The sequence below is a fragment of the Mus musculus genome, chromosome 1, assembly GCF_000001635.26.
Source record: "Mus musculus strain C57BL/6J chromosome 1, GRCm38.p6 C57BL/6J".
Classification (NCBI taxonomy): domain Eukaryota; kingdom Metazoa; phylum Chordata; class Mammalia; order Rodentia; family Muridae; genus Mus; species Mus musculus.
Window position 1 is genome coordinate 10,832,554 of NC_000067.6, and position 72,089 is coordinate 10,904,642.

A 72,089-nucleotide genomic window follows, 5' to 3' on the forward strand; every position below is an offset into this window, starting at 1 on the left:
CCATCTCTCTAGTCTCATCAATAAATATGTTTGGAGCAAAGAGTTAGTAAATGTATTCTGAATGCATACAGATTATAGTAAAGTCAAATGCCACTCAATCACCTCAGGAACTCCTCTTAATCAGTTTAGTTTGTTAATCTGTAAAGAGTTTTATCTCCAAATTTGGTTGTAGCTACTTGAGAGGAAATTCAGATTATCATCCCAAGTTAAACTTTTTCTGTAGTCATGCCTGTGAGTATTGGGGGGGATACTTTAATAAGCAAGCCAAATCAAGAATGTATGAAAGAAACTCACAGAGCATGCCTCAAAGTTCTATATTATTTCAAATAATTCAAATAATTTAGCAGCAAATCTCCACTAGAGCACTAGTTTAAAAATCTACATTTACAATTGCCTTTGCCACCTGGAAAGAGGCCAATTCTTTTGAATAGTTCGATATTTTTATGCCTAGATCTGGGAAATTTTTATTGAGTTTCAATTCAGTTATGGTTATTTTAAAGTATAAAATATTTTTTTCCAGAAATGTTCTTTTGGCCGTGTTATTTTCCATCTAACTGGTTACCTATGGCAGTCCTTTCCACTTAGTGATCATTGGAAAATCCTGTCCCAAGAATGTTCCTGTATTAAATTACTAATTCCTAATAGAAAGTTGGTTTTATGAACTCTGTTAAGGAAAAATGGAAAAGAACTTCCCCCTGGAGGAGCCCCCAGCCACCTGGGGTACTCCTTAAACTGTTTCTCTTTCTCAATCGCTGTGTTTGAAGACATTTTTTTTCTGATACCAGAACCTCATTCATCCAGGTGTCAGAAGAAATAAGATTTTACTGTAAACTTCACCACTGATCTGTGACTTTTGTTGTCAAACGGGAATAAATAGCTGACATTGTTTTACAAAGGAGTGTCAGGACAGCATTTTAAAAAGCTGTTTGGGATGATAAGAAAGTTAGGGCCAGTCAAAGTCATTCCTCTCTCACACCAAAGTTAATGTTGTTAGAAGTGTTAGGAGGCTCTGGGTCCATGGATGAGGGAGACCTAAGCTGAAACACCCCAGTACATGACAAGCCTCTGCAGGAGAGCAGATCCCAGGGGGCAATAAGCAAGGTTGGGTTGTTTAAAAAGATATTCCTATTGGTTATTTTATTTATTTACATTTCAAATGTTATCCTCCCTTCCGAGTTTCTCCTCTGCAAACCTCCTATCCCATCCCCCTTGCCCTTGCTTCTATTAAGGTGCCCCCCTCCCCCACTCCTGCCTCACTCACCCTAGCTTTCCCCTACACTGTAGCATCAAGCCTCCACAGGACCAAGGGCCTTCCCTCCCATTGATGCCAGATAAGGATGTTACATATCCAGCTGGATCCAGCCATGGGTCCCCCTATTTGTAATCTTTGGCTGGTGGTTTAGTGCCTGGGACCTGTGGGGGAGGGGGGTCTAGATGGTTGATATTGTTGTCCTTCTCTCAACTCCTCCATTGGGATCCCCATGCTCAGGCTGATAGTTGGCTGTGAGCATCCACCTCTGAATTTGTCAGGCTCCGGCAGAGCCTCTAAGGAGGCAGCTATACCAGGCTCCTATCAGCAAGCACTTCTTGGCATCACCAATAGTGTCTGGGTTTGTTGTCTGCATATGGGATGGATTCCTAAGTTGGGCAGTCTCTGGATGGCCTTTCCTTCAGTCTCTATCCATTCTTTGTCCCTGCATTTCCTTTAGACAGGAGCAATTCTGGGTTAGTACATTTGAGTGGCCATAACCCTCAACCTGGGGCCTTGCCTAACCTCTGGATATGGTCTCTACAGGTTCTATCTTCCCTTTGTTGGGTATTTCAGCTAATGTCATCCCTGTTGGGTCCTGGGAGCCTCTTGCTTTTTTGACATCTGAGACTTTCTAGTGGCTACCTCCAGTTTCCCAGCCCCCACTGCTACACACCTCCATTCAATTTCCTGACCTCTGTACTTCTCCCCATCTCCTCCCACACCTGATCCTGATACCTTTTTCCCTCCACCTCCCCTCTCCCTCCCAGAACCCTCCCTCCCTCTAATTCCTGTGATTATTTTGTTACCCCTTCTAAGTAGGACTGAAGCATCCACACTTTGGTCTTCCTTTTTTGTTTTTCACCTTGAAATTTGGAGGATTAAGTGCAAGGTTGTTCAGGAGAAAAGCAATGATGATTGTCATTTAGTATTTGTTTTTGGACTTTTAAAGTTTATGTTAAGCATAGGGCTTCTTGTCTATAAGAAACCTTAAATCTTAGCTCCAAACTTTGTCTCTGTAACTCCTTCCATGGGTATTTTGTTCCCTTTCTAAGGAGGAATGAAGTATCCACATGTTGGTCTTCCTTCTTCTTCTTGATTTTCTTGTGTTTTGCAAATTGTATCTTGGGTATTCTAAGTTTCTAGGCTAATATCCACTTATCAGTGAGTGCATATCAAGTGACTTCTTTTGTGATTGGGTTACCTCACTCAAGATGATATCCTCCAGATCCATCCATTTGCCTAAGAATTTCATAAATTCATTGTTTTTAATACTAAGTAGTACTCCATTGTGTAAATGCACCACATTTTCTGTATCCATTCCTCTGTTGAGGGACATCTGGGTCCTTTCCAGCTTCTGGCTATTATAAATACTTCATTCCTCCTTAGAATAGGGAACAAAATACCCATGGAAGGAGTTACAGAGACAAAGTTTGGAGCTAAGACAAAAGGATGGACCATCCCGAGACTACCCTACCTGGGGATCCATCTCATAATCAGCCACCAAACGCAGACACTATTGCATATTCCAGCAAGATTTTGCTGAAAGGACCCTCATAAAGTTGTCTCGTGTGAGGCTATGCCAGTGCCTGGCAAATACAGAAGTGGATGCTCACAGTCATCTATAGGATGGAACACAGGGCCCCCAATAGAGGAGCTAGAGAAAGTACCCAAGGAGCTGAAGGGGTCTGCAACCCTATAGGTGGAACAACAATATGAACTAACCAGTACCCCGGAGTTCATGTCTCTAGCTGCATATGTAGCAGAAGATGACCTAGTCGGCCATCATTGGGAAGATTGGCCCCTTGGTCTTGCAAACTTTATGTGCCCCAATACAGAAGAATGCCAGGGCCAAGAAGTGGGAGTGGGTGGGTAGGAGAGCAGGGAGCGCCGAAGGTATAGGGGACTTTCAGGATAGCATTTGAAATGTAAATGAAGAAAATATCTAATAAAAAATTGAAAAAAAAAAAAAGAAAAAGCAAGCTTACATACAGGTTATGTCCAGTAACTTGTCAAGCTTACATGTGATAGAAGTCCACTGGAGGGCAGTGTATAGCAAGCTTTATGGCTGGTTGCCTGGAGTACGGATTAGTTTCAGAAAACAAATTGAATATCTCATTGCAGCTTAGATTTTTTAAAAGATAACAGACAGTTCTACATTTTGTTTTAAAGTTTAAAAAGACTCTCCACACATAGTGCTTGCATGAATCTGTGGGTTTCCACTTGGGGTGAAGAATAATGGAGCTGATTATAGATTGAAAGTGTTTCTTACAAATCAAAAGAAGTAAATTTCACTGTCTTCACTCCGTTGAACAGGGATGTATTTCAGACTCACTAGGCTTTGTACTCTACATCCCTAAAGAATGAAGCCAGGTTTCTAGAATTGGTCATTGTTAATTAAAGTTACAGCACAGTGCTTCCCAGGCATGGTTTCAGAACACTGAGTACGTGGGCCCTGATCACACCAGCTGCCTCCGTCTCCCTCTGCCCCCAGTGAAATGGATTGATTTGATTTCTGAGTGTAAATGACACACCAGGGTCACAGAGCTTAAAATTCAGTTTGTTCATTTCATTGTGGGAATACATCATTCTGTTAAAAACAGTATAACACTCGATTTTTCACCCATAATTCCTTTCTTCCATCCATTAATTCAGCCAGTGCTGTTAGAGAGTACACACTCTACAAGTCAGAGGTCAAATGTGAGCATGAAATTTCAGTTCAGAATTAGGAATGATGATATTTAGGCTCTCCCCGGAACATGAGAACTCAGAGAGGCTAAGGTGCATCTCACATAACAGCAGTGAACACATGCAGCTCTCTGAACTAGACATACATTACATCGTGTGTGTGTGTGTGTGTGTGTGTGTGTGTGTGTGTGTGTGTGTGTGTGTGTGTGTGATGCTGGCATGCAGCAGCAGCAACCTGTTTAAAAATGAGTATATCAGCACACACAAAAGTCAAGTCTCTTGTCTATGATTTCAAGGAGCTGGAGAGCCTGACTTTAAGGTTTGCTCCAGACTGCTTGCCCTAAACTACTAATAAAACTGCAATTCTCCTCAAAAGCTGGAATTCCACGGGAAAAGCATGCTAATTTGGAAAATCATTACTTTTGTGGAAGATTTGATTTTGTGAAAAAAAATGTATTAAGGGATTAAGACAATGCTTTATTCAGTCAGGAACTATTATTGGCTCACTCCAGCTTTTGCTTATTTAACATCTTTATATATCCTAAGACCACCTGCCAAGGGGATGGTACCATTGACAAACAGCTATGCCCTCCTACATCAATCAATTATCAACACAATCCCTCACAAGCATGCTCACTGCCAATCTGATAAGAGGGAGAGTATATTTGCTGTCATGAGAAGGCTGGTACATATATGAATTTACATGAGCTGTGCCTATATGCACATGACCTGAACAAAATCAAGGCAGACAAACTCCCACCATAGGTCTGGGACAAGTTCTGTAATCCTATTCATAGCTGAAGAGCTATTGGCAACTGATTGCGGCCAGAAGAGAGAGGGACAGTTTGCTTTGAGGATGCAGTCCTTGAAAGACTCTGGTGCTCCAGTAGATGGCCCTACACCCATGCACACACAGGCAGCACTAAATAAACTCAGAGAGTTTTTAAAATACCACATAAAGTTGAATAGGAAGAGTGATTAGATGGATGGATGGATGGATGGATGGATGGATGGATGGATAGACATAATCCGAGAGGAGGGGAATGGGGACAGCTGTTGATCAAAGCTTACTTTGTGCATGTATGAAATTCTCAAATAGAAGAGACAATTACTAGACTGAAGCTTTCTTCAGATGATTTTAGGTTATGACAAGCTAACAGTACAAGGACAACATTCATGTTTACCGGCTCTTATCCCTGTCTGTATGAGAGTCTATTGTTGATGGTTGGTTTGTGGTTTATATGAGAACCCACTGTTGATGGTTGGTCTGTGGTGCTCACTTTTCAGGCCTCTCTCTCAGAGTGACTTATTGCCTCAAGTGATCTATTATTTTAGTTGGAAGTCAAGTGTGTCACACTTTCTTGAGAAATCATTTGATCTATCCATGAACATGTGGAAATGTCCAGGGCATTTTTCTTTTTCTTTTATTAAACCTGAGGGTATTATAATCTGGACGCATTGTGATTTTATGACTTTAGGGTGCATTTCCAGGACTACAGAAGGATGGAAAATGGGGTCTTAAACCCACATGAGGTCACAATTGAAGTCTTGAAATGCTTTTGAAAAAAATAATTGCCTAGAATCAAAGTAAAACAGGAAATTTTCCTGAAAACTTTTGTAGAAAAATCATTTTGTTTTGTTGTGTTTATTACTGAAAGTGTTTTCCAAAGACCTTACCTCTAAGTAACATGGCCTTTCCCCAGACCCCTCCCTTTACTGAAGCTGTCCTTGTGCCCCACTCCATGTGGAGTCTTCAGTGCGAGAAACTTCCTAGCATCTCCCTCCCGTCCCTTGCCTCATGTCCCTGCTTTTCTTCCATTTCTGTGAATACGTGAATATGTTTATACTTCCTCACAGGTTCCTTTAATCTTTTGGTTTTTAGAAGTTGTGCTGTGAAGACATACAGAGTCCATTAACAAAATAAAGTTGTTGAAATAACAGATAAATATTGGCTACAATTATTTTAAAAGCTATCTTTTAGAATATAACAACAGTTTTTCACAAACAGTGTTTCTCTGCACTGGTCACATCCCTCCACTGTATGGTTTTTCCACTGTATGCCAGGCTAAACATTTGGATGCAGTGTATAACTCAATCATTTTAATAATTCCATGACATGTAACTGCCCTAACCTCCTGTTTTAGACAGTTTTTGTCAGTGTGACAAAATACATTAGACAATCACCTTTAAGAAATAAAGGAAATGACAGCTGTGTGTGGAGGGGTCCATGTCTTTAATCACAGCACTTTGGAGGCAGAAGGTAGATCTCTGAGTTTGAGGCTATTCTAATCTAAAAACTGAGTTTCGGAATAGCCAGGGCCCCACAGAGAAACCCTGTCTTGAAAAAACAAAACAAAACAAAATAAAACAAACATAAAATAAAGGTAAATTTTTTTTAAAATAAAATTGAAAAAAATTATTGAAAAAAATTTTGACATAGTATTTTCTGATCATGTTTTTTTTCTCCCTCATCTCCTTTCATATCCTCCTCATGCCCTTACTCATTTAATTCCATATTTTTTCTCCTCTATTTTCCTAGAAAGCAAATAACCCATTAAAAAAAAGAAGAAAAAACAAATGCATACAGAGAGAATAAAGAAGCAAATGGAGAAGACAAAAAAAGAAACTAAAAAAGAATATGAAGAACATATATACCTAGGCACAGATTTGACTCAGTCGGTCCCTCAACCCAAAGGGAACCAGAGCAAGGAGTTGTCGAAAGTGACAAACAGACACTGACACAGAAAGAGAGCTGTATCTGAATGTAATTTCTCAAAGTGAGCATCAGACTTATACTACAGAAGAAAACAAAGAAGTTAGGTGACACATCAGCCAAGGTACAGTCAAATGATTTGACACAAAACAGAGAAATGCATACATAAAGACTAGCAGGAAGAAGGCAGTGGTTACAACTGAGATAAAAGGTGGCCCTTTCTAAACTCAGCCTCTAGGGAGCCAGGTGAGGATTTCACACCCTAGTCACAATTTATGCTATTCTTCTGAGCCTTGTGAAAGCTTGTGCCAGGGGGCTCTGCTCTTGCTCATGAATAATGTAATACTGTAGTTCCTCCTTAAACCACAACCCTCCTTCTTCTTAGACCAATGTAAATTCCTGCATATAGGAATGACTCGGCTGTTATTCTGAGTGGTTTTGTGGGGGACTTTCTTGTATTAAATAATGTAGTCTGCCATACATAACTGTAATAAGAATTCTAAACTTATTTTGCTAAGCTTGCCCTGAAATTTCTAACTCTATGTAGTAGATAGTAATGCCTAATTTCTTTCACTATCTCTCTTTCAATACTGGAGGGAATTTGTCTGAATAGGTAACGTTCTTACTAAATTCCAAGCCCAGGGTTAGCTCAAGGACTGCCTCGGACATTGGTGAAGGCCAGGAAGCAAAGTTCAATCTAGCTTAGGTATTTGACAAATCATTTCTTTGAGGCACCTATAATAAAATAATATTAAAAGAAAGCACACAGATCATTCACCGACTAATGCAAGGACAAGTTTGGAGCATTCATGCTACGGGATGCTAAGGCTCCAGGAGACTAAGTTTCTGTGAAACATTTTGCCTCAGGACTGTGTCCAAGCTTTTGGGCCTGCCTGCCACACAGTTTTTACTGGAGCATGTGTGGCAATAAAGCATGTACATGTATATACAGAGGAAATGATACACCATGCATACATATATACCCAAGCAGTGATACACTGTGCACACATATATACACAGGCAGTGATACACCATACAGACACACACATATACACACACACACATACAGTGATAAACCATGCACACATATATAAAACGAATAAAACCCACAAAATCAGAAACCATTATAGATAAGCAAAAAACAAATAAAAAATGCCAACACAAACCATTATGAGACAATAGATCTTTGACAACACCATTTGTGTTGGCCATCTATTGCTGTGCATTGGACCAGCACTTAAGTCTGGTTTATATACCCAGTGAAATACACTTGTAGAAAACTGACTTTTCCTTTGCAAGTGTTGTCAGTTGGAGATAGCCTCTGGGTTAGGGACAGGGCTCGTGGTCATGTCCCTTCTTCACACCGGCAGGATGTCAGGTTTGAATCTGTGCAGGCCCTGTGCATGCAGACACAGTCTCTGTGAGTTCATATGTATCAGTCCAGTTGTATCTGAAAGACACTGTTCCCTTGGTATTATCCATGCCCTCTGGTTCTTACAATCTTTCTGCCCCCTCTTTCACATAGTTTTCTGAGCCCCAAGATGAGGTTATTTCATGAAGATATCACATTTAGGACTGAATGTCCAAGGTATCTCATTCTCTACATATTGTCCAGTTGTCTGTCTCTATATTACTTACTGTTTACTGCAATGAAGCTTATCTGATGGCAGCTGAATGAGAGACTGATATATTTCCAGCAGAATGTCATTAGGAGTCATTTTATTGCTGTGTTCCTTTAGCAGAACAGTAATACTTGGGGTTTTCCCCTATGTCCACAGCATACCTAGCATCATGTTCTTGGCCCTCCAAACAGTGTCAGGCTTGGGGTCTATCTCATGAAGCGGGTCTTCATCCAATCATAAATTGGTTGGTTACTCCTACAACCTTTGTGCCAGTATTTCATCAGCATATCATGCAGACAGGTCACCATTGTAGACCAAGAGCTTTGTAAGTGGATTAGTATTTAGCATTCTCTTCTGATAGTATGTAAAGTTCCTTCTAGTACTGTGAACACTAGATAGAGGTAAAGGATCTATTTAGACACCAGTTTGACTTCGTGTTCAATGAGACATATAGAAGTTGCCTTTGGCAATTGGGCCTTATCATTAGTTTGTAGAAAGCAACCAATAGCCTTGGAAGTAATCTGAGTTGTCTGTGGGTTTCCATGGGGCCCCTGTGACCAACAAATCAAGGTGTAACTCATTTCTGGCATGGCAGATTTCATTTGGTGGTGAAAAAAAAATCCAGTTGGGGCTTTGCCTCCTCTCTTACTTGGTTATTCCATTTAAGTTTCATTTATATATGTTCATACTTTTAAAAGCTTCTTCTGTAATAGGTGTCTGTCAGGAGTGATCTAGAAAGGTTAAAGGCTAGCAGATGACTTTTGTGAGATGGTCCATTGCTTTTGCATGATCTGTAATGGATAAGATCTTAGAGGCAAGATCTGAGAGACTTCATCTCAGGATTGATTCTTGCTATTGATATTCCTTTCCTAACATTTTAAAATTAATATAATAATTCCTGGTGATTAGCTCACCCTATTGGACAGATTTTCTGCAGATCAATAAAGTTATAGCCTTTTGTAGTGATGCTATATAGACAAATAGATTATTTCTTAATTCCTAATAGCAATTATATAAATTTTCTGAATGTATACTAGTAATTATTGAACCCTTTATAGAAAGGGCTGCAATTAAGGCTCTGCAAGTCTTCATGTGTCATGAGTTAATTGCACTAAGATAGAAAGCAGGCATGTTATGGATTTATATTCAAACATTCCTTTCTGGGCTTGTTGTAAAATCATTATCTGATAATTAAAGGTCATAAAATGGACCGAATGATTTATTGTAGGTGCAAGTACAGAAGATAAAATATTGACTGGGTTTATCTAAGCAAAATTTCAATACTAATGAGACACTAGACGGATGATTTGTCTTTTGATGATTTGTCTTTTGACATACCGTGTTAACTTAGACATAAGAATTATAATTTTTAACCTTAAATGAACCTGCAGAGCTAGTGGTAGATTTATGGTACCTGGTCTATGTTGATATCCTTGATCCATTTAGAAATTTGTGCAGAGTGATAAATATGGATTTATGAGCACCTTTTGTTGAAGATGTTGTCTTTGTGTGTATTTCTGGCTTCTTTGTCAAATAAATCAGGTATCCAAAGGTGTGTAGACTTATGTTAGGGTATTCTATCTAAATTCCATTGATCAACATTTCTGTGTTTATGGCAATACCATGCTATTTTATTATTATAGCTATGAAGCACAATTTGAGATTTGGGGTGGTGATAGTTCTAGCAGTTCTTTTATCATTCAGGATTGTTTTAGCTATACTGGGTTTATGTGTTTCTATACAAAGCTAAAGATTATATTTGAATTTGTACCTGTTTGATTTCTTTGTATCTTTGAATCAAAGAAATTCAAATTTCTTTGAATTTGTATCTGTTTGATGCTTCAGCTAGTGCTTCCAGCAGTTTGGTTGTTTGTCTGATATGATAGGCTGGCATTACTTTGACTGGGCTAGTGCAGGAGATATGTAACCTTAGTTGAGGCAGGGAAAAGCTGGTAGATGTGCTTTTTAATTGGAGCAGGGAATGATGGTTTCCCAACTACAGGTCTGCAGCTAGGCATATAAGTGTGGAGATGGATGCAGGCAGGGAGAAATGGAAAGGTATAAAAGGGAATGAGAAAGGGAATAAGTAATATACTAAGCAAAGTGTGTACGGTGTAGTCTGGAACTAGGCCTGTGAGTTTACAGACAGTGGCAGGCGGGTGAGGATTGGAATGGAAAGATTAAGGAAGCAAAACAAACAAAGAGGGTTGAAGGTCTGGAATTAAGCTTGTGGGTTTAATAATGGCAGGTTGAGGAATGGAAGCTGAAAGGAAGCAGCAGCAGGTGTAGGGAAGGTGGCTCATGAACCAGGATGACTTCTTTTGTCTTGTAGCTTTGGAAGGTTCAGTTCATGATGGCTTGGTCCTGTTTCCTTTGGACACATGAAATTGACAGTGACAGTGTGGTGTATCACTCTCTCTAGGGAGCATGTGGCAGAGGAAACTATTCATCATGTAGTAGCTGAGATGCAAAAAGAAAGGGGAAGGGATTGGGGGTCTCAGCATTCCCACTTAGTGTGCATCCCCAATAACCTAACTTCCTCTTGCTAGACTCCATCTGCTACAGTTTCAGCATTTCCTTAGCACTTCCCATAGATTGGTGATCACACCTTTAACTCATGAGTCTTACTTAGCCAAACTACTTGTCTTAGCCTTTTTTCCTATTGCTGTGATAAAATACCTAGACAAAAGCAACTTAGGAAAGAAATGGCTTGTTTTAGTTCACATACAGGTTACAGAGTATCATTGTAGAAAACTTAAAGCATGTAGCAGTTTTATACCTATAGTCAAAAGGAGAAAGCAATGAATCAAGTATGTATAGTTATGCTTATCTTTCTTTTTTCAGTTTTGCATAATTCAGTACTCTGTGCCTAGGAAATAGTGCCTAACCTCAGAGAGTCTTTTCAACTTAATGAAATAAATCAAGGTTGGAACAATCTCCCAGGTACATTTTGTCAAGCTGACATTCATCATTCACCATTGTAATTCCTCACCCTCATGCCATGCCTTAGAAAGAAAAAGCAAATTAACATGAAATAACATACTCCAAATACACACACACACACACACACACACACATACACACACGGTACATGGTATCTCAATTGATGGAACAATTGATAAAATGCTTGCTATGTGAGCATAAGAAACTGAGTTGAGGTCCCCAAGCACCCACATTTGATCTGAATATAACAGCACGCATCTATCACTCTAGCATTGAAAAGGGAGTGGTAGAGATAGGTGACTTAGGTAGATACCCTGACTAAGTGAACTCGAAGTTTAGTGAGAAACCTCAGACCTTAGGGTAGAGGGCAGTTAGGAAAGTCATAAAGCATTGACCTCTAGTCTGTACCTGAACACACAGATATTTATGCTACTTGCCCCCCCATTAAAAAATAACAACATATTCTTAACCAACATTTTATAAAGTTGAGTACAAACAGAATGGGTAGGTGACAGTAATCTTAATAAAATATTGAACCAGCTGGACACTACATTTTTAATTTTTGGTTTGCTTCTAGGTAGAAAGTATTGATTAGAGTTGAAAATTCTAAATATGTTTTCTTATTATTTTAAAACTTTACTGATGCTTTGTAAATATAAATAAAGTTTATCCCTAGATAAATTCTTTTGGTCTCTTTGAAGCCTTTGCCTTTAAAGCATGGTAAATGTCAGGGGAATAGACATGCAAGGAAAAGGAGATGGAAGATCAAACAGAATTCTCGATGGAATTAGAAACTCCTTCTTGAAACACTCTCTTTAGCATAATTTTGAGAGTATAATTATGACAGCAACAAGCCTTTTTTCAGTGGCTATGAATTCAGGCTTATATATGACATGGAATAGATTTAAAAAAAAAAAAAAGCAAACATCCAGCAAGGAGTCTGTAAACCAAGTTCCTAAGAAAGATATTCTGGATCTGAGTTTGAGATTTCCTACAACAAAATTTTCATGTGGATCATTTGTAAAAAAAAAAAAAAAAAAAAAAAGACAAAGCAATAGAAGGAAGTATTTTAAAAGGAAATAAGTAGTTAAAACACGCATACAGAAAATTTAAAGCAGGAATTATAATACAGAATGGACAATGTTGGTAGTTAATCACTATAACATATATTATGAATGGACAATGTTGGTAGTTAATCACTATAACATATATTATGAATAACTTGGGAAAGCTTGGGAAGTAGGAATCATGTCTCTCCATCCTTTATGTACAATAAATATAAGACAAATCAACAAAGTGAGCTCTACTCATTATCCAATGGACAAATTCCATCTCTAGAGCTGGGGATGTAGCTCAGTTGGCAGAATGGCAAACATCCATGAATCCCTGGGTTCTATCCCTGGCACTGCATAAAACATTTGTGATGCTTACATCTATAATCCTAGTACTTGGGAAGGAAAGATGGGGTATCTGAAGTAAAGGGTCCAAGGCCAGCTCTGGATACATGAGATCCTGTCTCAAAACACACAAAAGTCAACTTTCTTCTCTTACTGAGAATAATAAAGATATCCCTTTATCTCACAGTAGTTTTCGTCTTCAGGGATAATCAGAAATGTTGAAGTGATTCTACACGGACTCCTTGGAGTTTACTTAAAAATCATTGGATTTCACTTTACCATGAATTCTTTGAGAGGTATGGAAACTTCTCTTATCTACAAGACATGTGCTGTAAGTATGCAGAAGTAATACAACATCTCCTGCATATGAATCGTGAAGTCAAGGAGAATTAGTATTGGAAACTATCAAGGAGGAATGATGAAAATTATTCACATAGGAAGGCAAGCAGAGGCTCTCTCCATGTGTGCAGAGTCACCAGACTGCAGGATTTAAGAGACTGAGTACTTGGTATTTACTTAGGACTGAATCATTATACAAAGCCCTGTTTGTTACAACATGTTGAAATTGAATGGTACTTTTCTTCTCCAGCAGCTCTTCTGCCTCCAATGACAAGAACCACCAACATAAGGCAAAACTCACATGAGTATGGAAAGCTGAAGTCCCTACCCAAAGTGAAAACCCTATGTCTAAAACCCTAACTATAAGCATCTACACCAAGTGTATGGTGTCATTTATGCACTAATAAGGAAAATTATGGAAGTTTGCTAACTGAACATCCACATTGGTCTCTACTTCTTCCAAACACTTCACTGACCCCAAAGAAAGACATTTAAAGAAGAATTAATTCTCCATACCCTAAGATGTGAGAGAACAATGACAGAACAGAGGTCACAATCCCTGTCTTAACAATGGAAAGGCAGACAGATAATATGGAGAAATTGCCCAGAGTAGGCATTAACACTCAAGTAAATCAACAGGACAGTGGAAAAAGAAACAGTAGTGACAGCAATGGAATGAGTGCTGACACAAAGCTACTGAGAACAGGGTAAGTATGAGCAAATACCCAATGAGTTATCAGCAGGGATGTATCTGTGTTGCCCTTGGTCTTGGGTTCTCCTACTCATTACAATCATCTCCTCAATATATGTGGTGCCTGGTCACCTGGGGCCTATTGGGATTATGTAGTCTTAGATCTCTACTGGTCCCATGACTTTCTGAATAGACATAAAATCAACAATAAAAGTAAAACTTAGCATTTTTAATATGAATATTACTAGACAGGAGCATAATAGATGCCTGTCAAATCTACAAGTGTAGGAAGTCAATGAAATACCACCTAGTTATAATAATGAATGAGATAAACTCTGTGAATTCATATGGAACCATAAATTGGTTATATTACTGTGTTGCACTATCACTACAGAACACAGAAATGCACATTATTTGATATACAACCTTCAATCCAAAAGAAATTACAACCCACACAAGCATGTGTCTCATTCTTAAAAAACAAAACAAAAAAAAAAACAAAAAAACAAACAAACAAAAAAAAACCCAACAACTTACTGTATGTGATACTGAGTGATATAAAGTGGGAAGGATTCATGGCCATAGTGCACAGTGGAAAACAATGGACAATGCTCTGAAGTCCATTCTCTCTTACCTTTACCTGGGTCCCAAAAATCAAGCTCAAGCTTCCAACCTTGCTTGGCAAGTTCTTTTACCCACTGAGCCATCATACCGTTTCCCCTATACACTGTACAGGAGTTGGAGGGAAATAAGAAAACAATAAAATTGGCTGCCTACTTTAACAGAGGGGACAGAGGTAAAACAGACACTGGAGGAAAGTACTTCTTTCTAGAATTCTAAAACATTTTATAATTTTAAAATAAATAAAATGAAGTCACCTAAAACTGAAGTCAAGCTAAGCAAAGGCTCCATTTTTGAAGTGGTTAACACAACCACACTGAAGATGGTAAGGAGGAGGAAGTGTGATAATTTATGAACTCTGACTTCATCATGTCAGGGGTTGTGGTATGGGTGGTGTCATGAAATACAAGCAGAACCAGAACTGTTTTCATTAGAGTTTTAAAAATCTCATGGTTGAGGCAATTCTTCAACTATTTCAGCAATAGGATTAGTAAATATATCAGTGTTTTAGTGAGGCAAGACTCTCAATAGAATACACGTGTACATGCATGGACTGGAGGCTCCAAACACCAAGTTATTGATATGATTCCATTAATTCTTTGTTTATATATATATAGATATGAATACGTACATACATGTGTGTTCATGTGCTCTTAATGTATTTATTTCCTAGAACCAAGGGGAGTCTGTGGCTTCCTTAAGTACATCTGGAACACAGGTCTTATTCTCTAACTGTTCCCAAATTTAATATATCAGGATCATGGAAGAGATGTTAGACTCTAGAGTTTTCATGGGAAAGGTACAAAGTGAGTTTTGAACATCATGTTAAAAGGGTCAACTCCAGAGCAAAGGTACAAGATGAATTCTAAATATCATGATAAAGAATAAAATAATTCTATTTTTAATTCTGGAAACACACACAGACACACACACACACACCAAAAACACAAGAATCAAAATGTGTGATGACCTCATTGAGCAAATATGGAACCATTTTGTCCTCAAAGCAATTATGTAAATAATGAGTTATAGACATTTTTGGTTTTCCTTATAATAAGTAGTTAATAAAACACTTAGAAAAGAAGACAGGAATCTTGTTTCTAACAGCATTCTGACAGCTTATTGGTAAATATGGAGGAAACACTGGCATAGGAAAGTTATCATTTTGCAGCTGTAAAGATCAAGGCTGACCTAGATAAGACCCAGTAAAGGCTCCTAAGGCTGATGAGAAGAATTTGTCCTTTTAAAAGATAATTATTGTGGTATATATTAGTTTATAATGCTATTACGTTATTATTTTAGAAGATTCCCCTCAGATCAGCCCTTCTGAAATCTGACACATGAAGGACACTATAAGCATCAGGAGAGATTAGGATGTAAGGAAGTGATGATCTGTATCTAAGTGGACAGTAATCTAAGTAGCATCAAGCTGTCTAATCATCACAGACTAGATGGATTACTTGATTATCACTATAACTAAAATTTCAAACCTAAGAAGGAATGCCTTCCACATGAGACTGGCTGGTACAAACCGGTGAGCCTAGGATGCTAGACAAGAACCAGCAATGCCTTCCGAGTTCAGGGAGAAATGGTGTATGCATTGTGCTGCACACACTCAGAAATTACAGATGCAGATAACAGAAATACTGCAGAACTGGGCTTTTCAGAAGTCCACTCAAAGTGTCAGAAGGAATTTGCCAGAAAGAAAATATAAAAATCAGAGGGTATATAAAAGAAGGAAAAAAAATGAAACTAGATCAGGTTTGATGGAGGTAACTGTGAAGTACAGTAATACAATAAATAACTCAGGTTTGTCCAGGAGATGGTTCAGAGGATAAAGGTGTAACAACTCGGGTGTGATGCCCGAGACCCACCTGATGGGAGGAGAGACGGGACTCCCGAAAGGCTCCTAAAAGAGTGACAGATCCATGTGTCTCTCCCCTGCTCCCCCCACATAAAAATAAGCAAATGTAAAATGAAATAAACTTTTTTTAAAAAAAAAAATCTAGCTGCTATTTTCCAAGGTTGAGATGGGTTGATTAACAGCAATGGAAACACTCTAGCAAATGGCTTCTAAAGATCATTAATTGATGTGGAGACATATTATTTATAAATTGATAGAGTCAGAAAGCAAGTTTCTGTTTAGTTTCCATGTGGAAATAACAATTTCTTCTCAACCTCTAACATTTGTCACATTAAGTTCTTCTCAGTGTGCATTAAAATCCCTACTGTCCAAGACCTCGTGTATCTATCTCCTCAGGTAGTTTAGAAAGCACCTGAACATCCCTTGTATTCTTCCTCTCTGACCATGAATTTTGGCCTCTGTAGTCAAGATTGTCTCATTTAATCTCATGAAAACAAAACAAAACCATGTCTTTCCCTATCCTGTATTTCCTTTTCTGTCTCTATAACTGACCTTGGCCTGACCAGGTCCAGGTTGATACCACTGCTTTCCCTACTTCAACTGCAATTTTTGTCATGACTATGAAAGAGCAAGAGAACAAAACCTTTCTTTGATTCTATGGATTTATACCATGAGTTCCCTCTCCACTCTACTTAACATACATACTTGAGAATGTTCAGTCCTCTTCTGGCTGCAGCAACTCAAACCCCATTAAACTATGTCCCCACCAGCAGTTCTTTGTTCTCTCATGTTTGCTGTTTCCCTGCTCCAAACTGCCTGCCTTGTTCACAGACAGTCCTTAGAGGTTTTCTATTTCTTGACAGGAACACTAGGGTCAAGAGTCACTAGTGGATTTGACACACCTACTGCCTCTGACATTGATCCTCTATCTGTAAGCTGTAGATGGAATGATATTTCATCAAGCCAATCCTTAGAAGAGAGAGCATGTCAGACTTGTCTAAAAACTTTTAGTCATCCCAGGGGTCACATATATATTTAGTAATTTCATCTAGCCCTGTCCTCACAGAGGAAGAGTTGAGAAATGACCTTTAGTAAAGGATTTCAAAGACAATGGTGTTACTCTTTGATTATGATTTTGTTTCTCTTTTGTCACACTTGCACAAGTCACCTTAGTGTGTTGTGAGTGCTGTGTGTCCTGGGTGATAAGATCACAAAATCCAATTACAAGTGGAGACTGTGAGAAAAGCAATAAGGTTCTAAAAGTAATGAGCACACTGTGACAGACATAGCATTAAAGAAATCAAATATATATGCTTGATAGCAGTAGAAGAATTTTACATGTTATGTGTGTTACTTTTTAGAAATCTTTAGCTAGTGCATAAATATTTGCTACAATGTCATTTCAACATGAGTCTGGTTTTCCTAACTCAAATCTGTTCCTGCTACACTTTCTAACTTTTACCATTATCTCTGACCATTATGACATTATAAGGAAGCTGTCTTTGATGGAGGAGAAAATGAATGTTTCCGTAATGTAAAATGATGATAATTCACTGTCTTTGAGTTCTGGCCCCATATGGGATCTTATTTTAATTTTCAACTTACTTATCCTTACATGAACTATGAAAAACTCATTAAAATTGGTCATGAGTGATTTGCTTAGATGCACGGAGTGTCTAATAGACAGGTGGAAGCTCTGAGTTTGGAATGCAAAATTCATGAGCCTGGATGTTGTTAACTTTTTATCTTGGTCTTGAGTTTGAATTTGAAATTTTAACCTAAGTCCATTAAATCTATACTTTTAAAATTCTTTGCCAATTGTTGAATTTAAGATGATTTTCCCCCACAAAATAGTATTGAATACTATAAAAAAAAGAGAGGCCTATATATCAACTTTTAAAACTCTAGTTTCTTACACATACCCCTTATTCACCTGTTTCATTTTTTTCATTCTTCCATGATAATGGTGTTGTACTGACCTACTTCCATTTCTTTTTCTTCAAGCTTTAGTCAATGGTTTTTATTATGGGATCAAGAAGCCCTGGAGTTCTAGAAGCTAAGATGCATATCTGGCTTCTCACTTTTCAGTGGAGAAGCCTGCTTCAGGGTGAAATTCAGAAATAGGTCTGTCATTATAACTCCAGTTTGAAGCTTTCCTTCCAGCCCATAGGGATATGCAGAGCCTCTCTTTGGCTCTAACTTTGGGTTTTTGGAACTAACAGCAAGATGGAAGGGAGTCTCTGGAGTCATTTCATGCTGTAGCCTGAAGCAGCCCTGCCAAGAGAACAGAGCAGCAGCAGCAAACCAGAGCTTCTGTGTTAGTTACTTTCTTATTAGCAACAGAAAGAAAGTAGGGCTTATATGGTTCACAGTTCTAGGGTACAGTCCATCTGGACATGGAATTCATGGTAGTAAGAGCTGTTCTAGCTGTGGTGGTGGGAGTAGAAGGCATCTACTCCACAGTAAGGAAGTGTGTGTGTATGCTCGCACGTGAACATGTGTGTGTGTGTGTGTGTGTGTGTGTGTGTGTGTGTGTGTGTGTGTGTGTGTTGGGGGGGTGTTGCTCAGTAGACTTTCTTCTTTTCTACCTTTTATTCACTTTGGAATCTCAGCCTGTGAGGAACTACATTTAAAGTGAACCTTCCTTCTCCAGGTAAGTTGTTTTGGAAACACCCTCACACGTATGGCAGAGATCAGTCTCCTTTGAGTCTTCAGATCCAGTCAAGTAGACAGTGATTACCTCTCACAGTTGGTGAGAAACAAGCAGCATCTGGTGACATCCTTTGACCTCAGAGGCAGTGTTACCAAAGCTAGTTAAATTCTTGCTCTTTGCAGTCTAGGGGCCAATAAATTTTCTGTGTAGACACATTGTATTGTTTTATTATTACCTACAGTAGAAATAGATCGAAGCTGTGTCTGACTCCTTGCATCAAACCTCTTCTTTGAGCACTAGCTTTCCTGTACGAGAAGGTGAAATGTGAGCAACGGAGGGAAGAAAGCAATCAATAGTCTTTCTTTCCCGGGTATGATGCCTATGAGCTGCAATAACCAAGGCATGAGATCACTAAAAGTGTCATGCTGTCACTTATATCTGAGCAATAACCAACAACTGTCTAATTTGACTTAAAGCCTAGTTGACAAGAGAAAGATCATGCCTTGCACTTGTAAACCTAGCTATCTATCTGTGGATAGTGAGTTCATGGGTCTTAGAGGAGAACCTATTACTGCCACTTTCCTAAACCAGGATAACCCCAAGTACATTGCAAATACTTATCCTTATACCCGTGAATATGTACTGCTTTTATCCCTTGTTAAAGTAGAGTATGTAGCAAACAGAGAAAATTACAAAATCCACAACTGGTCAAAATGCAGACAACAACTGACTACACGGTGCTTAGCTCTATGTGATACATCTACTACAGAACCCTTACATATCAGGCTGGGGGAGACTTGCATTGTGAATTGCAAAAGAGGCAGAGGGAAGTGTATGTCTGTTGACAGGTTGTGTCTTCTAGATATACTAGGGAAGCTACAACCATGAAATATCACCAAGATCTGAACAATGAGAACAGTTTACATGTCAACATGGATGGAGGGAGTCTTGTGGGGCCCCACCTTTACATGAAGAGCTATAGAGAGCTAATGACTGTAGAGAGAATGAGACTCAGCCTTCTCTAGGGATGAGCCCCTAACTGTATCCAATGCAAAATAGTCAGTCCTAAAAACACATACAACTCAGCAAGTTGTATTTATATATTTATTCACTTACCTGTATGCAGTGGTAGTAATTAAAGAAAAAGGCCATGAATTTGAGAGGGATGGGGGAAAATGATGTACTTCCCTTTTAATTAAGGTAAAATGCGTTAATAAAGATATTAATATATTTTAATATTTTTCATGTTGATGAGTAAAATGGCTATAACAGAATCACCTCAAAATAAATATTACATAAGTTCCAATTTCATTAAATTAAAATTATTTGTAAGTTCTACAAGACAGTACTAACTTCTCTTTCATATTTTTTTTTTTTGCTTTTTTTTAATTTAAAACTTTAGTACTCATAATAGCACATCCCAACTTTTCTTTTAACTGTGAAAATAAATGATCCATTTCCTTAAAGAAAGAACATGCTACTAAATTCGACTCAGAATGCTTTGGTTACTGACAAGAGCCAGGATGGTTTTAGAATAATCCTCTTACTTTCTTTGAAGCTAACTTAGAATTAAGAAGGACTCTAGTGTTTTGTCTAAGCCAAGGTATGACAGACAACATTTATCCTTTTATATAGCTTTCTAGGTTAGATATAAGCAAAGGTTGATGTATACTTTCATCAGAAGTCAGGTCTCTTCCCGATTAGTAGATAGCTTTTTTATTATTTAAAAATCCAGTCAGACTTTTCAGCATTCACTTGTAATCACTGGTACTTAGGAATCTGAGGAAAGAGGAGCTCTTGAACCTAGGGGTCAAGGTCAGGCTCCACAAGAAAACAGGACTCTGAAAGTTAAATAAGACCTGACAAAGGTGCTGTTGATTCTGAATATTTGGTGAGACTGAGCCCTTGATCTTCTTAGGCTAAAGTTTTCCAAATGTAGTGAAATTGAAGCTTGTAGGAAAGGATGGGCGTGGTGTTAGGAGCCACCTTTAATTAAAAAAAGAAAGAGTAGGATGGGGAGATGGCTCATTCAGGTAGGATTGCTAGCTTTTGAAGAATAAGGATCTGAGTTCAAATCTCCAGTGCTCATATAAAGAGACAGATATGGCTTGTGCCTGCAACCCCAACCTTTCAGGGTACAGACAGTCATATCTAGAGAGCTCAATGGCCATCCAGCCAAGCTGAAAGGGCTAAGCTTCCGGTTAGTAAGAAAGCCTGCCTCAAGGCAATAAGGTATCTTGTTCTGCTGTCTTCATAGCTATGCACATCCACACACTCATACACTGCATTTCATACTATAAATACACACACACACACACACACACACACACACACACACAAATAAAAGTGAAGAAAGAAAGTGATATAAAAGTCTGGGGGAAATGGTATATTTCTAGGAACTTAAAAGGCCAATATTTGCAGACTGATGGTATTCATGTGACTCTGAATAATTTGTTGACATGTGAGTCATGTGTGTCTGGTAAAACTCTTGCTGGGAAATGAGAATGTATTGAAGCAAGTCAGCAGCACCCCTTTTCCATTCTTTATCAATGTAAAGTCCTAAGGAGAAAACTCTTGCGTTCTGTTATTGCCTGCTCATGATACCATAACAAAATATTATGGACTGGAAACTTGTGAGCTACAGAAATGTGTTGCTTACAGCTCTGGAAGGTAAGAAAGCACGATCCAGCTGCATGCAGATTGAGTGTCTGGAAAAAAAAAAAAAAAACCTACTCTCTGCCGCTTACCTGGAGCTTCCTGTTGTGTTCTCACAGGGCAGAAACAAATAGCTCTCCAGCCTCACTAGCAAGGCTACTACGATCCTTTTAAGAATATCATAATAGTGGTTAAGTTTCAACATGTCAATTTTTTGAGGGACTCATACATTGAGACTGTGGCATGTTGGGAAAGGTAGTTTCTTGTCTTGATAGGTTCATTAATTCTATTTTCACAGAAAGCTGAAATACATGTGACCTTATCCCAAATGATCACATTCTGCTAGGTTTAGGCAGCAGAAACAAAATGTGGCCCCATCCACTTATCAGGTATTCATGTGTGTACTTTCAAATAAAACCCCTACAAATCTGAATAATGAGTAACCATCATTATACAAAGTAAAATTCATATAAAAGTATCTGTGACAAAATATTGTTAAAGAAATGATCACTTTGTGTCTGTCTAGATATTAGACAAATAAAAATTGCATGCCTATCATTCAATAGAATAAACATGTAATTTACAAATTGCATTTAATTAGCATTCTGTGGGCTATACATGAAAATTGGACTAGGAAAATGATCATGGCATTTGGAAGCTGTTTCAGCTGTTTCAGTTTCAGGCAATGGACAGGGCAGCTGGGGTCTCTCTGGAGTCTGGAGGAGGTCAGTTCTGTTGTTATGCTAAACAGAGAAGTAGATTAACATTTAAATGACTAGCCATAAGGCATAAAAAACCGATTTTTTACTTTAAATTATTCTCAGAGTGACATATTATAAGAATGTCACATTATGCCTTTATTCTTCCTACTGGTATATTTCCTTTACTCTTGAAAAGATGTCATGTAAAAATTTGAAAATAATAGTTATTTTTAGGAAGGACTAGTTTTCTCTAGCTATTCACGTAACTGCGCTTTGAAAGAGCAGAGTCATAGATTTGGTTCTACCAGAGAGCTATTTTTCTAAGAGTTAAAGCATGTTTAACTCTTCCAAAGAACCTAGGTCAAATATTGCTTCTGCTATAAATAAATGATAAAGTTTGAAGCATAATCAAATCATATATGAAAGCCCCATCTATTACAAGCAAATGAAAGTCAAATCTAGTAGTTTCCACAGGCTGAGTATATCTTCTTCCTATTACTTGGGCAAGAAGTACTTGAGATTTTTGGATACCCTTTGGGATGCTGAAGTGTTTGGATATGCATAATAAGATTGGGGATGGGACTTAGATCTAAACATGAACTCATGGTGTTCCATACATACCACATACATATATCCTAAAGATAATTTGCATAACACTTTTATTTTAATTTTTTCCAGTGCTTGGAGTAGAACACAGGACCTGTTACATACCACATAAATACTCTACCATTGAGCTACATCTCTAGTCTTTATATATAAAATTCTTTTAGTAATTTTGTTCATGAAACTCTGTATCATGTTGACACTCAAACAGTGTAGGATTTGGGAATTAGAGATGCTCAACTCTTGTAACTGCATGTATTGTGAATGCTAATTATGTTCCCCCCAAAACTGGTTATATGACAGTGTCTGCAAATAGCTTCTGGGAACCTTCCCCCAATTGGTTCTCATTGGTGAATAAAGATGACAACAACCAATAGCTGGGCAGGGCAGACAGAAGCAGGACTTTAAGATTCCTGGGCTTGGGACAGGGAGGAGCAGAAGGACATCTGCCATGCCAGGAGAATGTGGAGTCAAGGAGAGATGCCATGCCTGAGAAGAGTGCAGGGCAGAGAGGCATGGATGCCATATGAAGGAGTCAAGAGAGCATCTGGAAGAGCTCAGCTAAGTTGGACAGCCCTCTGGGTCTAGAGAAGCCAAGATAGAACATAGAATTAGTAAGTAAGAACTCAGGATTAACCATGTGGGGGTAGGCAGTGGCCCAACAATTGAGCTGATTAAGGCATATTAAAATATAAAGGCAGTATATGTGTCTTTCACTTGGAAACGTAAACCATTGAGGCAGATATAGAACCCACTGTCAGGATTATATAATATTTAATTCAACAAACTCTGACCTGCCTGTTTTAAATGTATTGCTGCAAAGAGCCCAACTCAAGCTTGACTTGCAACAAGGGTCTTTTCTTACTAGACTTATGTAGCTAAGCTTCACTGGTTTTAGCAAGGCATGTTGTAAAGAGGGAGGTAGAATCATCTTATGGCTTTTCAGCTCATATATGTCTTACAGAAGATGGGCATACTTATTGGGATAGGGCTAGCCTCAACTACCTTCCTTCCTGGGTCTGTTCAGTAACATTAGAACACATCTAGATGTGCTCCTGCAGCCATTCAATCTCAATTAACAGTGTATATGCAACTCTCCTGCCCAGAGTTGCAGATATATTTAAAATCATGTCGAAGCTTTTTCAGATGTCCTCCTTGTACCAGGCAATACACACATAAATTTCCTACATATCTTTTCATGACCCGACATCCCATTTCATTTTATCACTGTATAACTTTCCATTGCATGGCTATACCATATTCTGTTTATCAACTCATCTACTGAAGGATATATTCTAAAAATGTACATTTTATGAAAAACAACTTAACAAATATTGGGATAATTTTATAGACATTTTTCTGATAATAAAAATACAAGAGGTTTATGATGTCTAGGAAGATAGTGATCTAGTGATTACTATTTTTAATTTTTTGTAATAGAGAGATATTAGTCAACTAGAACTTGGGGCACAGTTCTAGTAGAGTGCTTGTCTAGGATATACTGGATCATACCATTTAAGCTTCAACACCACAAATACATAAGTAAATAAGCACAGATATTGGAGATTAATATCTTCTTTCTTTTGTCTTTTGTTCTCTCTGCATGGAGTTAATGAGCCATGATATCAGATTAAAATACTCACTGCTGTTATATTTAATAGGCCAGCTTGATCTAGTCTAAAACACAAAATGCTGCTTTCTGGAAGTTGAGTGTGTGGGAATATTTAGATGTCACAGTGATTGGAATGTGTTGTTGAATCCAGCCTCCTTGAGGTTCTGTGGGTCAAGTAGAAGTCTTACTCATCTTCTGCCCATTGCTGACCCTATGAGATAACATTTAACTTCCCAGTGCTCCTGAAGACCAATGCAGCCTTGTGGATGGCTGTTGTGCCCAAGTAGGACTGATTCTCAGCAACAATGTACTTTCCTGTTGGGCATTGGGCTATATATACATAGACAGTCTGGTTTCCAGTTGAGTTGAGGTGTGGAACCCCGGGACCGGGTGGTGATAATTCACCTACGTGGGATGGAAGGAGTTCCCTCATATCTCCTGTACTCAAGGCTCCTGTTGAAGTTACAGCTCCCACAGCCCCCACAGAAGAAGTGTGTGGCTAGTAGTCACATAGACAATGTCCCAAGCTTCTGACCTTCAGGCTAGACTCCTCCCAGTTACCTAGCAACAGTAAAGATAACAACCTACCATAAGAGGGGCTGCTTGCCCTCACCTCACTCTCTTACTCCCCTTACTCTCCTTTCCTCTCACTCTCCTCATTCTCTCCTCTCACTTTCTTACTCTCTCTCCTCACTCTCTCTTTCTACTCTCTAGCCTTTCTTCTCTCTCTCGTTTCCCCCTTCTTTCCTCTTGGCCATGGCCGGTCTCTCTCTCTCTTTTTACCTTCTCTCTTTCCCCCTGCCTTTCTACAATAAAGCTCTAAAACCATAGACTGTCTCTGTTCATCAAGGCCCACTGTGCTTAGATGTTGGGATAGGCTTTCTTCTAATGAGCTGTTTCTAATTTCCCAATGGAAGGCCTTCCTGTGTTCCAGTCAAGGCCCAGACTAAGGACTCTCACCTGCGTGGGAACCTCTCTCCCTCAGCCCTCTCTCCCATAACCCCTGGGCTTCAGGGTGTTGCCTTGGGGCCTCCAGTTGGGGGCTGTCCCTTGTCAAGTGGGGTCAGTGGATTAGATGCCCACCAGGGGCTGAGTGGAAAGCATCTGGCAGCCCTCCCATGTCTGCCTGCCCAGAGCATAGGAGAAACTCTGTCCGGACGTGGGCTATCCTCCCTACTCCCCTCTTCCACTATACCCCTTTTAGTTCCCACACTTTTCTTCTCATGTTTAAAGTAATTTGATGAAATTCACTTTAAAAATAGTGAAATGTACTAAGTATAAAATAACACTATAGCACTAAATATACTTAGGGGATAGATATGTATATAAAATCTGAGATCAAACTCTTTGTGATTTTGATTGTAGATACCCTCACCAATTTACCCTCATCTGAAAGCAAGCACCAGTCTGACCTCCTTTCATCATAAATGTGTTCCCTATGTTCTTACTGAATGGGATGTGAGCTGGACCACTCATATTGGGTTATTCCACATCTATATCACTTTCCTAAATATGATGTTACAGAGGCTCACCTATGATTTCCTATTCATGTTTCCAAATCTGTCCTTTTATTTAAGTAATGTTTACAACTGATAGTAAAATATTTTAGTATAAGCTTACTGCAAATAGTGATCAGGGTAATTGCTTTTGTGTCATTTTGCTTTGGGTTTTTGGTCAGGATCTCAATGTGTAACCTTGGCTGGCCTGGAACTCACTATGCAAACCAGGCTGCATTCAAACTCACAGAGATTGGTCTGCTCATGCCTTGGACTACTGATTCAAGGCTAGCACCACCACACTAGCATGGAGAAGTAGTATAGCCATCTATTTAAATACTGATTTCTTTGTGTTTGGAAAATTTAAGATGTTCTTTGTTAGCTATTTTGAACAATACAATTAACTATTGTCAGCCATCATTCACCTGTGGTGTTACAGAGTGTTCAAGTATACTGCTATGCGATTGATATTCCATCATAGAAATATACTAGAATTCATTCATTGACTCCTCAATAGATGTGCATCCAGGATTTCCAGATTTATACAACTAAGATCAAACTGCTACAGATCTTCTTAGGCAATTTTATTTTGTTTTGGAGACAAGGTCTTTCTAGTGATGTCTAGGAACTAACTCAAAAGATCAGTCAACCTCACAGAGATCCATCTTTCTCTGCCTCCTTAGTACTATGATTAAAGATGTACCACCATGCTTTAGCTCTTAAATCTTCTTTAAATATATTTGTTCACTGGTTAACTCTAGGGATGGGATCCAGGGTTTCATCCATGCCAACCAAAAGGTTTACCACTAAACCACAAACCCAGCTTCATAATTGATGTTAAGATGAATACATACCTGATTGAAAATAGTACAAGCAGTTTAATAATAATCTCTAAAGATGTACAATATTTGATTTGTTTTAAGATTTAAAAGTTAAGATATATTCCCTTTTTCTTGCATTGTACAGCATTATGCATGCAGGAGATTTTTTTGTTTTTTGTTTTGTTTTGTTTTGTTTTAAAAAATTCAGTATACACAACAAAACTTATGGGACACATTAAAAGTGGAAACTTTATAACTCTACATGCCTACATTGAAAAGCCAGAAAGAGCACAAATAAGCAGTCCAATGATACAGCATAAGACCCTCAACAAATAAAACCAGAACAAAGCTAAATCCAGTAGACAGGAAGAAATGACACAAACCAGGGCAGAGTTAGTGAAACACAAACAAGCAGACAGGACAATAGAAAAAACCAATCAATTTATGATTTGCTTTCTGAAAATACAAACATCATCAGGCTAACAGAGTTAGCCAAATTAACTAAAGAAAGGAAGAAGAGGCCCAAAATCAATACAACTAGAGAAGAGTAGGGGAATTTTACAACAGATATAAAAGAAATATAGAAAGTCTGTAAGGGAAAAAATTAAAAGCCTATAGGTGAATTTCTAGATACATCTGAACCACTGAAGTTTTACACCAAATAGAAATCAATATGTTAAACAGAGTCAACACTGATAAGGTGGTTTAAACAGTATGTAATGTCTTCTAAGTATGAAAGCCCAGACTCAGATTCATAGCATAATTGTACCAGACTTTCAATAGTTTCAGTACTTTAAAAATTACTCAAAAAACCCCAAAATAAATGAAGAAAAACCAAACAAACAAGCAAACAAACAAAAATAAACACAGGACAAGCACTTCCAAAGCCTCTTTTAGAAGCCAGAATTACCCTAATATTAATTCTAAGTAGAAACACTGTAGACTAAGATCCCTAATGAATATAGATAAAAATTCTCAATAAAATATTTACAAACTGTCTTAGTCAGGGTTTCTATTCCTGCACAAACATCATGACCAAGAAGCAAGTTGGGGAGGAAAGGGTTTATTTGGCTTACACTTCCATACTGCTGTTCATCACCAAGGAAGTCAGGACTGGAACTCAAGCAGGCCAGGAAGCAGGAGCTGATGCAGAGGCCATGGAGGGATGTTCTTTACTGGCTTGCTTCCCCTGGCTTGCTCAGCCTGCTCTCTTATAGAACCCAAGACTACCAGCCCAGGGATGGTCCCACCCAGAAGGAGTCTTTCCCCCTTGATCACTAATTGAGAAAATGTTCTACAGTTGGATCTCATGGAGGCATTTCCTCAACTGAAGCTCCTTTTTCTGTGATAATCCAGCTGTGTCAAGTTGACACAAAACTAGCCAGTACACAAACTAAATAAAAGTATATATCATGAAGATCATCCACTATGATCAAATTGATTTTATGCAATGAGATGCAGTCATTGTTTAACATATATAAGCCATTAAGTGACATAAACCATATAAATGAGCTTAAAGACAAAAGTCACAGGATCATATCAATAGATGCAGAAAGGGCCTTCGGCAAAATTCAACATGCCTTCTTGATAACTGCCCTATGGAGAGAATGACTGGAGTAAACATACCCCAGTGAAGTGAAGGCAGACTATATATGACAAATCCATAGCCAACATCATCCTAAATGGATGAAAATCTCTAAGCATTTCCATTAAAATCAGGAATGAGATGGGTTTTCTACTATCTCTGGTCCTTTAGCACATAGTGCAGGAAGCTCTAACTAGGTCAATAAGACAGACAGGCAGACAGACAGAGTGAAGAAGGGGGAAGAAGAGATGGAGGAGGAAGAGGAGGAGAAATGGAAGGAAGGAAGGAAGGAAGAAAGAAAGAAAGAAAGAAAGAAAGAAAGAGAAGAAAGAAAGAAAGAAAGAAAGCGAGAGAAGAAAGAAAGAGAAAGTTAACAAGACACATGTAGGAAAAGATGTCAAATTAACGTTTGTGGAATTCCAACTTTTAGAAGTGATAAACATTTCTAGCAAGGCGGCAAGAATCAAAATCAGCTTTCAAAAATCAGGAGTCTTTCTATATGCCAATAACAAACATACTGAGAAAGAAATTGTGGAAACAACCCCATTTACAATAACCTCAAAAATTACACCCAGAACTAAACCTAACCAAGGAGTTAAAAGACCTGTACAAGGAAAAGTTGAAATAGCTAAAAAAGAAGGAAATTTATGGAGACAAGACAGAAAGACCTCCCACATTCATGGATTGGCAGAATCGATATTCTAAAAGTGACTATCTTACCAAAACCTATATATATTCAATGCAATCCCGGTCAAAATTTCCATAGCATTTTTATATAAATAGAAAAAGAAAGTCTAAATGTTATATGAATCCCACAAGGAAGCCAGATAGCTGAGATGATCTTTAGCAAAAAGAATAAGTCTAAAAAGATTATCATATCAGATTTTAAGTAATAAAAACAACTTGATATTGGCACAAAAGCAGACATGGAGGTCAATAAAAACAGAAGACCCAAATTTAAGAATAAATAATTAAAGTTATCTATAGTTTCATAGAGGAGTGAAATTATATCCATATCTACCACTACCCTCCATAAAACCAGACTCCAAATAGATCAAAAATCAGTGTGAAAACTGAAACTCTGAATGTACTAGAAGAAAACATAGAGAATACCGTGTGTGTGTGTGTGTGTGTGTGTGTGTGTGTGTGTACATAGGAGGGAATTTTCTGACTAGCATTCACTGGCTCAAAAATTAAGGTCAATGACTAACAAATAAGATTGCATGAAACTTAAAGCTTCTATACAGCAAAGGAAATAATTAAGAGAAGAGGAAGCTCTCAATGAGAAAGCCTTTGCCAGCTGTGTATCCAATTGAGAATTATCCAGAATGTACAAAAAACTAAATAATCAAAAGTCAAGAGTAACTCATTTCAAGGGATCCAATGTTCTCTTCTGGCCTTAGTAGGCTCCAGGTGCACAGACAAACATGTAGGCAAAGTAAGCATAAAACTTAAAATTTTATGAGAGAAAGAGAATAAAGTGCAAATAAACATCAAAGAAAGTATTCAATGTTCTTAGCAATGGCAAAAATGCAAATTAAAACTATGGAATTTCATTTTACCCCCCTTAGAATGGCTAAGATTAAGAGCAGAACTGACAACAGATTCTGGTGAAGTGGAGAAGAGGGAGAAGCCTCATTCACTGCTGCAAACTGGTATGGCCACTGTTAAAATCAGAGTGGAAAGTACTAAAAGCACTAAGATACATCTACCATTTGACCCAGTTCTACTACTCAAAAACCTTCTACAAGGAGGTATTTTTGGTTGTTCATATTGGTATTGGCTAAATTCTATGTCAGCTTGACACAAACTAGAGTCATTTGAGAGAAGGTACCCTCAGTTTTTAAAATGTCCCCATAAAACCATGCTGTAGGCCAGCCTTTGGGGCATTGTTTGATACAAAAGGGCCCGACCCATTGTGGGTGATTGTCCTGGGTTCTATAAAGAAACATGCCATGAGGAGCAAACCTCTAAGTGGCTCCCTCTATGGCTTCTGCATCAGTGCCTGCCTGCAGATTTCTGCCCTGTTTGAGATCCCAATCTGACTTCCTTTGGCAATGAACTGTGAAGTGCAAGCATAAGCCAAATAAACCCTTTCTTCTCCAATTTGTTTTGGTCATGGTATTTCATCATAGCACTAAGACAGTGTTCATTGCTACTTTGCTCACGATGGCTAGGAAATGGAAGTAGCCTAAATGTCTATCAGCTGATGGACTGATAATGAAAATGTGGTACATATACATAATGAAGTTCAGTTTAGCTGTATAAGAAAACTTAAATAAGGAAGTTTGCATGTATATTGATGAAACTGGACAATATTGAATGCCACAAGTTCTTTCTTATTTGTGAATACTATGAATGTGTAGATTTGAGAATGCAATTTCATGTAACTAGAGAAGCCTGGAGATTAGAAAGGACATGTGTGAGGGGAGAGAAGGAGCTCTAAGGAGGGGCATAGGAGGAAACAGGATCTATTAAGGGGTAAATGGGAGAATGGAAGGGTAATACAGAAGGAGACAGAGAGATGAGAGAAATAACACTAAGCATGTTTGAAAAAGCCACAGAAGGGGAGGGCTTTGCTGCAGTATTTGGGGGAGCCACCTTGGTTCCCGGATTCTGCCAAGACTAGTCTGCGCAGGTGAGACTGTGGACTACAGAAGCTAACAGCTTATGGGACAGGCAGAAGCCACAAAGCTTCTGAGGCAGACTGCTTTTCTGGCTCCAGACATCTGGGCACCTTCCCTGCCAGAGGAGAGGTGTCCACCCCACCCAGGGGGGCTTTGCCACAGCACCTGGGGGGGAGCCATCTTGGTTCCTCGGATCCCGCCAAGACTAGTCTTCGCAGGTGAGAGTGTGGACTACAGAAGCTACACAGATTCTGGGACAAGCCCTGTTTTTGGGCCTTCATCTTCTGCCAGGAGGCAGGTCTGAACACCAGATATCTGTCCATCTTCCCTGCAAGAGGAGAGCTTGCCTGCAGATAGTGCTCTAACCACTGAAACTCAGGAGAGATCTAGTCTCCCAGGCCTGATGATAGAGGCTAACAGAATCTCGAGAGGAACAAGCTCTAACCAGAGACAACTATAACAACTAACTCCAGAGATTACCAGATGGCGAAAGGCAAAGGTAAGAATCTTACTAACAGAAACCAAGACGACTCACCATCATCAGAACCCAGCACTCCCAACTCAGCCAGTCCTGGGCACCCCAACACACCCGAAAATCTAGACCCGGATTTAAAAGCCTATCTCATGATGATGGTAGAAGACATCAAGAAGGACTTTGATAACTCACTTAAAGAAATACAGGAGAACACTGCTAAATAGTAACTAGTCCTTAAAACAAACAAACAACAAACAAACAAAAGAAAAAACAGGAAAACACAACCAAACAGGTAGAAGTCCTTAAAGAAAAACAGGAAAACATATCCAAACAGGTGATGGAAATGAACAAAACCATACTAGACCTAAAAAGGGAAATAGACACAATAAAGAAAACCCAAAGTGAGGCAACGCTGGAGATAGAAACCCTAGGAAAGAAATCTGGAACCATAGATGCCAGCATCAGCAACAGAATACAAGAGATGGAAGAGAGAATCTCAGGTGCAGAAGATTCCATAGAGAACATGAACACAACAATCAAAGAAAATACAAAATCCAAAAAGATCCTAACTCAAAACATCCAGGAAATCCAGGACACAATGAGAAGACCAAACCTACGGATAAAAGGAGTGGATGAGAATGAAGATTTTCAACTCAAAGGACCAGCAAATATCTTCAACAAAATTATAGAAGAAAACTTCCCAAACCTAAAGAAAGAGATGCCCATGAACATACAAGAAGCCTACAGAACTCCAAATAGACTGGACCAGAAAAGAAATTCCTCCCAACACATAATAATCAGAACAACAAATGCACTAAATAAAGCTAGAATATTAAAAGCAGTAAGGGAAAAAGGTCAAGTAACATATAAAGGCAGAGCTATCAGAATTACATCAGATTTTTCACCAGAGACTATGAAAGCCAGAAGAGCCTGGACAAATGTTATACAGACACTAAGAGAACACAAATGCCAGCCCAGGCTACTATACCTAGCCAAACTTCCAATTATCATAGAGGGAGAAACCAAAGTATTACACGACAAAACCAAATTCACACGTTATCTTTCCATGAATCCAACCCTTCAAAGGATAATAAGAGAAAAAAATCAATACAAGGACGGAAATCATGCCCTAAAAAAAGCAAGAAAGTAATCCTTCAACAAACCTAAAAGAAGACATCCACAAGAACAGAATGCCAACTCTAACAACAAAAATAGAAACTTAGAATACCCAAGATTTAAGATAAAATTTGCAAAACACATGAAACTCAAGAAGAATGAAGACCAAAGTGTGGACACTTTGCCCCTTCTTAGAATTGGGAACAAAACACCCATGGAAGGAGTTACAGAGACAAAGTTTGGAGCTGAGACGAAAGGATGGACCATCTAGAGACTGGCATACCTGGGGATCCATCTCATAATCAGCCTCCAAACGCTGACACCACTGCACACAGTAGCAAGGTTTTGCTGAAAGAATCCTGATATAGCTGTCTCTTGTGAGGCTATGCCAGGGCCTAGCAAACACAGAAGTGGATGTTCACAGTCAGCTATTGAATGGATCACAGGGCCCCCAATGGAGGAGCTAGAGAAAGTACCCAAGGAGCTAAAGGGGTCTGCAACCCTATATGTGGATCAACAATATGAACTAACCAGTACCCCCTGGAGCTTGTGTCTCTAGCTGCATATGTATCAGAAGATGGCCTAGTCAGCCATCACTGGAAATAGAGGCCCATTGGTCTTGCAAACTTTATATGCCTCAGTACAGGGGAACGCCAGGGCCAAGAAGTGGGAGTGGGTGGGTAGGGGAGTAGGGGTGGGAGGAGGGTATGGGGGACTTTTGGGATAGCCTTGGAAATGTAAATGAAGAAAATACCTAATTAAAATAAAAGAAAAGAAAAAGCCACAGGAACATATATAGGTAAGCTTACTTTAAAATATACAAATACAAATATATATACACACACATATATATACATATATCTATCTATCTATCTATCTATCTATCTATATATATATATATATATATATATGTGTATATATATATATAGAGAGAGATGGAGGGAGATATTAAATATATATTTAAATGATGTTAACCCACACTGAGAGATAAAGCTTCCCCAAGGAGTCATAGATCATATAACAAAATCCTCAAGGCCAAACAAGTTTTTCTCCTGGTCAATGAGGCCTAAAGATCCTCCAAAGATAACAAGCTATTCCCATTTCTTTTATATGTCTTCTAGAACTTTTAAGGAAAGATTTTTAAGGGTCTTTCGAATAGTCACACAGGCTTGTAGGCACACATGGGTGCTTTGAGCATCTTCATCTATTTGGAGTCCTGACTGCAGGCTCATATACATGAGTTTATTCTGCCTTTCTCACACAGTCTAGCACATGGCAGTGCCTCCTCCCCAATGAAGAGAGCAAAAGAGGAATGCGTAGAAAAGAGACATTCAGTTTGAATCTTGTAAACTTATTCAAAGTACTAAAAGATTTGACTCTTTCCCCTTCAAAATATTTTGTCATTTTAAAGGGAAGATCTTTTATAGCTGTACTTTTTTTTTCGGAGTTTACACCTAAAGATGGTGTTGATGGATGGATATGTCTGTTAAAAAATGTTACATTGTTACATTCCTTTGGGATGTTTCCTTTATATATAACAACAAATTTATATGTATATGTATGTGTATGTGTATATGTACAATAGAATAACCAAGTTTTTGTTTCTGTTTTCTAGTATGTTCATGCAATGCAGCTCTCTCTTTCCTCTCTCTCTCTTTCTCTCTTCTCTCTCTCTTTTTCTATCTCTCTCTCTCTGTGTGTATAGGATAGAAGACCTATACTTTTGCCCACATCTCTCTCTCTCTCTCTCTTTTAAATTCACTGTCCACCCTCTGGTCATACCCTCCCACAATCCTCCCTAGCACCTCCCCTTCCCTTCTCCTCTGAGGTAGGGGTCCTCTAGGTATCCCCCCTGGCCCTTTGCACTTCAAGTCTCTATGAGACTAAGTGCTTCCTCTCCCACTGAGGCCAAATAAAGCAGTCCATCTAGAAGAACAGATCCCATATACAGGCAATAGCTTTTGAGATAGCCCCAGTCCGGTTGTTTGGGACCCACATGAAGACCAAGCTGCACATCTGCTACATATGTGTGGAGAGATCTAGGTCTAGCCTGTGTATGCTCTTTGGTTGGTGGTTTAGTCTATGAGAACCCCAAGGGTCCAGGTTAATTGACTCTGTTGGTTTTCATGTGAAATTCTATCCCCTTTGGGACTGGCAATTTTTCCCTCTATTCTTCCATAAGAGTCCCTGAGCTCCATCCACTGTTTGGCTGTGGGTGTCTGAGTCCATCTGAGTCAGCTTCTGGGTGGAGCATCTCAGAGGATACCTATGCTAGCTGCAATCATAGCAGAGTATCATTAATAATGTAGAAATTGGTCCATGCCCATTGGGTAAGTCTATAGTTGGGCTAGTTATTGGTTGGCCACTCCCTCAGTCTCTACTCCATCCCCTGCCCCTGCACTTCTTATAGACAGGATTAAATTTTGGATTCAAAGGTTTTGTGGGTATGTTGGAGTCCCTATGACTCCACTAGGGTTTCTGAGTGACTACAAGAGAGTGCCTCATCAGATTCCATGTCTCCAATGTTGTGCGTCAAAGCTAAGTTCACCACCACTGATTTTTAGGCATCTCCTTTATCCCATGTCTCTTTTGCATCCTGGAGATGCTCCTATCTTCTGTGGGAACAAAATGGGGAGGGGGCTGGGGAGGCTCGGGGGGAAAAAGGGAAGGAAAAATATGCCACATCTGGCCAGAGTTCCTGTGCTCTGGGCAGGCGGATGCGGGGAGACTGCCAGGCTCTTTCCACACTGCCCTGGGAGGACATCTAAGCCTCGCCCCTGACCAGGGACCCCGAGGCCACACACTATAGCCTTGGGGTTATAGGAGAGAGGGAATAGGGGAAGAAGTTCCTAACACCGACCAGAGTATGCAGCAGGTCTTGAAGAAGCAGACTCTCTATGGTTTAAGAGTTTTATTATAGAAATGCAGGGGAAAGAGAGGAGAGAGAGAGAGAGAGAGAGAGAGAGAGAGAGAGAGAGAGAGAGAGAGAAAGAGAGACAGAGAGAGGAGGAGGAAGAGGAAGAGGAAGAGGAAGAGGAAGAGGAAGAGGAAGAGGAAGAGGAAGAGGAAGAGGAAGAGGAGAGGAGAGGGGAAGACAAAGAGAAAGGGAAGGGACAAAGGAGTAAGAGAGCGAGGTGGGGGCCTAACAGGCCCTTTTTATGGTCCTCACTATTGCTAGGTAACTGGAGAGAAGTTTAGCCTGAAGGTCAGAAGTTTGGGCCATTGCTTGCATGACTACTGACCATGCTTCTCTTGTGGGGGCTGTGGGAGGTGGTACCTTAGGCAGGGGCCAGAGTTCCAGGAGCATGAGGGATCACCTACTGAATTATGACCATCGGGGTTCAGACCTCAGCTCAACTGGATACCAGCCTGCAATTCCCCACAACCTCCCATCAGTTAAAGACTTCCATTCATTATCATGGCCATCTCTCCTGCCCCTCCCCACATCTGATCCTGAACCCACCCCCAATTCCCCTCCCCATTCCTTCTCCCACCCAGTTCCCTTCCTCCATCTGCCTTTTTATGACTATTTTATTCCCTCTTCTAAGTGAGATTCAAGAATTCTAACTTGTCTCTTCTTCTTCCTTCCTTCTTTCTTCCTCCTCCTCCTCCTCCTCCTCCTCCTCCTCCCCCTTCTTTTCTTCTTCTTCTGGAAAACACCAAATATCGGATGACAGCAATGCAGCAGGAGGGCCTGGAGGACCCAGGGGCCCAGGATTAGGAGGCCCCGGTGGCTTCCACGGAGGATTCTGCAGCGGTCTTAGGAGCTGTGGTTGTGGCCAAGGCCGTGGCTGTGGTCGAGGCCGAGGAGCTCGTGGAGGTAAAGCTGAAGACAAGGAGTGGATCCCTGTCACTAAGCTGGGCCATCTGTTTAAGGACATGAAGATCAAGTCCTTGGAGGAGATCTACCTGTTCTCCCTGCCCATTAAGGAGTTTGAGGTCATTGACTTCTTCCTGGGTGTGTCCCTAAAGGATGAGGTTCTGAAAATCATGCCAGTGCAGAAGCAGACTTGGGCTGGCCAGCGGACCAGGTTCAAGGCTTTCGTCGCTATTGGGGACTACAATGGTCATGTTTGTCTTGGTGTTAAGTGCTCCAAGGAGGTTGCTCTGTGCTGGTGTGTCTCATCCCTGCCCCCAGAGGCACTGGCATTGTCTCTGCTCCTGTGCCCAAGAAACTCCTGATGATGGCCGGTATAGGTGACTGCTACACTTTAGCCAGAGGCTGCACTGCCACCCTGCGCAACTTTGCTAAGGCCACCTTTGATGCCATCTCCAAGACTTACAGCTAGCTACCTGACCCCCGACCTCTGAAAAGAGACTGTCTTCACCAAGTCTCCTTATCAGGAATTCACTGATCATCTTGTGAAAACCCATACCAGAGTCTCTGTTCAGAGGACCCAGGCTCCAGCTGTGGCTACTACATAAGGATTTTATACAAGAAAAATAAAAGGATTAAGTCTGCAAAAGAAAAAAAAGAGAATTCTAGCTTATACCTTCATTCTATTTATTGCCTGCATCTCTTAAATATGAGGTTAGCTGTGGTCTGGAGATGATATTCTATATAGCATAATGTTGGGTGATGAAAAGTCAGCTTAGTGATTACAAGCACTTCCAAAGGTCATGAGTTCAATTCCAGCACCCACATGGCCCTCACAACCATCTGAAACTCCAGTTACAGGAAATTCAACATACTCTTATGGCTTCCAGGGGCACTGTACACATATGATGCACATAAATATATGCAGTCAAACACCCAGACATATAAAATTATAAATTGAAAAATATTAAAGGGAAAGGTGTTACTTATTTGTATTTATTTCAACAGTTACAGTTGGTCTCATCCCAGGCCACAATGGCAATGGGCTATGAGAGTCAGGAAGCTTGGCTTGCTGGCATTTTTGGTTCCATTAGGCCTCAGATACTCTGGGGGATCAGATGAGGTAAGATGTAAGCTGAATTTACATTTTCCTCTTCTTGATCCCTAGTTCTATCCTTTATAAAACATCTGCATACTTTCATTCTCAGCTTCCCAGAATCCCAGCCTGAGACATGGACATACTACAGCTTTCATAGAACAATCCTCTTGATGCCCATCTTTGGTTGTTTACAATTATAGCCACTATGAATAATACTGAAATGAACACTTTTACAGGTAGGCATTTACAGTGATGTGGTTTTAAATTCTATGTATATGACAATGATACATGAATTTAGATCATTAATTATCTAAGAACATGAGTCCTTTAAGGGCTTTTCAAAGGGCTTTTCCTTAAATGCCGCAGACCTTCTGGGTCCCTGTGTCTGCGTGGAATGTGGTCTCTCGACGCGGGTGGGCAAAGCGTGGATGAATGACAGACAGACACACACACAGGAGAGTTTGTGTGGAATCTGAATGTAATTTTTCAAATCGAACATCAGACTTTTTATGCAGAAGACAACAAGGTAGTTGGGTGACATACCCACAAGGTACAAATGAGGTAACCGGATGCTTAATGACTCTTACACAGAACAGAGGAAATGAAAATGCAAAGACTGGCAGGAACTGGGCAATAAAATAACTGAGACAGAGTCAGCCCTATCTAAGGTCAACTATAGACTTAGAAGCCAGGTGTGAGAACTTTTCACTCCTAGGGCAAGGGCTTTCACACCCAAGTCATGGTTCTAACTAGGGAGTTCCGTTCTAGCTAACCATCTCATGAATAATGCAATACTCTAAAACCACAGCCGGATCTACTTCCTAAACCATTGTAAATTCCTGTATATAGGTGTAACTCAGCTATAATTCTAAATATCTATTCTGGTTTCTCCTACGGTCAGAAACTTCTTTCTTCCTTAGTGATGGTAAATTCCTGTGAAGGGCAGTGACCTAACTTTTACTCAAAGAGATAGTGTAATACCAGGGGCAGTACTGAATTCCAAGCCCAAGGTCTTGCTAAGGACGAACTAGGACTGTTGGAACACTGGTGGACGGCTTTAGCTATGTCAGAATTCAATCTTAAAAGGCACTTATGATAGGAAAATATTGAAAGAGAGCACGTGGATCCATACACTAGACTAACGTGGGAATGGAACACGGGAATGAAAAATTACTGTATGGGTAGGGAACGCTAGACTCCAGGAGGAGAGCTTCCTTGAAACTCTTTTGCCTCATGAGTGACTTTTAAGCCTCTCGGCTTGTCCAGTTGACTCAACCAGAGAGCGTAGCACTTAAATAAACTTTATTCAACTTATACTTTTATTTTATATATTTTTTCTGCATCTATTCCTGCAGAGGCAAGAGAGATTCACTAGAATTGGAATTTCAGAAGTCTGCGAGCCACCATGTGGGTGCTAGAAATTGGACTTGGCTCCTCTGCCACAGCAACAAGTACTTTAAATGGCTGAGCAATCTCTCTTTAGTCCATGGATGACTGTTCTTGATTGTTTGCTCATGGCAGCTTTCTCTTGCAGAAGAATTCCAATAGATAAATAAAGATGAAAGAAAAGAAAGATTATTGCTAGGTAAATACCACAAGAAAGCAACAGAAGATACAATGATAACTATTAAATTTCCAAGCAAGAGCTAGCAGAAAGATGTTGCTGGGCCGGTGCCAGCAGCACTATGCCTGCCAGTACAATTTTCAGAGTCTGTTGACTGCAATCTTGCTGATTGGATGTATGTGTGCATATATCTGATCCTTGGCACGAGAGTCCTGGACAAAAATAAAACTGCACTACTTGGAATATTTTGGAATATTTGGAAGTGTGCCTAAATTGGTGAACACAAGAGTCCTTATTTTGCCATATGGCATATAGTGATGGCCTTCACATCCCCTTCATGAAACAGCTTTGAAAACTGCTAATGCGTGATTGCTATTAGATTCGGTTAATAAGATCTTGCCTCCAGAAAATAATGGGAAGGATGGTTGGCCCTTTCATCTCAGAACATGGAATGAGATAAATTTCGAGACACCCTTCTCTAATTTTATGCTATTGGACCAATGAACTATATATAAATTAAGTAACAATTTAATGCATAGGAATTTGTAGTGATCAAACTCATTTCTGTCACTTCAGGATTATACTCTGCATTCTGTTAACTGTAGACTGCTTTTCCTAAGGTTCTTCAGGGCACATAGTAGCAAACACAGTTTCAAATTCTATAGGCTCCCTTCACTAGGGCTTGAAAATGGCATCTTCATAACATGAGACCTTCTAGCAACTGACCTATCTTCATTGATAAAAACTGTTCTATTTTTCTGGTGGTTGTTCTTAAGAATTGCACACATATTTAGACTATTTTGGTTGCTAACTTGCCTCCACTCTTGGCAAATTCTGTAGCTTTATTATAGGTGTTTAAAATGTTTCCTCAGCCCTAGAGTATTGTGGATGGTCCTGGTGCTGTTTGCTTTTGCCAATTCTATTCTCCTGGGAGGGGCTGTAGACAAGGAGTGAGTCATACTAGGGTGATTTCTTGTGAATCACTCCCCTAATGAATAAAGGAGCCAATTACTGGGCAAGTAGGTGGAACTTCTGGGTTGGACAGAGAAAGAGAAGAAGCAGGAGAGAGTTAGGCCTTTTTGGAATGGGGACAGCATATGGATAAGATGAAGCTGCTAGAATTTCCTGGTATCATGGCAGATCCACAAAGTTTTGCCACCAGAGGGATCAGATTTTAGTAAGGCTTACAAGAATAGGTTTCAGTTGTTGTGCTCAGAGATTGAGTTACCATTGTTTCTGAACTAAGTTTGTGTTATGTTTTCCTTCACACAGTAGGTTGTCTGGGTTCAAGAGAAAAAGGTATGGTGCCAAAGAATGAGTTTGCCTGATGTGTACCACAAAGGCCATGGAAGATTTGAAGCACTGGGCTGACGTGGAAACTTAGTGAGTTGGGTGGAGAGATTGTAGAGTTCTGAGTCAGTCTCTATGAGATAAAAACAGGTCAGCCATTGCCTGCAAGTGCATGGCTGGCCAGCCCACCGGGGCAGAGAGTAGCTGGGCACAAGCACAGGAATGTGCCAGTACTTTTGTTTTGTTTTGTTTTTTTGTTCTTTTTTTTTTTTTTAATATCTTCTGCAACACTGGAGCTTTCTTTTTAGCATTAGAGTAAGGCTTCTGGTCCAGTGTGGTCAAAGATGGAGCTGCCCTCCTGTGAAAAAAAAACATTCTTAGAATGAAGAAATCAAGTAGAACAATGACCAAGGATAGAATGATCTTACATTGTTTCATTCTCATTAGTGCCAAGTCTTCCCAAATAGAATATTCACTGTAGTTGTAACAAATGAGTTGTTTGTTGTGTTTTTTAAAAACATTTTTAATGACCTATTTCTTATTTTATGTGCATTGGTGTGGCCTGTGTGAGGATGCCAAATCCCCTAGAAATGTAGTTACAGACAGCTAAAAGCTGTCCTGTGGGTGCTGGGAATTGAACCTGGGTCCTCTGGAAGAGCAGCCAGTGTTCTTAACTGATGAACCATCTCTCTATTCCTCTTTCTTGTGTTTTTAATACAGCACTTTAAAATTACTTTGTGTTCTGTCATTTAAAAAAGAGACAGCTTGAGGGGAAACATCATATTTATATAATGTCAAAATATCTGATAAATAATGTTTACTAATTATAAATTGAGGATATGGCTTAATGGGTAAAGCATGAAGACTGAAGATTGGATTCTTGGACATATGTAAAAGCTGTGCTTATGGTAACCTGCCTATAATCCAGTAAGACGCAGAGACAGGGAATCCATGTAGCAAGCTGACTAGACAAAGCTTTATGTTCAAAGAGAGACTCTGCCTTTATATATGTACGGCAGAGAGCAAACAAAAGACACCTGATGTTAATCTCCAGACATGTATATACACACATGCAAATATGTACACATACATGCACATGTACATACATGGTATATTAAAACCACAACAAAGGGAAATAGAGAGATGGCTCAGAATGGTTTTTTGTTGTGGTTGTGACTTTATAATTTCACTGTGCAATTAAATATCTCACTTGTTAAAACTTTATTGTATATAAGAAAGGACCTATAGTTCCTCCAACATTCCTTAAATGAGATATTATTTGTTATACACAGTCCTAATTCTTTGTATATTTGATAATTTTCTGAAATAACTGAAAAATAAAAACTTGGAAACAACTTGCTTTGATGACCTAAAACAATGATTGATAGAGATTTTGCATATATCCTGTGTTTTTGAGAGACTGAAGAATTATGCAGGGTTCTCTTCTCCAAGGAGCAGAATCAACAGAATGAAGATAGATATATTAGAAAGGGAGATTTACTGGATCATTTTACACAATAGAGGCTGGGTATTCTAGTAATGGTCACTTGCACTATGGAGACAGAAGCCTTGCTTGCTGCCAGGTCTGTGAATCCACAGGCCTCTGCAGAGTAATCCAGAACTAATGGCCTGGAGCTCCTAATGAACCTTTGGGGTGTGGTCCACATTGGAAGGCTGGAGTCAATAACATCAACAACAGTAGTCATCCATGCATGAACTCTGTGTTCAGGAAGTGAAGGCTGTAACTTGACACTGATGTTACCCATATACCCATGTGTGTATACATGCATGCGTGTGTAAATGCATGTGTGTATAAATGGTCTTTCTCTCCTCTGCTGAAAATGTTCTTACAGACATGTCTCCTGGGTGATGCTAACTCTCCTCAAGTTGACTAATCATCACATGCTGAGTCCTTTCCTTAGGGGGAATGATTAAATTATATATTGCTGCTCCATTCCACTTACTTAATGTATTTACATATCTAATTAATACTCAGTGGAAATATTCCAAGAAGCCTGAGTTGGAGCTAGGTTTTCTTATTTATTCTGTTATGTGTTTCAGTTTATAAAGTGAAAGCCAAGAATGATGGTCTTATTATAAGGCTTCCTGTCTTGAGTTTGGTTTGATTAGAAATGTCACTGAAAATTGGTCTGTGTGGGAGCAATGAGAAAATTCTATCACAGGATAAAAATAGCAATAGCCAAAGAACATAAAAATTGGACTACAGAATATCATCTGAGACTGTGAGCTGTAGCTTCCATATGAAGTAAGATTTTCAGCACAATTTTGGATAGTTTTTATTTTTAATAGAACTTAAAATTAGCTTCATATTCTGGTGTTTTAGGAAATATCTTAGGGCTTCCATTTCCATGAAGAGACACCATTGTAGCCGCCTGTAGCCGCCTGCGGCCACACTAACTGAATTCCTGAGTGGGAGCAAGGTCAAAGTCTGGATCAGCCTGCTTCAAGGCTAAGGGAGGCTACAACCATAACCAAGGCAATTCTTATAAAGGGCATTTAATTGGAGCTTTACAGATTCAGAGGTTCATCCATTATCATCCAGGCAGGAAACATGGCAGTATCTAGGCAGGTATGGTGCTGGAGAAGGAACTGAGAGGTCTGCATTTAGATTGGAAGGTAGCCAGGAGAAGACTGTTTCAGGGAAGCTAGGAGGAGGGTCTCCAAGCCCACTCCCACAGGGACACACTTCCTCCAACAAGGCCACACCTACTCCAACAAGGCCACACCCCCAATAGTGCCACTCCTTGGACCAAGCATACTCAAACCACCATAGGGGTATGATTATTTTATTGACCTTCTTTGGCGGTTTTACATGCTAGGGAAATGTTTCTTTCATATTAAAGATAGAGGATGAATTTCAATTCTAGATTGATCAGGAGAAAGTAAAGCAGTATTGACTCTATCTTTTCTAGTGAATGAAGGAGATTTAGAAAGCCTCAAATGGGTTGAAGCCTTCATATAGCCGCAGAAGGGGATGAGGAGATGGCTGCATTGCTAACATACTTTCTGGATAAACCTGAGGACCTGAGTTTGGATCCCAGGCACCCAAATATACACAGCAACTGTGGAGGCACAAGCCTGTCATCACCTCCTCCTCTACCTAGGCACCCAAATATACACAGCAACTGTGGAGGCACAAGCCTGTCATCACTTCCTCCTCTAGGACCGAATGTTTTGCTAACATCCTCTCTCCATCTTTTTGTTCTATCTATGTCTCTGGATGACAGAATGGAACTTAGGGGAGATATTGATGGTATATCTCCCCTATTCAGACCACTGCCTCCCACACTGATTTCTTCACAGAAACATAAAAATAATGCTTTGCCACTTTTCGGCATATCCCTAGATATCCAGCTGAGTTGACAACTAAAATTGACCATAATGTCTTATATTAATAACAGAACATCTGCCATCCACAATGTCATTGGAAAATTGTTGGTATGCATGTGAACAATTGTCTTTGTTTCTTACTATGGTATAAATAAATATATTGCCATTTAATCATTTCCAAGAGGCTCAATGAAATTAAGTATACTAACATTATAGAAATATCATTTCCATTCATTTCTGATACATTCTCATCATCAAACCAAAAATATGTATTACTACATACTAGCTCCCTATTTCTTATCCTACACCAGCCTATTTACTTTTTGCCTCTATAAATTTGACTATTCTAATACTTCATATAAGATATATCACACGATATTTGTCGTCATCATAGCAACAAGAAAAGTCACAAATAAGTTGGGTGATTCTTAAAGACATTAGGCTAAGTTGAAGAAATCCTTAGTGAAATAAGCTACAGATGGTGTTCAGGATAGTCCTGTCAGAAATTTGCTTTTCTTTTGATGTTGGCCTTATAGGCAAAGAAGTTGTAGAGAAAAGTGACTATTTGGTTTTACATAGAGGTCTTTAGCCAGCCACCTCGTCTGATCCCTTTAATGCCAGTTCAGGTCAACTGTAAGGAACTCTGGATACACAGCACTTGAAGGATGAAGATATTCCTGCTTTGTGCTTAGTCTCATAACATCCATACAATGCATTTCAGTATTTATCAGACCAATGCAATTAGTAGCTTCCAGCTAGTCTCAGAGCTGCCTGGAACCTGCTAAGGACACACTTATGCAAAGACATATACCTGAAGTGGATACCAAAAACAAACGTGCTGAGATCTTTCTTTTATTGTATCTTTATTTCATTTATTATATGGTACCATGTGCTATTTAGCAAATTCTATGTTTCTATGATCTAATAATTTTACCCTGTTAGGACAATAGGGAAATTTAGTAAAAATCTGTACAAAAACGTAAAAAGAGGAGAAGATACATTCATTCTATCCACTGAAGTTACTTGGGTCATACATTTTTGGTAAACTGATAAATTACCCTCATGACAGGTCTCTCTACTTTTTAACAATGTCTCTACCACTTTTTCTATAATTTGATGCATCTATAATGAAATCTTGTTGAGCAGACATAAGCTTTCTATTATGCTTCATAAATGAGTCGGGAATTAGGACTATGAGATTTGAATTAATGAGCTTCACATTTTAATATGCTTCATATAATTCTAGTTTCTTAAAGCTGGAGAAGCCCTGAACCCACACATGTTAATTAGACAGTTGTAGGTTAGCTAAAAAGATAGGAAGGCAAAAGAACACAAACAGCTCTCTCCAGGCCCCTGGGACCTGTAGGGAAGTCATTTGAGGACAGCTCTGGGCTCAGCTTCCTGACAGCACTGTGACTGAGCAAGTCCTGGCTGTCCTTGTGAGCCAGGGTCCACTTCCCCTGCAGCAGAAGCTGCTGCTGTGCCGACCCAGCTGTTCCAGTGTCTGCCTGTTTTTGGCTTGTCTTGACTCATAACTTCACTGCTGTCCTGTCTGCCTGCTTTATGCTCTACAAAGACAAACTCCCAGTTGTCTCTGCATCTCTCTAATTTAAATCTCCACAAAGATAGGCTTTGAATATTTCAAGCAGTTACACTGCTTTTTGCCAGAGAAATCTGGCATTGTGATATGGTAATACCCTGCCCATAAATTAGCTGCTCTCAGCCAAACACCCTCTTCTTGGGCTTGTATGTTGAGAAGCTATGGCCTAGCCTCTCTAGGTTCTATGAGCATGGGTGCGTTTGAGTAACAGCACTGGGATCCCTTTCCTGGTTGAACAGAGCTCAGCTGAATCCAAAGAGATTCTTTCAAACCTACTGAGTCTTAGAAACACATCTCTGCATTGGTAAGGAACCTTGCCTCTGCCTTATTTCTTCTGCCAAAAGGTGGGTTAAACATCTTCTGCAAAAGGTAGATTGATTGCCATACTTTGACCAAACCATCTCAGTCAGTCAACAGGTTCTCCAGAGCAGGAGCAAGGATTAAAAAGAAAAAAAGACAATTAGACAACATTGTAGCCTGACCCCAGCCAGTTCTGAGGCTGAAGCAAGTTTATTTTTTCCTGTCTGCTTTTATACCACTTTAAGTATCTGCAAATTGATAAGGTCAGTTCTGGGTCAAGGAATAAGCAAGGCAATAAACAATCCAGGAAACACCTTTCTAGGGGCTAGTCCGGATGACTAAGACAAAAGGAAGGCCACACAAGCCTCTGCTGGGTCCACTTGGAGCTTTGCATTAACTCAAATGCAAATGTTCTTAATCTGGGCCTATTTCCTGAGGCCTGGCCCAAAGTCAGATTCCTTCTTTGAGTTTACTTTTTTGTTTTGGCTATCAAATTCCAGCCAAGTGTCTAGAAGCAAGGGGGGAGGGGGCGCTCTCTATAATACCTTGTTTGTGTAATGTGAAAAGTCATACCACCAATGTGACTCGAGAGCATGGCATGTCTCATTGGACTGGAACACTGAGTAAGTCCAGCTATGGCATATTCCTTATTTTTATTTGTTTTTCTTAATCTAAACAAAGAATGGGCTGCTTATAAATAAACACATAACATGCAGAAGGTCATGTTATTTAGGAGGTTTTATTATTGATTTGTTTAGAAGCTGGAAGCAATGCAATATGGCCAACAGAAATTTATTTAACTGGTACTTATTGAAAACTAGGTATGTACTAAACATTGTACCAATCCTTGGAAATTCAGTACTGAAAAGCCAGGTGTGAACTCTGCTCTCATGGAGCTCAAATGATACCATCAACTCAGTTTTCCAGGCTTTTAGAGCAGTGCAGATTAGGTTAGGGACTAAAACAAAATCCTTGAGTCTTTCTTCAAGTTTTCTAACTGAAGTGTAGAAGAAGGCCTGGAAGCTCAGTGGTTTACAAGCACTGGCTGCTGGAAGAGGACCTAAGTTTGATTCCCACCACCCAGACAGCAGTTTACCACTGTCTATAATTCCAAGCTTGAGGGATCTTTTCTCTTAATAAGCGTTACACACAAATGATACACAGACATCTGTTCAGGCAAAATACTATACACATAAAATAAATTTAAAATAAAGTATAAATGAAAGACTATGTATAAATTAGCCACTAAAACATTAAAGTGGCAATTTAACTTCTATTATAAGCAAACTGTGAGCCAGACTGATGTCATAATGATAGTTTTAATAATTTATAATTCATAGCCTGATTCCCTTTATGGTTTCTCCCATGCTTTCTCTCCCCAATTTCTTCATTTTCTTTACCAAACCACTACAAAAAAACAAAACAAAACAAAAAACCAAAAAACAACAACAACAAAAAACATGCAGCCAAAGAAATGACTCAGTGGCTAAGAGTACTGGTTTTTCTTTCTGAGAACCAGGTTCTATTCACAGCATCTGCATGGTGCTCACAACTGTCTGTATCTCCAATTCCAGGAGATCCAACATCCACTTCTGGTCTCTGTAGACACCTGGTAAGCACGTGGTGTATAGACATCCATATAAAAGAACATATATACACATATTTTAATGTTTTAAATGAGTAAATAAAACCAAAAAACAAGCAAAATCAAAAAGTAAAAAGTACCAGCACTTGGGAGGCAGAGGCAGGCCTGGTTTACAAAGTGAGTTCCAGGACAGCCAGGGCTATACAGAGAAACCCGGTCTCAAAAAACCAAAAAAAAAAAAAAAAAAAAAAAAAAAAACAACCAAACAAAAACAAAAAACAACTCTCAGCAAAGTTCTAGTAACCAATTTCAACCACTGGGTTAATATTAATTTTTGATAAGCCCAATGATACATAATGAAACTGAAAAGGTCAGTTTAGGAAGTTTGGAAGGACACGAAAACACTTGCCTCTCTAGAAGGGAGAGGGTAATTAACATTCCTCAGACCACAGGGAAGAAAGCGACCTGCGGGTGGGGACATATCCCGCAGGACTGATTGTTGCCTACTGTCAGACAAGGGAAATGCTTGTCACCTCATTCCCTAAAGACCAATCAGTTTAAAGGGGGCAGTGTTCCACCAATCAAGTTGTGCCCAGTTGCCGATGCTCTATCCTGCTCCTGGAAACCATATAAAAACTAACTGAAAGGATGGTGGTGGTGGCTACCTTTCCTTCAGATCTGAGATGACCCCAGTGCACTGGAACAATAAATTTCTCTTGCATTTTGCATCGATACCGATTCCGGCTCCAAGTGGTTACTCAGGTGGTCCTGGGTAAGCTAAGGCTCCCCGGAGTCTTACAAAACTGAGTGATTTGCATCATGAAAGACTACCAGAGTCTGCGGCAAGAGAGACTATGCTGCTTTCAGCTCTGACTCACTTCCTCTTGCAGCAGATTCATCACAGCTCACAAAGCCCTTGCTTGCAACCCACTACAGCCATCACAGACTCCAGCTAACAGCTGCTTCCTTAGGTCGCTGAGCACTGGGGTGGGCACCAAGCTCTCTGAGAGCATGGCAAATATAACCTCACATCTACTCTAAAGCACTGGCGATTGCCTTGATTCCTGGGATTTGGGAGATAAACATATAAATTATCATTTATATGATATATAAATTATGTGATGCTTTACAGAATATATATATATATATATATATATATATATATATATATATATATATACCATATTATATATTATATGCATATGCATGTGTGTGACATATGCTTGTGTTTGACATATGTTCATGGGACATGAAAGCATACATAAGAGGCTGGACAAAAGAAGTAGACTAGAAGGAGAAAGAGGAAGAAATGAGGAAAGCAGAGGAAGAGGAGACATGAGCAGGTGAATATAAAAAATATCTTATACTTTAAGGAAACTATATTAATAAAGTTGATCACTATTATGAATGAAAGATTTCTCCTTTATACATTTTTATTCTTTGTAGATAATATCACAAGACTCTGGTGAGGTATTTTGAACTCATCCATGTACACAAAAACGCTATCTGCTGGTTTACCTTGCTTTGTGAAGGCAGAACATCTTCTCTTGTAGGTCTTTGAGCTGTAGTGTGCCCTCTCAGACAGTGTCCACTCATAGGGGATATAGACGTCATTTGGGGTGGAACTCTTGAGGTCTTTTCAAGCTCAGTCTGTTGTGTAAGATTACTAAATACTTCAGAGGGTCTTTGATAGAAGCTGTAATGGAAAGTGTGTGTGTGTGTGTGTGTGTGTGTGTGAAGGCAAAATGTTTTTGTTTGTTGTTTTTTTGTTTTGTTTTGTTTTAGCATAATTGTTCTTAAGATGTTTTACAAAGTGCCTGGCATAGAATAGGACTCAATAAGATATTTTATTTATATGTGCCATTTTAGAAGACCACAATGTACAGCTGATTTACAATCAGAAATGTGTCTGAGTTAGGCAGATTTGAGCTGAGCATCCACTCAGCAAATGCTGTAGCCAACCCACTACTTTTCAGTACTGATATCAACTGAGAGTTTAACAGTGACCCAAACTGAACACAAGCATTTATAATTTAGACAGGCAAGTGAAATTCACTAAGCAATTATGTAAATATAAATTTACATAAATGCAATCCAAATATCCAAATAGAAAATGGCAAAATACATTATTCCATTTGATTTAAAATTCAGTAACTATTAAAATTATTACAAAGAACTGCTTTATGAGTGTTATAACATTGCATGTTCAAAAATGTGAGATACAAAAGCACAGAGTGTAACTCTAATTATATAGGAACAAATACATGTTTATGGATAGGAAAGTTGATTACATACCACATCAAGTAGAGTTTATTGCTGGTGATTGTATTATGAAGCATAAAGACAAGTGATTTGTAGGAGAGCCAGGAGGCAAGTAGATTTGTTTTTCTAATGTTTGCATTTATAATTGGGCAATTTCCATGCTTAAGATGAGAAAGTAACATTTTAATCTCTATTCTTTCCTTTCCCTAGTCATTTCCTTTGGAAGATGGAGTGAGGAATAAGATTAAGGTGCCCAAGGACTCTTCTGATTAAATGGGACAAGAAGTGTCCTGATGAAGGTCTTCATAATGGGACTGGAAGAGAATTTAATTGTCTGAAAAGATTATTCGTTTTCTGCTGTTAGTTTTGTTTTTGTTCATCAATTTTTTTTCTTTTTTTTTCCATTTTTTATTAGGTATTTAGATCATTTACATTTCCAATGCTATACCAAAAGTCCCCCATACCCACCCACCCCCACTCCCCTACCCACCCACTCCCTCTCTTTGGCCCTGGCGTTCCCCTGTACTGGGGCATATAAAGTTTGTGTGTCCAATGGGCCTCTCTTTCCAGTGATGGCCGACTAGGCCATCTTTTGATACATATACAGCTAGAGTCAAGAGCTCCGGGGTACTGGTTAGTTCATAATGTTGTTCCATCTATAGGGTTGCAGATCCCTTTAGCTGCTTGGCTACTTTCTCTAGCTCCTCCATTGGGAGCCCTGTGATCCATCCATTAGCTGACTGTGAGCATCCACTTCTGTGTTTGCTAGGCCCCGGCATAGTCTCACAAGAGACAGCTACATCTGGGTCCTTTCAATAAAATCATGCTAGTGTATGCAATGGTGTGAGCTTTTGGATGCTGATTATGGGGTGGATCCCTGGATATGGCAGTCTCTACATGGTCCATCCTTTCATCTCAGCTCCAAAATTTGTCTCTGTAACTCCTTCCATGGGTGTTTTGTTCCCAATTCTAAGGAGGGGCATAGTGTCCACACTTCAGTCTTCATTCTTCTTGAGTTTCATGTGTTTAGGAAATTGTATCTTATATCTTGGGTATCCTAGGTTTGGGGCTAATATCCACTTATCAGTGAGTACATATTGTGTGAGTTCCTTTGTGAATGTGTTACCTCACTCAGGATGATGCCCTCCAGGTCCATCCATTTGGCTAGGAATTTCATAAATTCATTCTTTTTAATAGTTGAGTAGTACTCCATTGTGTAGATGTACCACATTTTCTGTATCCATTCCTCTGTTGAGGGGCATCTGGGTTCTTTCCAGCTTCTGGCTATTATAAATAAGGCTGCTATGAAGATAGTGGAGCATGTGTCCTTCTTACCAGTTGGGGCATCTTCTGGATATATGCCCAGGAGAGGCATTGCTGGATCCTCCGGTAGTACTATGTCCAATTTTCTGAGGAACCGCCAGACTGATTTCCAGAGTGGTTGAACAAGCCTGCAATCCCACCAACAATGGAGGAGCGTTCCTCTTTCTCCACATCCAAGCCAGCATCTGTTGTCTCCTGAATTTTTGATCTTAGCCATTCTGACTGGTGTGAGGTGGAATCTCAGGGTTGTTTTGATTTGCATTTCCCTGATGATTAAGGATGTTGAACATTTTTTCAGGTGCTTCGGTGCCCTTCGGTATTCCTCAGGTGAGAATTCTTTGTTCAGTTCTGAGTCCCATTTTTTAATGGGGTTATTTGATTTTCTGAAGTCCACCTTCTTGAGTTCTTTATGTATGTTGGATATTAGTCCCCTATTTGATTTAGGATAGGTAAAGATCCTTTCCCAATCTGTTGGTGGTTTTTTTGTCTTATTGACTGTGTCTTTTGCCTTGCAGAAACTTTGGAGTTTCATTAGGTCCCATTTGTCAATTCTCGATCTTATAGTACAAGCCATTGCTGTTCTGTTCAGGAATTTTTCCCCTGTGCCCATATCTTCAAGGCTTTTCCCCACTTTCTCCTCTATAAGTTTCAGTGTCTCTGGTTTTATGTGAAGTTCCTTGATCCACTTAGATTTGACCTTAGTACAAGGAGATAAGTATGGATCGATTCGCATTCTTCTACACAATAACAACCAGTTGTGCCAGCACCAATTGTTGAAAATGCTGTCTTTCTTCCACTGGATGGTTTTAGCTCCCTTGTTGAAGATCAAGTGACCATAGGTGTGTGGGTTCATTTCTGGGTCTTCAATTCTATTCCATTGGTCTACTTGTCTGTCTCTATACCAGTACCATGCAGTTTTTATCACAATTGCTCTGTAGTAAAGCTTTAGGTCAGGCATGGTGATTCCACCAGAGGTTCTTTTATCCTTGAGAAGACTTTTTGCTATCCTAGGTTTTTTGTTATTCCAGATGAATTTGCAAATTGCTCCTTCTAATTCGTTGAAGAATTGAGTTGGAATTTTGATGGGGATTGCATTGAATCTGTAGATTGCTTTTGGCAAGATAGCCATTTTTACAATGTTGATCCTGCCAATCCATGAGCATGGGAGATCTTTCCATCTTCTGAGATCTTCTTTAATTTCTTTCTTAAGAGACTTGAAGTTTTTATCATACAGATCTTTCACTTCCTTAGTTAGTGTCACGCCAAGATATTTTATATTATTTGTGACTATTGAGAAGGGTGTTGTTTCCCTAATTTCTTTCTCAGCCTGTTTATTCTTTGTATAGAGAAAGGCCATTGACTTGTTTGAGTTTATTTTATATCCAGCTACTTCACCGATGCTGTTTATCAGGTTTAGGAGTTCTCTGGTGGAATTTTTAGGGTCACTTATATATACTATCATATCATCTGCAAAAAGTGATATTTTGACTTCCTCTTTTCCAATTTGTATCCCCTTGATCTCCTTTTGTTGTCGAATTGCTCTGGCTAATACTTCAAGGACTATGTTGAAAAGGTAGGGAGAAAGTGGGCAGCCTTGTCTAGTCCCTGATTTTAGTGGGATTGCTTCCAGCTTCTCTCCATTTACTTTGATGTTGGCTACTGGTTGCTGCAGAATACTTTTATCATGTTTAGGTATGGGCCTTGAATTCCTGATCTTTCCAAAACTTTTATCATGAATGGGTTTTGGATCTTGTCAAATGCTCTTTCTGCATCTAATGAGAAGATCATGTGGTTTTTGTCTTTGAGTTTGTTTATATAATGGATTACTTTGATGGATTTTCGTATATTAAACCATCCCTGCATCCCTGGAATAAAACCTACTTGGTCAGGATGGATGATTGCTTTAATGTGTTCTTGGATTCGGTTAGCAAGAATTTTATTGAGGATTTTTGCATCAATATTCATAAGAGAAATTGGTCTGAAGTTCTCTATCTTTGTTGGGTCTTTCTGTGGTTTAGGTATCAGAGTAATAGTGGCTTCATAAAATGAGTTGGGTAGAGTACCTTCTACTTCTATTTTGTGAAATAGTTTGTGCAGAACTGGAATTAGATCTTCTTTGAAGGTCTGATAGAACTCTGCACTAAACCCGTCTGGTCCTGGGCTTTTTTTGGCTGGGAGACTATTAATAACTGCTTCTATTTCTTTAGGTGATATGGGACTGTTTAGATGGTCAACTTGATCCTGATTCAACTTTGGTACCTGGTATCTGTTCAGAAATTTGTCCATTTCGTCCAGGTTTTCCAGTTTTGTTGAGTATAGCCTTTTGTAGAAGGATCTGATGGTGTTTTGGATTTCTTCAGGATCTGTTGTTATGTCTCCCTTTTCATTTCTGATTTTGTTAATTAGGATTTTGTCCCTGTGCCCTTTAGTGAGTCTAGCTAAGGGTTTATCTATCTTGTTGATTTTCTCAAAGAACCAACTCCTCGTTTGGTTAATTCTTTGAATAGTTCTTCTTGTTTCCACTTGGTTGATTTCATCCCTGAGTTTGATTATTTCCTGCCGTCTACTCCTCTTGGGTGATTTTGCTTCCTTTTTTTCTAGAGCTTTTAGATGCGTTGTCAAGCTGCTAGTATGTGCTCTCTCCCCTTTCTTCTTGGAGGCACTCAGAGCTATGAGTTTCCATCTTAGAAATGCTTTCATTGTGTCCCATAGGTTTGGGTACGTTGTGGCTTCATTTTCATTAAACTCTAAAAAGTCTTTAATTTCTTTCTTTATTCCTTCCTTGACCAAGGTATCATTGAGAAGAGTGTTGTTCAGTTTCCACGTGAATGTTGGCTTTCCGTTATTTATGTTGTTATTGAAGATCAGTCTTAGGCCATGGTGGTCTGATAGGATACATGGGACAATTTCCATATTTTTGTATCTGTTGAGGCATGTTTTGTGACCAATTATATGGTCAATTTTGGAGAAGGTCCCATGAGGTGCTGAAAAGAAGGTATATCCTTTTGTTTTAGGATAAAATGTTCTGTAGATATCTGTCAGGTCCATTTGTTTCATAACTTCTGTTAGTTTCACTGTGTCCCTGTTTAGTTTCTGTTTCCACGATATGTCCATTGATGAAAGTGGTGTGTTGAAGTCTCCCACTATTATTGTGTGAGGTGCAACGTGTGCTTTGAGCTTTACTAAAGTGTCTTTAATGAATGTGGCTGCCCTTGTATTTGGAGCGTAGATATTCAGAATTGTGAGTTCCTCTTGGAGGATTTTACCTTTGATGAGTATGAAGTGTCCCTCCTTGTCTTTTTTGATAACTTTGGGTTGGAAGTCGATTTTATCCGATATTAAAATGGCTACTCCAGCTTGTTTCTTCAGACCATTTGCTTGGAAAATTGTTTTCCAGCCTTTCACTCTGAGGTAGTGTCTGTCTTTTTCCCTGAGATGGGTTTCCTGTAAGCAGCACAATGTTGGGTCCTGTTTGTGTAGCCAGTCTGTTAGTCTATGTCTTTTTATTGGGGAGTTGAGACCATTGATATTAAGAGATATTAAGGAAAAGTAATTGTTGCTTCCTGTTATTTTTGTTGTTAAAGTTGGCATTCTGTTCTTGTGGCTGTCTTCTTTTAGTTTTGTTGAGGGATTATCTTCTTGTTTTTCTAGGGCGTGGTTCCTGTCCTTGTATTGGTTTTTTTCTGTTATTATCCTTTGAAGGGCTGGAATCGTGGAGAGATAATGGGTGAATTTAGTTTTGTCGTGGAATACTTTGGTTTCTCCATCTATGGTAATTGAGAGTTTGGCTGGGTATAGTAGCCTGGGCTGGAATTTGTGTTCTCTTAGTGTCCGTATAACATCTGTCCAGGCTCTTCTGGCTTTCATAGTCTCTGGTGAAAAATCTGGTGTAATTCTGATAGGCTTGCCTTTATATGTTACTTGACCTTTTCCCCTTACTGCTTTTAGTATTCTATCTTTATTTAGTGCATTTGATGTTCTGATTATTATGTGTCGGGAGGAATTTCTTTTCTGGTCCAGTCTATTTGGAGTTCTGTAGGCTTCTTGTATGTTCATGGGCATCTCTTTCTTTAGATTTGGGAAGTTTTCTTCAATAATTTTGTCGAAGATGTTTGCTGGTCCTTTGAGTTGAAAATCTTCATTCTCATCCAGTCCTATTATCCGTAGGTTTGGTCTTCTCATTGTTTCCTGGATTTCCTGGATGTTTTGAGTTAGGATCTTTTTGCATTTTCCATTTTCTTTGATTGTTGTGCTGATGTTCTCTATGGAATCTTCTGCACCTGAGATTCTCTCTTCCATCTCTTGTATTCTGTTGCTGATGCTGGCATCTATGGTTCCAGATTTCTTTCCTAGGGTTTCTATCTCCAGCGTTGCCTCTCTTTGGGTTTTCTTTATTGTGTCTACTTCCCTTTTTAGGTCTAGTATGGTTTTGTTCATTTCTATCACCTGTTTGGATGTGTTTCCCTGTTTTTCTATAAGGATTTCTACCTGTTTGGTTGTGTTTTCCTGTTTTTTTTTAAGGACTTGTAACTCTTTAGCAGTGTTCTCCTGTATTTCTTTTCTTTTCTTTTCTTTTTTTTTAAGATTTATTTATTATTATATGTAAGTACACTGTAGCTGTCTTCAGACACACCAGAAGAGGGAGTCAGATCTTGTTACGGATGGTTGTGAGCCACCATGTGGTTGTTGGGATTTGAACTCTGGACCTTCGGAAGAGCAGTCGGGTGCTCTTACCCAGTGAGCCATCTCACCAGCCCAGCCATCTCACCAGCCCATCCTGTATTTCTTTAAGTGAGTTATTAAATTCCTTCTTTATATCCTCTACCATCATCATGAGAAATGCTTTTAAATCCAGGTCTACCTTTTCAGGTGTGTTAGGATGCCCTGGACTGGGCGAAGTGGGAGTGCTGGGTTCTGATGATGGTGAGTGGTCTTGGTTCCTGTTAGTAGGATTCTTACGTTTACCTTTCACCATCTGGCAATCTCTGGAGTTAGTTGTTATAGTTGTCTTTGTTTAGAGATTGTTCCTCTGTTGATTTTGTTACCCTCTATCAGCAGACATGGGAGACTAGCTCTCTCCTCTGAGTTTCAGTGGTCAGAGCAGTCTCTGCAGGCAAGCTCTCCTCTTTCAGGGAAGGTGCACAGTTATCTGGTGTTTGGACCTCCTCCTGGCTGAAGATGAAGGCCCAAAACAGGATCTTTCCCAGAAGCTGTGTTGCTTTTGCCAGGAAGGTGGCTGGTTGTCTGGAGCCGAAGATGGCGCCTCCTCAGAAGCTCTGTGGCTCTAGCCTCTCCCAGAAATGGCTGGCCTCTGTATTCCACACCGCCACCCGTGCAGCCTGCCCTCCGCGGAGTCCTGGAGCCAAGGAAGCTCCCGCCGGAGCCTGAGGCACAAACCTCTCGGGCTGGCCGATTCCTGTGCACTCACCAGGAAGGTTGCCGGTTGTCTGGAGCCGAAGATGGCGCCCTTCTCTGTTCTTGTTCATCAATTTTAAAGATTACAAAGTTGTGTCTAAAGAGAAAAGTTCCAGAAATGCTTTAAGGGAAAATGGGCCCTTGATTTCCAAGTGAAATTTGGAAATCTTGCACATTTGATTAAACTCTTTTGTCACTATCAAAGTCTGCAGTTTCCTTTCCCATCTTCTGTTACACCTACCTAGTTTTAACTCTACTGGACCAAAGTACCACCCTCATGAGCTCATTTAACTTTAATTACTGCCATCTCCAAGTACATCAATACTAAGAATTAAGGCTTCAACAGAGGAATTGTAGGAAGGCATGATCAATCAGAACATTGATCCCTAAGAGCAAGACCTCCTCAGTCTTTCTCTCTTCTAAACGCTCACTCTCATTCCAGTGTAGGGTATGAGAGCAGCTTATTGAAAGTGGCAGTCTAAGAGATAATGGTACATTCTTGCAGAGCAGACTAGCTGCCCCATAAATTTTTATCATGAATGTTGTAAAGAAAAATGTCCCGTTTTAAAAAATAAATGTCCTTATTGGCAGCACCACACTATGAAAGATTAACAGCTGATATTGCAAAAAAGACCCAGGTTCCAGCTGAACTTGTGTGCTCGGTAGTTTATAGATGAGTTTCCACTTCAGCACACTTTTGTCTTATTCTGTTTACATACTCTTTTTTTTTTCTTTCTTTCTTTCTTTTTGGTTTTTCAAGACAGGGTTTCTCTGTATAGCTCTGGCTGTCCTGGAACTCACATTGTAGACCACGCTAGCCTCAAACTCAGAAATCCACCTGCCTCTGCCTCCCAAGTTCTGGGATTAAAGGCATGTGTCACCAAGCCCCGCTGGCTGTTTACATACTCTTAAAAATATTTTATTAACATATCTATATTTATACATTGTCATAATTGATTGTACCCTGGTGCTTTAAATTTCTACTGGCGTTTAAGATGTGACTTATTGTAGTGGCTATTCCTGGTTGTCAACTTGACAATATTTGGAATGAACTACAATCCGGAATTGGAAGGCTCACCAGTGACCCTTATCTGGAGGCTTGGAGATCCTTATCTGGATCTTGGTTTGAAGATCTTGAGCCATAGTGGCTATGGATTCCAGAAGATTGAATCTCCGAGTTAAGGAACACACCTTTAATCTGGGCTATGCCTTTCATCTGGGATTAAAGGTGTGGTGGAACACACCTTTAATCTGGGCTACACCTTTTGCTGGAGACAATATAAGGACATTGGAAGAAGGGAGTCTAGCTCGAGCTCTTGCTCCTTCGCCTGCTTGCTGCGTGAGACTGAGTAACTGCTAGATCCTTGGACTTCCATTCACAGCTGCGACTGAACAATTGTTGGGAATTGGGCTGCCGACTGTAAGTCATCAATAAATTCCTTTATTATCTAGAGACTATCCATAAGTTCTGTGACTCTAGAGAACCCTGACTAATACAGAAGTTGGTACCAGGAGTGGTTCTAGAGTAACAGAAGTACAAGGATGAATCTTTTAAAATTCTGGAATTGGCTTGTTGATCCACCAGCACTTTCAACTATTGAAACCTCTACAGATTCTCTCCCTCCTGGGAGCTCAGAGAATTTTGAAGACCCATGGTTGAAACTATATTCCGAACTTAAAGAAGCTAATGCCCTTGATTTTCTTAATGAATTAGGTGATTCAGTGCACAAAGCTTTCTACAAGATGGGGAAAAAATCGAAAAATGATTTTACTGGCTGGCTGCTCTTAGTATCTGTGGAAAAAATGATGAATGAAAGGAAGGAGTTGTGTGATAAAATCGAAAGGCTCCAGACACAAGTAAACAATCTAAAAGTTGCTAAGTGTGTCCTTGAGGAGAATCTTCTCTCTTGTAGCAATAGAGCTCAAGTTGCAGAAAATCAAACGGAAACTCTCATTGTAAGATTGGCTGAACTACAGCGAAAATTCAAGTCTCAGCCTCAGAGTGTGTCGACAGTTAAAGTAAGGGCTCTAATTGGCAAAGAATGGGATCCTACAACATGGGATGGGGATGTGTGGGAAGACCATGTTGAAGCTGAGAATTTTGAATCCTCAGATTCTCAAGGGTTTGCCCCACCTGAGGAAGTAGTACCCTCAGCCCCACCTCTTGAAATAATGCCTTCCCCACATGAGGAAATTAATTTTGCAGAGTCTGCTCACGGCCCACCAATAGTTTCTTCTAGACCTGTAACCAGACTCAAAGCAAAACAGGCTCCTAGAGGGGAGGTAGAAAGTGTAGTCCATGAGGAAATTCGCTACACTACTAAGGAGCTTAATGAGTTTGCTAATTCATTCAAGCAGAAACCTGGTGAATATGTGTGGGAATGGATTTTAAGGGTGTGGGATAAGGGTGGAAGGAACATAAAACTAGAGCAGGCTGAGTTTATTGACATGGGTCCTCTGAGTAGAGATTCTAGGTTTAATACGGAAGCTCGCATAGTTAAAAAAGGTGTCAAAAGTTTGTTTGAATGGTTGGCTGAGGTGTTTATCAAAAGATGGCCTACTGGAAATGACTTGGAGATGCCTGATATTCCATGGCTTAGTGTTGATGAAGGGATTTTAAGACTTAGGGAAATTGCAATGCTAGAGTGGATATATTGTGTAAAGCATAATTGTCCACAATGGGAAGGTCCAGAAGATATGCCTTTCACCAGCTCTATAAGACGCAAATTGGTGAGAGGGGCACCAGCACATTTGAAGGGTTTTGTTCTTTCCCTTTTCCTTGTGCCAGATCTTAGCATTGGAGATGCTTCTGCTCAATTAGATGAATTAAATTCACTGGGTTTAGTTGGATTCCGAGGTAACAAGGGCCAGGTGGCAGCATTGAATCGCCCGAGACAAGGTGATTCTAGTTATTATAATGGACAGCGTAGACAAAAGAATGTTTATAATAACATACCCAGTAATGGTCAGCACAGGAGAGGTGAAATTTATAATGGCATGACTCGGTTGGACCTTTGGTACTGGCTAACCAATCATGGTGTTTCCAGGAATGAAATACATAGGAAGCCTACTGCATATTTGTTTGATCTGTATAAGCAGAAAAATTCTCAAACAAATGAAAGAAAGGCTACATTAGATCGTGGTAAACAGCCAAATGAAAGAAAGGCTACATTAGATCGTGGTAAACAGCAATCTCGGCCAGTGAATCAATTTCCAGACTTGAGACAGTTTGCAGATCCAGAACCCCTTGAATGAAGGGGTGGCCAGGTTCCGCTGAGGAAGGATCTTGATAAGACACTCAAAGGTTTTGCTGTTACCCTTTCTCCAGTTCTTCCCCAGAGGGACCTACGGCCTTTTACAAGGGTAACTGTACACTGGGGAAAAGGAAATAATCAGACTTTTCGGGGTCTGCTGGATACTGGTTCTGAGTTGACACTGATCCCAGGGGATCCCAAGAAACATTGTGGCCCTCCAGTTAAAGTAGGGGCTTATGGAGGGCAGGTGATTAATGGAGTTTTGACTGATGTCCGACTCACAGTAGGTCCAGTAGGTCCCCGGACACATCCTGTGGTGATTTCCCCAGTTCCAGAATGTATAATTGGGATAGATATACTCAGAAATTGGCAGAATTCTCATATTGGTTCCCTGAACTGTAGAGTGAGGGCTATTATGGTTGGAAAGGCCAAATGGAAGCCTTTAGAGTTGCCTTTGCCAAAGAAAATAGTGAATCAAAAACAGTATCGTATTCCTGGAGGCATTGCAGAAATTACTGCCACTATCAAGGACTTGAAAGACGCAGGGGTGGTGGTTCCCACCACATCTCCGTTTAACTCTCCTATCTGGCCAGTGCAGAAAACAGATGGATCATGGAGAATGACAGTTGATTATCGAAAACTAAATCAGGTAGTAACTCCAATTGCAGCTGCTGTACCAGATGTAGTTTCGTTACTTGAGCAAATTAACACATCTCCTGGCACCTGGTATGCGGCTATTGATCTGGCAAATGCCTTCTTCTCAGTACCTGTCCATAAGGACCACCAGAAGCAATTTGCTTTCAGTTGGCAAGGCCAACAGTATACCTTCACAGTTTTGCCTCAAGGATATATTAACTCTCCTGCCCTGTGTCATAATTTAGTTAGAAGGGATCTTGATCGTTTGGATCTTCCACAAAATATCACATTGGTGCACTATATTGATGACATTATGCTGATTGGAACAAGTGAGCAGGAAGTAGCAACCACTTTGGACTCATTGGTAACACATATGCGTATCAGAGGATGGGAAATAAATCCAACCAAAATTCAAGGACCATCTACCTCAGTGAAATTCTTAGGAGTCCAGTGGTGTGGGGCATGCAGAGATATTCCTTCTAAGGTGAAAGATAAATTATTGCACCTGGCCCCTCCTACAACCAAGAAAGAAGCACAACGTTTAGTGGGTCTATTTGGATTCTGGAGACAACACATCCCTCACTTGGGTGTGTTACTTAGGCCTATTTACCAAGTGACTCGGAAAGCTGCTAGCTTTGTGTGGGGCCTGGAACAGGAGAAGGCCCTTCAACAGGTCCAGGCTGCTGTGCAGGCTGCTCTACCACTTGGACCATATGACCCAGCAGACCCGATGGTACTTGAGGTGTCTGTGGCTGATAGAGATGCTGTTTGGAGCCTCTGGCAGGCCCCTGTAGGTGAATCACAGAAAAGACCTTTGGGATTTTGGAGCAAAGCTCTACCATCATCTGCAGACAACTATTCTCCCTTTGAAAAGCAGCTCTTGGCCTGCTATTGGGCCTTAGTGGAAACTGAACGTTTGACAATAGGACACCAAGTTACTATGCGACCTGAACTACCCATCATGAGCTGGGTACTATCAGACCCTGCAAGTCATAAAGTGGGACGCGCACAGCAGCAGTCTATTATCAAATGGAAGTGGTATATACGTGATCGGGCCAGAGCAGGTCCTGAAGGCACAAGCAAGTTACATGAAGAAGTTGCTCAAATGCCTATGGTTTCTACTCCTGTTACAATGCCATCTGCTGCCAAACATGTGCCTATAGCCTCATGGGGTGTTCCCTATGATCGACTGACCGAAGAGGAGAAGACTAGAGCCTGGTTTACTGATGGCTCTGCACGTTATGCAGGCACCACCCAGAAGTGGACAGCTGCAGCATTACAACCCCTTTCTGGGACAACCTTGAAAGACACAGGTGAAGGGAAATCTTCACAGTGGGCAGAACTTCGGGCAGTACACATGGTATTACAGTTTGTTTGCAAGAAGAAATGGCCAGATGTACGATTATTCACTGACTCATGGGCTGTAGCCAATGGATTGGCTGGATGGTCAGGCACTTGGAAAGATCACAATTGGAAAATTGGTGAGAAAGACATCTGGGGAAGAAGTATGTGGATAGATCTCTCCAAATGGGCAAAGGATGTGAAGATATTTGTGTCCCATGTAAATGCTCACCAAAAGGTGACTTCAGCCGAGGAGGAATTCAATAATCAAGTGGATAAGATGACCCGTTCTGTGGACAATCAGCCTCTCTCCCCAGCCATCCCTGTCATTGCTCAATGGGCACATGAACAAAGTGGTCATGGTGGTCGAGATGGAGGTTATGCTTGGGCTCAGCAACACGGGCTTCCACTCACCAAGGCTGACCTGGCTACAGCTGCTGCTGATTGCCAGATCTGCCAACAGCAGAAACCAACACTGAGCCCCAGATATGGCACCATTCCTCGAGGTGACCAGCCAGCAACCTGGTGGCAGGTTGACTACATTGGACCACTTCCTTCGTGGAAAGGACAGCGTTTTGTTCTTACTGGAGTAGATACTTATTCTGGTTATGGATTTGCCTTTCCTGCACGTAATGCCTCTGCTAAAACCACCATTCACGGACTGACAGAATGCCTCATCTATCGTCATGGTATTCCACACAGTATTGCTTCTGACCAAGGAACTCATTTCACAGCCAGAGAAGTACGACAGTGGGCTCACGATCATGGAATTCACTGGTCTTACCACATTCCCCATCATCCTGAAGCAGCTGGGCTGATAGAAAGATGGAATGGCCTTTTGAAGACGCAGTTACAGCGCCAATTAGGTGGTAACAGCTTGGAAGGCTGGGGCAGAGTTCTTCAGAAGGCAGTATATGCTTTGAATCAGCGCTTGATATATGGTACAGTTTCACCCATAGCCAGGATTCATGGGTCCAGGAATCAAGGGGTGGAAAACGGAATAGTTCCACTTACTATCACTCCTAGTGACCCTCTAGGAAAATTTTTGCTTCCTGTCCCCATAACTCTAGGTTCTGCTGGCTTAGAAGTTTTGGCTCCAGAGAGGGGAGTGCTCCTACCAGGAGCTACAACAAACATTTCATTGAACTGGAAGCTCAGACTTCCCCCTGGTCATTTTGGGCTTCTAATGCCCTTAAACCAACAGGCTAAAAAAGGAATAACAGTGTTAGGAGGGGTGATAGATCCAGATTACCATGGGGAAATTGGATTACCTCTTCACAATGGTGGTAAGCAAGATTATGTCTGGAGTGCAGGAGATCCCTTAGGGCGTCTCTTAGTACTACCATGTCCTGTGATTAAAGTCAATGGGAAACTACAACAGCCTAATCCAAGCAGGATGACAAAGGACGCAGACCCATCAGGAATGAAGGTATGGGTCAATCCTCCAGGAAAAGAGCCAAGACCTGCTGAGGTGCTGGCTGAAGGTGAAGGAAATACAGAATGGGTAGTAGAGGAAGGTAGTTATAAATACCAATTAAGGCCACGTAACCAGTTGCAGAAACGAGGATTATAAAGTAATATGAATGCCCATTGTAAATTTACTAATGCGTTTGTGATTGTACGAGGGATAGTTATATCATGTTAGGCGTATTTACAACCTTGTTATTGTTTCATGTGAACATGAGATATTATTTGTGTCAAGTTGACAAGGGGTGGATTGTAGTGGCTATTCCTGGTTGTCAACTTGACAATATTTGGAATGAACTACAATCCGGAATTGGAAGGCTCACCAGTGACCCTTATCTGGAGGCTTGGAGATCCTTATCTGGATCTTGGTTTGAAGATCTTGAGCCATAGTGGCTATGGATTCCAGAAGATTGAATCTCCGAGTTAAGGAACACACCTTTAATCTGGGCTATGCCTTTCATCTGGGATTAAAGGTGTGGTGGAACACACCTTTAATCTGGGCTACACCTTTTGCTGGAGACAATATAAGGACATTGGAAGAAGGGAGTCTAGCTCGAGCTCTTGCTCCTTCGCCTGCTTGCTGCGTGAGACTGAGTAACTGCTAGATCCTTGGACTTCCATTCACAGCTGCGACTGAACAATTGTTGGGAATTGGGCTGCCGACTGTAAGTCATCAATAAATTCCTTTATTATCTAGAGACTATCCATAAGTTCTGTGACTCTAGAGAACCCTGACTAATACACTTATATAGTTAGAATCCTGTTATAGTGAGAAGACCCTCTGAAAAGATAGACAGTTTTCACAGTAGGCCAGGTCTAGAGCCTGTTGAGACTGACTGCCACTCATAAAGAGGTCCTACTGCCAAATGATCACACTTTCATGATAAAGAGTTTTTATTTTCCCACTACTATGCTTTGATGTGACCCAATACCCAATAAACCTTGACTAGTCAACTTTTGCTGCAGAGGGCAGCTGGAAAGGAATTTACAATGCTAGTTATTGAACAGAGGGATTGTCCTGGCTTAGAATAACTGGGGGAGACTATAACAGTGGTCAGAACTCCAAGTGAGAAGATACCTTCTGAGATGTTGCTGTTTTTCTCTAAGGTTGGTAGGTTCTTTGGTTATAGAACTCGGGCTTAGTTACACCATCTCCTCATATTCTTATTTGACCTGATCCAGACTTAAAAAAACAAACAAACAAAAAAACAAAACAAAACAAAAACCTGTGAGAATTACTATTCCTATATAAAATGTATGGATTCCAACCAATCTATAAACAAGTTGATCAAAGGTTAATCTTCTGTAATTTAAGGTAGTGTTCCTATTTCATTTTTAAATCACTGTGTTATAGTGATTTTTTAAAAGATGAATAATGTACCTTCTTTTAGTCCAGTTTCTACCAACATCAAGGTGATCTCAAATTTGTGAATACAAGTGATCCTATAATGAATGAATGTACCCGTATTCTAATGGCCTGTTCTCAGTGGTCAATCACAATTATGTGACTATAATGCCTTCTACAAAACTTTATTCACCTACTAGAATCTTGTTCTCTTCCTTTTGTGATTCTTTGTTCTTAGACTACCTATAAGACTAACTTGATTAAGCACTACCTTGGCTTGGTAGCTTTGATACAAGTTTTTGGGTGTGTAGGATTTGCCTCAGTTCATTTGTGTTTGACTCAGGATCCCAAAATGTCAGACTCACCAATCAGGAAGGGTCAGCCCGAGACAGGAGCTCCAGGCTTGTTTTTCACAGCAGTGAGACTTAATGATGTAGACTATCATGGTGTATACAAATCAAAACCAAGCTTTACTAAGAGGAATTACAAGAAATTGAAGAATTAAGGAAAACTAAGAGAAGCTCTCAAAAGTGAAGAGGGTGTCCAAGAGAGGAAAAGCCACTGAGTTCCTTTAAGTAGGGCTTTTTACAGGGGTGTGGTAGACTGGACAACAGCTGAAATAATCTCCATTGAGAGTTGTTAATTCTTTGGGTTATCATAGAACAACCCTAGCCAGGGAGAAGATCACTGTGCTTTTCCTGTGATACCAACTCAGTAGGGACAGTTGAAACTCCCCTCTGTCTACATCTACTTTTGATGCCTGGTTAATAACTGACCTTGACTATCTTCTAACTTTGTTATTTGGAAAGAATTACTACCCATCAACTTTGCAATTGTCTAGCCATACTAGACAATAATTGACTAGTTATACTAAATCCCCTTTGTTTTTATAATTACATGACTTTGTAGGTCTATTAGAACAAAAACTTAATTATCACAACTACAATATGTAACTGTAGTCTTTCTTGGTTACTTATTATCCAGATCCTTCCTTATAAGTTAGTCTAGAGTGTTCTCCTGGGCAGAATCTTATCATGGAAGTTATCCTTTCTGACAATTTAGTTTGTTGCAAGAATATAAGAAAGGACAATAGTACCATACCTCAAGGGAATATATAAATAACCACACACAGAATGCTAATAGAAAATAAATTAAGTCTCAAGTAAAAACAAAGAGTATATTACTAGTCAAAGAAGAAAATAGTATCCTTTCTATTAAGTAACAAAGATCTGGCTCATTTACATTTGTGTTTCAATGTTTTGAAAATCATAGAAGTTTTGAATGATCCAGTTGAATATTTAGCCGTGAAGATGTGTAAGTTAAGAATTTCAGAAGTGGCTGGGTCTTGGTGGCACACGCCTGTAATCCCAGCACTTGGGAGGCAGAAGCAGGCGGATTTCTGAGTTCAAGGCCAGCCTGGTCTACAGAGTGAATTCCAGGGCAGCCAGGGCTACACAGAGAAACCCTGTCTCAAAACAAACAAACAAACAAACAAACAAACAAACAAACAAAAAACAAAAAAAGAAAGAAAGAAAGAAAACAAATTTCAGAAGTGGATTAATTCCACTTCATTATTCATAACAGTATATGAGTAGAGATTAGTTGATCAAAGGAACAATTTTTAGGCCCAACTATATTAAAATTTTTCATTCCTATTGCAAAAAAAAATGACAAAAAGTATTTGGGTGGTTTTTTTCTTCTGATTTTTCTCATTGCTGCAACATTCCAATAAAAGCACCCTAATGGCTCAAGGATTTATTTTGGTTCACAGTTCAGGGGCACAGCCCACTGTGGTAGAGAAGTTCTAGAAGCACAGAGGTGAGGCAGCTGGTCACCTTGCATCCATCGTCAAGTAGAGAGAGCTGAATATTGTGCTCAGCTACTTCTGTCCTTTTTATAGAGTTAAAGACCCCACCCCAGTGAAGGCTACCACGCACATTTAGTATAAAAGTTCTTACCCCAATTAATTTATCCAAGATACCTGCATTTTCAGGTATCAGAGAACTAAGGTAAAGGAAATAGTGTCTCTTTTACAAGGGAATTTATAATCTGATGTGTCTATGTTTCTTAAACATCTGTACTTCACAGAAAGTTTCAGGAATCTCATAATTTTATGGAAGTGCTTATCTCAATGGTAAATGAGTAATAATTTTAATTCTAAATAAAACATACTCCCAGTGATCTAATAATAGAACATAGCTAAATTATCAATGTCTGTTTGTTTGAGAAACGAAAAAATGTCTGGTTTGGCAAAAGTCAGCTCTAAGAAAATTCCATCTTGGTGAGTCATTCTGAGACCAGGGTGAATTTTTGACCAGTGTCACCACTGGGCACTGATAACTTGGTCCACAGCCCACTGTGGGCACCCTTTGGGGCATTCCATTCTGTCACTAGTTCTGTGCTTGTAGAAAATAGATGCCTATAAGTCCATATTTCTTATGACTTTTGGACCTTTTCTAGCTTGAGATTTTACAAAACTTCAGTAGGAGCTACAACAATTATGCCATTCCTTGTCTTGCGAATGCAGATTACACACATGTCACAGTGAAGGATCCTCATCCCAACAACTGACAGCCACACAGACTCATGGTAAGCATTTGATGCAAGGGAAATACAAACCTGTACTGTGTGAGCCACAGGGATTTAGGCTAGTTTGGTCCATACAGCCTAATCTTAGCTCTAACTGCACATGAGGGAACTCTAGCCCAATTCCTATCAGCTTCCCCTAACAGCAAAGCAGCTTCCTAAATACCCAGTTCTTTTATTAGGACAGATTTCCACTGCTCCTGCTGCTGCTAGCACACAGTGGAACTTTCTTTCAGAACAGAAAGACAACATTGTAGGGCAAATACATGCAGTGCTGAGAAAGTGAATTCCTTCTGTGATTTCTAAAGACTGTGTGTATTTCCTGCCAGAACTCCATATGACAGATGAGAAACACAACCAAACATCTACATGTTCACAAATAAAATCAGTATGCTTGGTCTCTGACTGAACATCTAGCTAGCTGACTGCTGGAATTCCTAAGTTTCATCAACTATTTGGCATCATCTACAAACAAGATTAGTATTAAGGATTGAATCCGGGCACAGGTATCTCTCCTTGGTGAAGCAAAAGAGAGAGACTTAATGTAGCAGTAGAAAAGATGTTTTATTAATGCTTCATAGCCAGAGGAGCAGATTCCATAGCCCCCAGATACCCATTTAAAAGAAATCATAGTTGTTTGACGAAGGTTGAGGCTACCAGAGTGTTGGTAATGGCTACTGATGTTGTCCTCATTTGGGTCTTATTTAGACAACATGGTGACATAGTGGGTATAATTTTTCTGACATTTGTAGAAGATACACTCTCATTAAAGAATGCTGAGAGCAGAAGAAAGTCTTCCCCAGAGAAGATTACCTATCCCCACACTCCAGTTGGTCACTAAGTGGTCAGCACTAAAATAATAAAGAATGTGTGTGTGTGTGTGTGTGTGTGTGTGTATGTGTGTGTGTGTGTGTGTAAAGCAAAAAGAGGGCATGAATCTGAGAGAGGGAAGAGGGTGATAACTTGGGAAAGTTTAGAGGGAGGAAAGAAAAGGAGAAAAATGATATAATTTCAAAACTATTTATTAAAAAGCAACTGTTAAATATGGAGAGCTTATTTAGCAGTTAAGAGCATGTGTTGTTGCTCTTTCAGAGGGCCTGAGTTCGATTCCCAGCACCTACATGGTAGCTCATAAGCATCTGTGGCTACCGAGATCTGACACACTTTTCTGACCTCCGTGGGCATAGACATGCATGAGGTGTACAACCACACAGAATATTCATACAAATAAAATAATAAAATTAAAAATTAAAAGCAACTGATAGAAGCAAGTCACCTTCATTTTTATAATAAAAATATTCTCACAAAAATGAAAATATGGCTGATGGAGATCACAATACTTTACATTATTGATGGAACTGAGAATAATATCCCAAGTCCAAAAGTATGTGACCTCAAACTCACAAAGTGACCTCACATTTCCTTTCTGACCTTCCCACTCCCCTCCACCCTGTCTCTTAACCTTATTTATTTATTTATTTATTTATTTATTTATTATCTTCTTCTTCCAAAGCACAAGAAGGTACTTCCTCTGAAGCATTGATCAAGAAATAAATTCAAGTAGTATGAAATTTCCCTAAGCAGGGACAGTTAGCCATCACAGAGGGAGAACACTAATGGTCTCCATGCTTATGACACCCTCCTGTATGGAGTTCACAGCTACCCTGACAGAAGGGTCAAGAGGTTTTTCTGATAAAACTCAGTTCCTTGGGGAAGCACCTATGTCCCATGGGTGCCTTCCCACTCACATCATCTGAGATACCTCAGCTCCGCCCTATAAACTGCTGTTCTTAGTAGTCCAGCATGAATTATTTAATTGTTGACTATCTGGCCTGTCTGGGCTTTTCATACACAACACTAATGAAGTTGTTTTTCTTCTGTCTGTTGTCAGTTCGTTGCAGTGAGCCTTCAGAGAACGAAGGCTTAGTCCCTTTGTTATATACTTGAACACTGTCAAAAAAAAGAGTGTTCAGGTGTTTAGGTGAGATAGGTGAAGTAGGAAGTGGCCAATTAGAGCTACGTTGAAGAGGGAAAAGGCAAGTTCCTAGAGAGGGAAAGCTCTTCTTTGAAGTAACAAAGAGACCTCCCAAAGCTCTTTTCTTCTACTTGCAATTAGAAACGTATTTCTGCTTCTTAAAGTGGACATTGTAATTAAAAATGTATGAGAGTATTCCAAATTTCCTGACACTCACCACTATCATAGAAGTTTATGTATGATCCAAGAGTCTCTATTCATTCCATGAATATTAAAATGATCAATATTACTTTGGTGAGAAAGTACTGATTTTCACCTTTTCTACTTGGCCCACATTTTATATTCAATAATGTTCAGTGCTTTCAAATAATGACTGTTTTTGTTTTATCTTGAGATAGAATCTGCTATAGCCCAGGCAGGCCTCAAATTTATTATGCAGCCAAGAACGACTTTGAATTTTGGGTCTACCTGCCTAGAACTCCTGAGTGCTGGGGTGCAGGCATGCATGACCTATTCCACTTAAATGGTGTTGGGGATCCAAAGGAGGGCTTTATACATGTTAGGCTCTAGCATTGGAAGCTCCTCAGTCCAATTCCTTCTTTTTGAGGTTCTTTACATTGATGAACTTAGGGGGGGGTGCTGGATCCACTTCTTTCTGAAGCTGGGGTACCATGCTGCTTCCTGTCAGTCTGTGCCTTCCTAAGGTCATCTACCTTTGTTTTGGGAAATGTTATGGCTTCTTTGCTGTTGGCTTCCTGATGGGATCACAAAAGACTTCAAGGTCATATAGAGTGTCCTCTGGAATCAAGTAGAGAAACATCACTTTCCTGCTATAGTCAGTGATTTCTGATTCGAAAGGTTAGTAGGGTTGTAACCTTTTATGCAGCTCTGAAACTCATGGAGGGAATTGGGCCTAGCAGACATGGGTGTGGGGCAGAAAAGGGCTCACAGCTCACAGATTTTGATCTCATGGGAGCACAGGGGATTTCAAGTCTCCACATACTCATCAACTACTAGACAGCTAATTGAAGCATGAAACATCATGTTGCCTCCTGCTGTTCAAGTTGTGGTTTAGAAAGAATATTTAACAGACATGTACAAAGGGATGGATGGGTGGACAGATGGATGGATGAGATATCACTTCAGCTCCCTTGACTGTAATCACAGTCCTGTACTTGGCATCCCTTCCTTCAACTCACTGATAGTGAAGATTTGGAATGATAGCTTCACCATAGTTCATCTGTCATTTGTCCCATCTCAGGAAGGTTAAGCATGAAAACTCCGGAAGGCTCCTCGTCCATTCACTTATTCCTGTATTATTTATTGTTGGTGCTGGGTTTTTTGTTTTTGTTTTGTTTTTAAAGCAAGCCACAGTGCCAGGGACTGAGGTAAGTTGATAATGAACATTATTCATCACCTTTGCTTGATGTAATAGTCAGAATAGTTATAACATGTACCTGAGTAATGAATGAACATCTTATCATTTCTTACCTTGAAGAGTTCAGCTCTGGAACTTTGGAAAATTCCACCAGACACCTCCTCTCTTGGAAGAGAAAGGTCATAGAATACATAAGCACCCCTCCCCTCTGGAAGGGAAAAGCTAAGTACATTCCTCAGACCACAGAGGGAACCGACCTATGACCATCTGCAGATAAGAGAAGCCCAGAGCATGTAGACACATTCCTCAGGGCAGAGGGACTGTTGCTGCCCCTCCCCCCAGCAGCCAAGGAAAGCCCTTGTTATCTCATTCCCTAAAGACCAATCAGTTTAAAGGGTGCACTGTTCTGCTAATCATATGGTGCCTAGTTGCTGATGCTGTGGAATCTGTATAAAAACTCATGGGGCAGGTGGCCCAGGGTTCCTTCTCCTTTGGGTGTAGGAGGATCCCAACGTGTTGGAACAATAAAGTTCCTCTTGCATTTGCATCGATCTCCGGTTCTGCATTGTTCACTCAGGGAGTCCCCAGTAAACTAAGCTCTTCAGAGTCTTACAATCTTTGAACCTGAGAGGTGCCATCACCTATGCTGGGAGATGCATTCCCTCTGAACATTGGGAGTCCCTCCCTATCTTAATAGAATGGCCAAACTACAGCATGCAATTACTCTGTCCACGTCTTACACAGGTACATACATTTTGTAGCTTGAAAAAAGACAGTATATTGCCTTGGCCAAGCAGACTAGCTTGCCACTTACTGCAAAAACAGTAGACTTCCCAAGCTGCATAGATGTTTGCTGTTCCATAAATTAAAAAATGTCCTGCTCCTGACCCAGTATCTCATGTTGTTTTCTTCTAGATATCCAGGAAGTTGTGACAGGTTAATTCTATAGTTTATGAGTATAAGAAAATCAAATACAAACTTGACAGCCTATACTAGCAAGGGTACATGAATGCTTTTTTACATAAATGCTTCCCAGCTCCCTTCAGCTCCTCCCACAATTAGGTCTTAAGTCCATTTAAATCAAGAGTCCAAGTTGTTCACAAGTCATTATAATGGGATCAATTTATACCATGGTAGAATAAAAATTTATTGTCAAGGCAAGGAAATCATGTGTGAACCTGAAAAATTTATTACAGACACCATTTCTTACTCCCTGATTCATCCCAACTTCCAAAATAAATAATATTATGATGAAGAGAGGTTTGTCTGCAGAAATTAGCTTTTATGAGTTAGATTATAGATGTTGAGAACAGTGAAAGCATTGTTGATCCACCTGTCTGTCTCTATCCTGTGACAAAGATCTTCAGACAGAGAACCATTTTCAGTAATGAAGCAATGCTCACTCTGGAGGAAAATAAAGAGTTCTAACTTTGTTATGCCATGTGAATGCAGTAACAGATCTCTCTCTCCTTTCACCACTTCCTAAGACCTACCTGGTTACTTTCTTGGTACTGAAAAACATCCTGTGGATTTTAAAGGAGCTAAGCAGAAACAAAACTTGTCTCAGTTATTACTTTTTGAAAGAAAAAAAAATCATTTCTCTGCCAAATAAACACAGGAGGAATTTCTTTCTCTTTGAAATAAACATGATGATAATGGTAAATGGTGGATGTACAAATATGTATTGATTATACATCCAGGACTTGTCTAAAGAGCTGACTCATTGCTATGACCACCCAGCACTGGGTGCATCATTAATCAAGGACCGCTTGGATCTGATAAGCCTCCCCACCATAGTGGAGTAAATCTGTGCTTCCCATGCTGTCACAGGTGGTACAGTGTGGCAGAGTTCTAGGATGGAACTCTCATGATGGATGTCTTCCAGTGACTCCTCAGTAACCTGCAACTCTTTCCTCTAGTCACTTGTTCTTCACAGGAGGCAAAGTCAACATTGTGATTCAATAGTAGCTAGCTTCTTCAGCCCACCCCTGTTTCCTCTTACTGGTATAAACCTTAATAAATGGCCAGAT

At 39.8% G+C, this 72,089-nt stretch overlaps 1 pseudogene; it reads left to right on the forward strand.

The window, feature by feature from the left end:
• The first annotated feature begins 13,542 nt into the window (after positions 1–13,542).
• On the forward strand, positions 13,543–36,896 carry Gm28659 (annotated as a pseudogene).
• The last annotated feature ends 35,193 nt before the right edge of the window (positions 36,897–72,089 follow it).